Here is a 72,089-nt window from a genome sequence, read left to right on the forward strand (position 1 = left end):
TTACATTTATTGTGTTGTTCATCATTGTTTGTTTGCTCTTTAGTTCTTCTAGGTATTTGTTAAACGTGTCTTGTCTATTCTCCATTCCAGTTCCAAGATTTGGGATCATTTTTATTATCATTACTCTGAATTCTTTTTCAGGTAGACTGCCTATTTCCTCTACATTTGTTTGGTCTGGTGGGTTTTTACCTTGCTCCTTCATCTGCTGTGTGTTTCTGTGTCTTCTCATTTGGCTTTGGGGACTGTGTTTGGGGTCTCCTTTTCGGAGGCTGCAGATTCGTAGTTCCCGTTGTTTTTGGTGTCTGCCTCCAGTGGCTAAGGTTGGTTCAGTGGGTTGTGTAGGCTTTCTGGCGGAGGGGACTAGTGCCTGTGTTCTGGTGGGTGTGTCTGGATCTTGTCTTTCTGGTGGACAGGTCCACATCTGGTGGTGTGTTTTGGGATGTCTGTGACCTTATTATGATTTTAGGCAGCCTATCTGCTAATGGGTGGGCCTGCATTCCTGTCTTGCTAGTTGTTTGGCATGGGGTGTCCAGCACTGGATCTTGCTGGTCTCTGAGTAGAGCTGGGTCTTAGCGTTGAGATGGATATCTCTGGGAGAGCTTTCGCCGTTTGATATTACAAGGTGCCAGAGGTCTCTGGTAGACCAATGTCCTGAACTCGGCTCTCCCACCTCAGAGGCACAGGCTTGACACCCGGCTGGAGCACCAAGACCCTGTCAGCCACACGGCTGGGGGTGAGAGCAAGAGGTAGCTTTGGTACATCTCAAAGACCACCAATGAGATTCACTGACCATTTTCTCTCCAGAAGTGAAGAAAACAAAATTCAGATTTCGGCTAGTCAGCCACTTTGGTAGCCAGCTTCCAGGATGGCCCTAATTATCCCCTAATTGTCTCCCAGTCTTCATGTACCTGTGTGGCTCCTCGCACTTGAAAAGGGTTGACTGTTTAACTAATAAGAAATTGCAGAAATGACAAAGTGCAGCTTCCAAAGTTATAAAAGACATTGCAGCTTCTGCTTTGGTTTCTGCTAGATCATTCATCCTGGGATAAGCCAGCTGCCATGCCATGAGGACACTCAAGCAGCCATAAGGAGAGATCCATGTGGCAAGGAACTGAGGCCTCTTACCTACAGCCACGTGAGTGAGTCATCTCAGAAGTCAAAAGATTTAATTTTATTTATTTTTGGTTGCATTGGGTCTTCGTTGCTGCACAAGGTTTCTCTAGTTGTGTCAAGCAGGGGTTACTCATTGTTGTGGTGCACGGGCTTCCCCTTGCGGTGGTTTCTCTTGTTGTGGAGTATGGGCTCTAGGTGCATGGGCTTCAGTAGTTGTTTCACACAGGCTCAATAGTTGTTGCTTGCAGGCTCTAGAGCACAGGCTCAGTAGTTGTGGCACACGGGCTTAGTTGCTCTGTGGCATGTGGGATCTTCCCAGACCAGGGATTGAACCCCTGTTCCTTGCATTGGCAGGCAAATTCTCACCCACTGTGCCACCAGGGAAGTCCAGTGTGTTCTTTTTTAAACCTAGTCTGTTTTCATTATTTTCTATCTTAACGATTCTGTATTAAAGAAAAAAAATAATACTCATTTCTACCCCTCCTCTTTGAGGATTATATATGAATAAGTATGTCTCATTTATTAACCTCAAATTTTCACCTTACTTTTAAGAAGTAATCACAATGTCAAGTATTTAATACCTTTCACTTCCACCTTGAAAAGCATGGATATTAAAGTGCTAATATAATTACCTTCCCTAGTCTATCTCTTTTACTTTTTGTTATGTATAAAAAACAACTAAAGCATGCATGGTTTGTAAGGAAATGACAAATTTCAGAAAATTCAGCATCTGAATACACTCTATACATAGCTTCTAGATAAAGACACAGAAAATTGCCAGATACTCAGAGGCCCCCTGGTCCCATTCTAGTGACTCCCCTTAAGGTTTAATATTGTTCTGGTATCTAACAAAAAGATAACTTTACCTGTATTTTGTATTTTATATAAATGTTATGGCACAGTAAAATCACTTTTGGATTGGGCTTTTTTATTTTATGTTGTTTGTGAATATGCCTATATGGTTGCCTGTTGTTGTGATCATGCATTTGCACTGTTGCATAGGATTCCATAGTGTAAATATTTAACTATTAATTAATTTATTCCAATGTGTATTACAATATGAGTGATTTTCAGTTTGTGTCTATTGAGAACAGCACTGGTATATAAATTCTAGAACTTGAGCTTTGGTGGTGTGTGTATAAATTATTGTTCAGTATACATGTAGTAGTAAAATTTTCGAGTCGTAGCTTTCTTGTGTTTATCTTTTTAGATATTTCTAAATATTTTCAAAACATTTGTATGATTTTTCATCCTCAGCAGCAGTGAATGAAATTCAAGGATTATACACATTCTTGTCAAACTTGATAATACCTGTCATTTTCATTTGAACTTTCTGGTTGGTGAGTGATAATTCCAGGTATCACGTTTTTGCATTTAATTGATTACTAAGAAGCCAAGCATCTTTTGATATGTTTACTTAACATTCTGTACTCTCCTTTTTGAAATATCTTTTGGTATATTTTCCCCATTTGCTATTCCATTATCTTCTTATTGAAGACTTCTTTTTTTTTTTAACATCTGAAGACTTCTTATTTAGCAGTTTTTAATATATGCTTGATATGAGTTCTTCTCTCTTTCTGTCTCTCCTCTTTCTTTAGATGAGTGTCAGTTTTTAATGTTAATAACATCTAATTTGTTATTTTCCTCTTTATTAATTTATTTATTTAGTCTTATTTCTATTTATTTATGTAGTCTTCTTATCTGTAGCAGAACACATTATTTTTTCTAAACCACAAATATGTTTTCATTTCTTCAATAAATGTAATTATTAAGCTTTAAATTTAAGTTACCTTTCTAAACTAAATATGTTGTATCATAGTGAGTATTAATTTTTCTATGACAGCTGAAAGGTTACATTTATTCAGAAAATGTTGTATTCAGCTTTCTTTTCATTTGCTCCTACTTCTCATTGATTCACAGTGGTAAACATCACTTCATCCTTGGATCTGACTTTTCTCTGATTTCTCATGGTCATTCTCACTAATTCGTCTTGCCTCCTGAAATCTTTAGCAATCCCATTATTCCACAGAAGCAAAAACCTTCCTTGGGCCTTTTTCCTCAGAAGATTGATTATTCTCACATTTTAAATGGGAGATTGCAATAAGTTAGGAGAAAATGCCACAAGGGTCTCTCATTTTTTTTTCACATCTTGTATCAGCCTCTGCTTGCACTCTGTTCAAAGATTTTTGTACAACACATTGATGGAAGATGCCAGTTGTTTCTCTCCTTGGGGAAAAGACAGATTAATTACCTGACAAATAAAATAAAGAGAGTGTCTTGCTCTGTTCAAATGTTGGACAGGATTGCTTGCATCCTAATTTAAATGTTTCAGGTGACTGAAGCTTAAGATTCTTAATCTTTAATCCATACTTGCACCATGCACAGCACCCAACAGGAGTGCTTTACATAACCCCATGAGACACTTGTGTGCAAGTGGAACAGATAAAAATATAAAACTATTGCTGTCTTTTTGTGTCATAAAAATGATTTTTTGTCTCATTTAAAATATTTTTTTCTAAAATCCAAATACATGTCAGGCTAAAACATTGTTATTTCAAATATGGTAATATCGAAGACCCTTCAAATTTCTTTCCAGTTTTGTTGATGATGGAATGCCGTCAGAGCTATGACTTCATTAAACACAATAGGTAAGATTCCTTCATAGGCCTGATTGGGGAATATGAAAATAATCCCCAGAAAAATCTGGACATTTTCTAGTTCTCAAATATTGGTTAAGATGGTAGAAAGGGCCCTTCATTGTCCTATATGTTAATGCAGATCAATTGTGAGAGGTGGGGATAAAACAAGAAGCCTAAATATCCTTTATGTTTGTTGTACTACTAGTAGAAAGAGGAAGGGTCAACATGTCACCATGGTTGATATAGCAAATAAGCTGCTTGAAACTACACAGAAATGTACCTGCTTGTATTTTCTGTGCAGTTACCCTCTCTTTTGGTGTGCCCTGATACCTCCCTCAACTTATGTACCAACTCCAGCAGCATTAAGCAGAAATCCAAAGAAATCTATTCTTTGGAATTATGAGGAAGGGAAGAGTCGAAAATTTTATAGCATGCTCTATACAAGGATACACGTCACCATCCTTATCTATGTCATGCCATGCATGGAGGGTCAGTAGGTTCAGGGGCTTCTGGAAGCACCAAGTTCTGTGGGGATAATCACAGCTGCATTCATGGGCAGTAAAAGAGAAGGGCCTTATCTTGGTCATTTTCTCAATGCTAGTAGCAACAAAAAGAAGAGGACAGCAGACATCTTAGGGAGAAGAGCCAACATTAAATGAAATGTCCTAATTACTCTAGGCAACCTCTCATGATAGCCTCCCATAGCTCCTCAAATCCCTACATACTTGCACAAGGGATAGTGTAATATTACTGGAGTGTCTGACTGCAGCTTAACGTTATTTTTGTTGAAAAAAATAAGAATAGGTTCAAGTGATAGGGTTTGAAAAGGGTTCACAGTGTGAGGGAAACTGTTGTAACAATGTGGACAGAACCCTTTGGATGGATTCATCATGTTTCTTGGTTTTTTTTTGCTGCTTCAGAATCTGTAGTAGAGATTGGTGTGTTCCATGATGGATTCCCGCTTCTTATAAGTTTTAGATGGAATACCCCATTAGGAAGAAGTGCACGTAAGGAAGATTAGTGAGTCAAACTCCTCTGCCCTCTGTCAGCAGTGGGTGCAAAGGCGTTTAGACCAAGTGCTTTCATCCTTCGATGTGCAAAGTTTTCACTATATGAATGATGTTTTTTTTGTTTGCAGGTCAGGAGCCTTGGTCTCAATATCCCTGTTTAAAAAGTGTTATCATGTGTCTGCCAGAAAGAATTGCTGATGATACTGGAAAAAATTGAGAGTTATCCTTAACAATTAAGGGTTTTGTAGCAACATGGATGGACCTAGAGATTGTTATACTGAGTGAAGAAAGTCAGACACAGAAAGACAGATATCATATGATATTGCTTATATGAGGAATCTAAAAAAGAAATAAAAGGTACAAATGAACTTATTTACACAACAGAAATAGAGTCATGGATATAGAAAACAAACTTATGGTTACCAGGGGATAAGTGGGGAAGGGATAAATTGGGAGATTGTGACTGACATGTACACACTACTATATATAAAATAGATAAGTATTGATAAAGACCTGCTTTATAGCACAGGGAACTCTACTCAATGGTCTGTACTGGCGTATATGGAAAAAGAATCTTAAAAAAAAAACAAGGGTTTTAGGATTATATAATAAATGTAAATGTGCAAACCTTTAACATGAAAGAAAAAATCAGTTAACTCTGTTGTCCCTGTTATGGTGTAAATATTTTGTACCTCTAATTTTAAAATTTTGAAACCCAGCTCCCATATTGGTGGTATTAGGAGGTGGGGCTTTTGGGAGGTGATTAGGTCATGAGGCCAGAGACCTCAAACATGGGATTAGTGACCTAATAAATGTAGCACACAGAAGATCTTATGCCCATTCCATGATTTCATTGCCGAGCGAGAAGACCCACATTATGAACCAGAAATTGGTCCCTCTCCAGACACTAAGTCAGCTGGCAACTTGTTCTATTTTTTTAAAAAATTAATTAGATAATTAATTAATTTTTTGGCTGTGTTGGGTCTTTGTTGCGGTGTGCGGGCTTCTCATTGGGTGGCTTCTCTTGTTGCAGAGCACGGGCTCTAGGCATGCGGGTTTCAGTAGTTGTGGCTCACGGGCTCAGTAGTTGTGGCCTGTGGGCTCTAGAGCACAGGTTCAGTATTTGTGGTGCACAGGCTTAGTTGTTCCATGGCATGTGGGATCTTCCCGGACCAGGGCTCGAACCCTTGTCCCCTTTATTGGTAGGCAGATTCTTAACCACTGCACCACCAGGGAAGCCCCTGGTAACTTGTTCTTGAACTTTTCAGCCTCAGCAATTATGAGAAAACAAAAATATTCTGTTGTTTATAAAATACCAAGTCTCTCGTATTTTGTTTTAGCAGTCAAAGAGCTGGCTGAGGAGAAATATCTGTGAGCTTGAAGACATATCAAGAGAAACCTTTAAATCTCAAAAGAAAAGAGAAAATGGGCAGGAAAGAAATCAACAGAACAGAGTAATCAATAATTATGGAACAATGAAAAATGCTGTGACCTATACATAACGGGTATAGCAGGAGGAGAATAAAGATAACAAAGAACAGAAAATATTTTAAAAAAAATGACTGAGAATCTCCCCCAAATGAATGTCTGTCACTAAATCCACAACATCCAAACTTAGAGGAACATATGAATAGTAAAGAAAACTGACCAATATCTCTCAGGAACATCAATGCAAAAATCCTCAACAAAATATTACCAAATTGAATCCAACAATATTTTGAGAGAATTTTATATCATGAATGAGAGGGAATAATCCCAGGTATGCAAGGCTGGTTCAACATTCTAAAATCAAATAATTATATCCATCATATCAACACCCTAAAGACAATCATTAGCATATCAATAGATTCAGAAGACCTTTGAAAAAATCTAACACCCATTCTTCATAAAAACTCTCAGTTAAAGAAATAGACTGGAGCTTTCTCAAGTTGATAACAAAGATGTACAGGAAACTTTTATCTTACATCATGATTAATGGTCAAAAACATGAAGCTTTTCCACTAAGTTCAGGTAAAAGCAAGGATGTCCCCTTTCATGACTCCTTTTCCATATTTTACTCCAAGTCCTTGCTAATGCAATAAGGCACGAAAATAAATAAAACAAATACAGATTGGGTAGAAAAAAATGAAAGCAACCTAAATAAAATGTGGACCAATATACTTTATGGACACCTCACCAAAGAAAATAGACACTATGCATATAAGTATACAGAAGAATAATCCAGATTACATGCTGCCATGAAAAAGCAAATTAAAAATACAATTACATACCACTATGTAACACTTAGAATGGCTAAAATGTGAACAATGACAAGAACAAATACTGTAGGAGATGTGGAACAATAGGAAATGTCATTTGTTATTGGTGGAAATGAAAAATAATACAGCTGCTTTGGTAGTCTGATTGACACTTGCTATAGTATTGAACATTCCCTTACTGTACAATCTGGCAAGTGTTTTCATGGATATTTACTGAAAGTTTAAAACATACTTCCAGACGAAAACCTGCATATGGATATTTATAGCACCTAATTCAATATTGCCAAAATGTGAATGAAACTAAGGTGTCCTCCAATAGGTGAATGAAATGATATAGTATTAATATATTCTGGGAATGGGATAATATTGAGCACTAAAAAAGTAAGCTATCAAGCCATAAAAATAGATGGGAATTCCTTTTTTTCTTTTGAAATATAGGTGATTTTCTTTATTTTGTAATTTAAATTTTATTGGAGTATAGTTGATTTACAATGTTTTGTTCATTTCAGCTGCACAGCAAGTGATTCAGCTACACATATGCATATATTCATTCTTTTTCAGATTCTTTTCTGATAAAGGTATTCCCAGAATATTGAGTAGAGTTTCCTGTGCTATACAGTAGGTCCTTGTTGCTTATCTATGTTATATATAGTAGTATTCCTGTGTTTACCCCAAGTTCCTGATTTATCCCTACCCCCCACCTTTCCCCTTTGGTAACCATAAGTTTGTTTTCCAAGTCTGTGAGTCTGCCTCTGTTTTGTAAGTTAGTTCATTTGTATCAATTTTTAGCTTCCACCTAGAAGTGATATCATACAATATTTGTCTTACTCTGTCTGACTTACTTCACTTAGTACAATCATCTCTAGGTCCATCCATGTTACTGCAATTGGCATTATTTTCTTCTATTTTATGGCTGAGTCATATTCCATTATATATATGTATCACATATTCTTTACCTATATTCATGTTGATGGACATTTTGGTTGCTTCCATGTCTTCGCTATTGTAAAGAGTGTTGCAGTGAACATTGGGGAAGATGTGTCTTTTCGATTTATGCTTTCCTCCAGATATGCACACAGGAGTGAACTTGCTGGATCATCTGGTAGCTCTATTTTATTTTATTTTATTTCATTTCATTTCAATTTCAATTTTTTTGGAGTATAGTTGATTTACAATGTTGTGTTACTTTCTGCTGCACAGCAGAGTGAAGCAGTTATACATATATCCAATCCTTTTTGGATTCCTTTCCCATACAGGTCATTACAGAGTATTGAGTAGAGTTCCCTGTGCTATACAGTAAGCCCTTATTTGTTATCTCTTTTATATATAGTGGTGTGTATATGTCAATCCCAATTTCCAATTTATCCCTCCCGCCTCCCCTTACTCTGGTAACCTCCATTCTGTGCTCCATAGTGGCTGTTACCAATTGGCGTTGCCACCGATAGCATAGTATTGGTGGCGCAATGGTTAAGAATCTGCCTGCCAGTTCAGGGGACACAGGTTCAAGCCCTGGCCCGGGAAGATCTCACATGCCACAGAGCAAGTAAGCCTGTGCACCACAACTACTGAGTCTGTGATCTAGGGCCCACGAGCCACAACTACTGAAGCCTGTGTACCTAGAGCCTGTGCTCCACAGCAAGAGAAGCCACCGCAAAGAGAAGGCTTCGTGCCACAACGATGAGTAGCCCCCGCTTGCTGTAGCTAGAGAAAAGCCACGTGCAGCAATGAACACCCAACGCAGATTAAAAATAATAATAAGAAGAAGTAGGTTTCTCTTTTTCTCACACCATCTGAAGCATTTCGTGTTTGTAGACATTGTAATGATGGCTATTCTGAGTGGTTCCAGGTGATACTTCTTTGTACATCTGATTTGCATTTGTCTAACATAAAGCAATGGTGAGCATCTTCATATGTGCTTTTTTTTTTTGAACAGTGTGAGTAAAATTTACCCCTTGAAAAAGGGTTATTGAAAGGTTGCCTTGTTTTGAAGTCTATTTCGATTACCTACCCCAAGACATTTTTTGAGGGCTGTTGTCATTTACAGCTCCCCAGGCATTGTGAATATGAAGTGCCTATAAGGTCCAGTTTTTAGAGTTGTTGTTATGGGAAACAGAAGGCGGCAGGATTTCTACTGTCCCTGTCTGGTTACTGACACAACCTTAGATGTAGGGCAAGTCCTGTTCCTGTGTTTTAAATTAGAGTGGAATGTGCCTGACCAAACATGTAAGGGCTTCTGTCCCATTCCTTCTTCCCCCTTACCTTTCATCCCCCGAACAAATACAAACCCCTGCAAAATCACCTGTTGAGGGTGCTGTCTTGCAGAGTGGGATGACCCTAATGAAGAAGTCTGGAGGTCGGAACCCAAACACCAGGATATGTTGAGAGCAGGTGATTTTCCAAATGTCATCCGGCCTAGAGAGTGCAGCATCCTTTGGGTGTCAGAGGGTTGGTTTAGTAGTATGAGGGCACACTTAGATCTGGAGATTGTGATCCCATGCAGAGAGGACCAGGTATTACAGGTTCAAGGGGGGCGAATTAGCTGGCATATACTCCCGAGGTCCTCAGGCCCACAACCGTCCAGCCTTGGGACCAAATTGGGTCTGTGTCCAGGGATGTGACACTAGCACGTTCACTGCGACTAAACAAATTTAGTGATCATTTTTCTTTTCTGTAATTTAATTTTAAATTTATAATGGAGTATAGTTGATTTACCATGTTGTGTTCGTTTTTGATATACACCAACATGATTCATTTATACAGAGATGACTATATATTCTTTTTAGAATTATTTTCCCATTGAAGTTACTAAAGGGTGTTGAGAAGAGTTCCAAGTGCTCTACAGCAGGTCCATGCTGATTACAAGTTTTCTCTCTGTAAATATGTATATACTAACTCCAACCTCATGATTTATGCCTCCAACACACCTTTCCAGTTTGGTAACCATAAGTTTGTGTTCTAAGTCTGGGACTCTGTTTCTGTGTTGTAGGATAGTACCTTTGTATCAATTTTTAGATTCCACCAATAAGTAATATCATATGATAGTTATCATTGTCTGATTTATAACACTTAGTATGAATGTATAAAGGTCCTTCCAAGTGGCTGCAAATGGCCTTATTTCATTCATTTCATGGCTTAGTAATATTCCCTGGTACATATGCACCATAATTTCTTTATCCAGTTTTCCTTCCAAGGACTTTTAGGTAGCTTCCAAGTAGAGGCTCTTGTAAACAGGGCTGCATAAAGGTTGGAGTGCCTGGGTTCTGTCAGTGTATGTTTTTTCCAAGATACAGGCCCAGGAGTGGAAGCGCCATATGCTATGAAGCTCTGTTTTTTAGATTTTTAAGGAATCACCATCCACTTCTCCAGAGTGGCTGTTAGCAATTTACATTCCCACCATCAGCTTGTCAGGGTTCCCTTTTCTCCACGCCCTGTCCTGCATTTCAGGTTTTAAACTTTGTGAGGTTGGCCATCCTGACTGGTGCGAAGTGATACCTCTTTGTAGTACTGATTTGCATTGTCTGCCTGTTTTGTTGGCCAAAAAGCGAGTAAGGCTTTTTCCTGAATATATTAAGGAATAACGCATACGGCCTTTTTGGCCAACTGCATCTTTGGCGATGTTCAGCTGCTTTGCATGTGCTTTAATGGCGAGTGCAAACTACCTCTTGAAATCCCTTTCTTGCAATTCTGCCTTGCTTACAAGTCCTTTAGGAATACTTGGCTGAAAAAATGACTCCATTAGAGGTGTCAATTACAACCCTGCATGTCTGTGAATTGCAGTGCCCCTGAGCACCGGTTTTCACCTTGTTGTTTAGGGAAGCAGCCACAAAGGGGCAGGATTTCTACAGACCCATTCCGGTTACTGGGGCACCTGAAGGATAGGGAAATTCTTCTTCCAGATTGGGAAACTAGAGTGGCATATGCCTGTCCAAACATCTAGGGCTTGTGTCTCATTCCATCCCCCCATTCCCCTTCTTCACCCGGAAAATTCCAAGCTGTGCAAAACTGGCTGTTGAGTGTGCTGCCTTCCCAAAGTGGGGAAACTCTAAGGAAAGGAGTTGGAGGGGGGACCCGAATACCAGGAGACGTGGAGATGAGGTGACTTTTCCAAACTCTTCCCGATCAGAAGGTGTACCATCCTCTGGATGTGCCATGCATGTTTTAGCTGTAGGAAGGGTCCCCTGCACCTGGAGATATGGGACCCATGGAATGGGGGCCAGGCAGTATTACTCTAAAAGGGCTGCATTTGCTGTCGCATGCTCACCAAGCCTCTCAGACCGAAGAGTGTAGAGCCTTAGGTCCCATCCAGCTGTGTGTCTAGATGTGGTCAGTCCAGGATGCATCACAGCCACTGAACAAATTTTGTAAGAATTTCTCTCTCTCACTGTCTTTTTTTTGCTCTTGTTATTTAATTTTATAATGGGGTATAGCTGATTTTCAATACTGTGTTTCTTGCTGCTCTACATCTATTCAGTTGACTCACTTAAAGAGAGACATCAATAAATTCTTTTACAGATTCTTACCAGTCTTATATATTCTTTTCCATTGACAAGAGTGTGCTGAGCCCAGCACTTTGAGCTATACAGTAGGTCCTGTCGATCACTTATTTGGTTTATGGAACAGTATCTGTGCGAATTTCAACCTCCTGGATTTTGCATCACCCCACCCCACCTTTCTCCTTTAGAAGACATAACTTTGTTTTTTAAATGTGTGACTGTTTCTGTTTTGTAATTCAGTTCATGTGTAGCGATTTTTACATTCCCTCTATAAGTAATATGTTATAAGTTTCTTTTTCTGTGTGACTTATTTCAATTAGAATCATCGTACCTAAATCCACTCATTACGCTGCTACTAGGCTTACGGCATTGATTTCATAGCTGAGTGATATTCCATCGTACAAAAGTACCACAACTTCTTTATCCATTTTTCCTCTCCTGGGATATTTAAGGTGTACCGAAGTCGAGGTACTTCTAAACAGAGCAGCCTTAAAATTTGGAGTGCCTGTGTCCTGTTGATTTTTGGTTTTCCCACGATATACGAACATGAGTGGAAGTGTATTATGCTCTGTAGCTCTGTTTTTTACATGTTTTAGGAAACACCATACACTTCTCCGGAGTGGTCCATGACAAATTACTCCCTCCTATCAGCATAACAAGGATCCCGTTTCTCAATGGCCTTTCCTGCATTTCCGGTTTTTACGCTTTTATCAGGATGGCCTTTTGACCAAAGGGAAGTGAGAATTCTTTGTAGTGCTGATTTGCATTTCCGGCTTGCTTGGTTGGCCAAAAAGGGCGTATGCGTTTTTTCCTGAATATATTCAGGAAAAAACGCATACGCCCTTTTTGGCCAACGGCATCATTGTCGACGTTTTGACGCATTTCAAGTGCTTTAAAGGTGAGTCGAATCTACCTCCTGAAATCTGTTTCCTGCAATTCTGCCTTGCTTTCAAATCCTCTTCGTTGCCTTCCCTCAGTATATTTGTGGACGAGAGTTATCATTTATAACTCTGCAGGTTTGTGAATTGCAGTGCCCATGAGCTCCATTTTTCAACTCCCCTTTTTGTGAGCTGGCCGCAAAACCGCAGGATTGAATCAGGCCCTATTCTGGTTCCGGGGGGCAGGCTGAGCCTGTGGTTCATTCTTCTTCCTGATGGGAAAATAGAGTGACCTGTGCCTGTCCCAACACCTAGAGCTAGTCTCTCATTGGTTCCCCCTCTTCCCGTTCATCCTCAGGACAAATTGCAACCTGTACGAAACAGGAGGTTAACGGTGCTGATTCTCCAAGTAGGGAGATTGTTGGTAAAAGCGGCTGGAATGGCGAACCCGAGCACAAGGACAGGAGAAATGAGGTGCGTTTTAGAAACATTTCCCGATCACACGGTGTACCATCTTCTGGGTTTCCCATGCATGTTTTCGATGGAGGCAGATGCCCTTGAACCTGGAGATTTGGGACCCATGGGATGGGTACCACGCAGTATGACTTTAAAGGATCTGCGTTTGCTCACCCAACCTCACCAATCCTCTCAGCCCCAAGAGTGTCCAGCCTTATGTCTCATACAGCTGTGGGTCTAGATATGGTCAATCCAGGTTGCATCAGAGCCCCTGAATGGATTTTGTAAGAATTTCCCTCTCTTTCACTGTCTTTGTTTTATGGGTTGTTTTTTAAGTAATTTATTTTTATAATGGGGTTTAGCTGCTTTTCACTGCTGTGTTTATGCTGCTTTACACCCTCTTGATTCACTGATAGAGAGATATCAACACATAGGTTTTAAGACTCTTACTAGTCACATATATTCTTGGGTGGTGAATAGGGGGTGTTGAGTCCAGTTCACTCAGCAGGGAGTAGGTCTTGTCTCTTCCATATTTGGCTTCTGGAACGGTATCTGAGCTAATTTCAAACCCTTGTTTTATGCATCACCCCACCTCGCCTTTCCCGTTAAGCAGCCATAGTGTGTTTTCTAAATGTGTGACTCTGTTCTGTTTTGTAATTCAGTTCAAGTGTAGCGATTTGTACATTCCCTCTATAAGTGATATCGTAGGATAAGTGTCTTTTTCTGTGTGACTTATTTCACTTAGAGTCATCGTACCTAAATCCACTCATCATGCTGCTACTAGCCTTATGACATTGACTTCATGGCTGAGTGATATTCCATTGTGCATCAGTACCACAACTTCTTTATCCATTTTGCTCTTGCCTGGGATATTTAAGGTGTACCGAAGTGGAGGTTCTTGGAAACAGAGTAGCCCTAAACTTTGGGGTGCCTGTGTCTTGTTGATTTGTAGTTTTCCCGATTTATACGCCCATGAATGGAAGTGCCCTATGCTCTCTAAGCTGTGTTTATTATATGTTTCAGGACACACCGTACACTTCTCCAGAGTGGCTGTTGGCAATTTACATGCCGCCCACCAGCGTAGCAAGGCTCCCGTGTCTCCATGGCCTGTCCTGCATTTCTGGTTTTTACACTTTTTTCAGCATGGCCCTTTTGACCGATGGCAAGCGAGACTTCTTTGTAGCGCTGATTTGCACTTCCGGCTTGCTTGGTTGGCCAAAAAGGGCGTATGCGTTTTTTCCTGAATATATTCAGGAAAAAACGCATACGCCCTTTTTGGCCAAGGGCATCATTGTCAACGCTATGCCGCTTTTCATGTGCTTTAAAGGCGAGTCGAATCTACCTCCTGAAGTCTGTTTCCTGCAATTCTGCCTTGCTTTCAAATCCTCTTCGTTGCCTTCCCTCAGTATATTTGTGGACGAGGGTTATCATTTATAACTCTGCAGGTTTGTGAATTGCAGTGCCCCTGAGCTCCACTTTTCAACTCGCTTTTTTGGGAGCTGGCCGCAAAAGCGCAGGATTGCTTCAGGCCCTCTTCTGGTTCCGGGGGGCAGGCCGAGCCTGTGGTTCATTCTTCTTCCTGATGGGAAAATAGAGTGACGTGTGCCTGTCCCAACACCTAGAGCTAGTCTCTGATTGGTTCCCCCTCTTCCCGTTCATCCTCAGGACAAATTGCAACCTGTACGAAACAGGAGGTTAACGGTGCTGATTCTCCAAGTAGGGAGATTGTTAGTAAAAGCGGCTGGAATGGCGAACCCGAACACAAGGACAGGAGAAACGAGGTGCGTTTTAGAAACCTTTCCCGATCACACGGTGTACCATCTTCTGGGTTTCCCGTGCATGTTTTCGATGGAGGAAGATGCCCTTGAACCTGGAGATTTGGGACCCATGGGATGGGTACCACGCATTATGACTTTAAAGGGTCTGCGTTTGCTCACCCAACCTCACCAATGCTCTCAGCCCCAAGAGTGTCCAGCCTTATGTCTCATCCAGCTGTGGGTCTAGATATGGTCCATCCAGGTGGCATCAGAGCCCCTGAACGGATTTGTAAGAATTTCTCTCTCTTTCACTGTCTTTGTTTTATGGGGATTCTTTTAAAGTAATTTAGTTTTATAATGGGGTTGAGCTGCTTTTCACTGCTGTGTTTATGCCGCTATACACCCTCTTGATTCACTGACAGAGAGATATCAACACATAGGTTTTAAGACTCTTACTAGTCACATATATTCTTGGGCGGTGAATAGGGGGTGTTGAGTCCAGTTCACTGAGCAGGGAGTAGGTCTTGTCTCTTCCATATTTGGCTTCTGGAACGGTATCTGAGCTAATTTCCAACCCTTGTTTTATGCATCACCCCACCTCGCCTATCCCGTTAAGCAGCCATAGTGTGTTTTCTAAATGTGTGACTCTGTTCTGTTTTGTAATTCAGTTCAAGTGTAGCGATTTGTACATTCCCTCTATAAGTGATATCGTAGGATAAGTGTCTTTTTCTGTGTGACTTATTTCACTTAGAGTCATCGTACCTAAATCCACTCATCATGCTGCTACTAGCCTTATGGCATTGACTTCATGGCTGAGTGATATTCCATTGTGCATCAGTACCACAACTTCTTTATCCATTTTGCTCTTGCCTGGGATATTTAAGGTGTACCGAAGTGGAGGTTCTTGGAAACAGAGCAGCCCTAAACTTTAGGGGTGCCTGTGTCTTGTTGATTTGTAGTTTTCCCGATTTATACGCCCATGAGTGGAAGTGCCCTATGCTCTCTAAGCTGTGTTTATTACACGTTTCAGGACACACCGTACACTTCTCCAGAGTGGCTGTTGGCAATTTACATCTCGCCCACCAGCGTAGCAAGGCTGCTGTGTCTCCATGGCCTGTCCTGCATTTCTGGTTTTTACACTTTTTTCAGCATGGCCCTTTTGACCGATGGCAAGCGAGACTTCTTAGTAGCGCTGATTTGCACTTCCGGCTTTCTTGGTTGGCCAAAAAGGGCGTATGCGTTTTTTCCTGAATATATTCAGGAAAAAACGCATACGCCCCTTTTGGCCAAGGGCATCATTGTCAACGCTTTGCCGCTTTTCATGTGCTTTAAAGGCGAGTCGAATCTACCTCCTGAAGTCTGTTTCCTGCAATTCTGCCTTGCTTTCAAATCCTCTTCGTTGCCTTCCCTCAGTATATTTGTGGACGAGGGTTATCATTTATAACTCTGCAGGTTTGTGAATTGCAGTGCCCCTGAGCTCCACTTTTCAACTCGCTTTTTTGGGAGCTGGCCGCAAAAGCGCAGGATTGCTTCAGGCCCTCTTCTGGTTCCGGGGGGCAGGCCGAGCCTGTGGTTCATTCTTCTTCCTGATGGGAAAATAGAGTGACCTGTGCCTGTCCCAACACCTAGAGCTAGTCTCTCATTGGTTCCCCCTCTTCCCGTTCATCCTCAGGACAAATTGCAACCTGTACGAAACAGGAGGTTAAAGGTGCTGATTCTCCAAGTAGGGAGATTGTTAGTAAAAGCGGCTGGAATGGCGAACCCGAACACAAGGACAGGAGAAACGAGGTGCGTTTTAGAAACCTTTCCCGATCACACGGTGTACCATCTTCTGGGTTTCCCGTGCATGTTTTCGATGGAGGAAGATGCCCTTGAACCTGGAGATTTGGGACCCATGGGATGGGTACCACGCATTATGACTTTAAAGGGTCTGCGTTTGCTCACCCAACCTCACCAATGCTCTCAGCCCCAAGAGTGTCCAGCCTTATGTCTCATCCAGCTGTGGGTCTAGATATGGTCCATCCAGGTGGCATCAGAGCCCCTGAACGGATTTGTAAGAATTTCTCTCTCTTTCACTGTCTTTGTTTTATGGGGATTCTTTTAAAGTAATTTAGTTTTATAATGGGGTTGAGCTGCTTTTCACTGCTGTGTTTATGCCGCTATACACCCTCTTGATTCACTGACAGAGAGATATCAACACATAGGTTTTAAGACTCTTACTAGTCACATATATTCTTGGGCGGTGAATAGGGGGTGTTGAGTCCAGTTCACTGAGCAGGGAGTAGGTCTTGTCTCTTCCATATTTGGCTTCTGGAACGGTATCTGAGCTAATTTCAAACCCTTGTTTTATGCATCACCCCACCTCGCCTTTCCCGTTAAGCAGCCATAGTGTGTTTTCTAAATGTGTGACTCTGTTCTGTTTTGTAATTCAGTTCAAGTGTAGCGATTTGTACATTCCCTCTATAAGTGATATCGTAGGATAAGTGTCTTTTTCTGTGTGACTTATTTCACTTAGAGTCATCGTACCTAAATCCACTCATCATGCTGCTACTAGCCTTATGGCATTGACTTCATGGCTGAGTGATATTCCATTGTGCATCAGTACCACAACTTCTTTATCCATTTTGCTCTTGCCTGGGATATTTAAGGTGTACCGAAGTGGAGGTTCTTGGAAACAGAGCAGCCCTAAACTTTAGGGGTGCCTGTGTCTTGTTGATTTGTAGTTTTCCCGATTTATACGCCCATGAGTGGAAGTGCCCTATGCTCTCTAAGCTGTGTTTATTACACGTTTCAGGACACACCGTACACTTCTCCAGAGTGGCTGTTGGCAATTTACATCTCGCCCACCAGCGTAGCAAGGCTGCTGTGTCTCCATGGCCTGTCCTGCATTTCTGGTTTTTACACTTTTTTCAGCATGGCCCTTTTGACCGATGGCAAGCGAGACTTCTTTGTAGCGCTGATTTGCACTTCCAGCTTTCTTGGTTGGCCAAAAAGGGCGTATGCGTTTTTTCCTGAATATATTCAGGAAAAAACGCATACGCCCTTTTTGGCCAAGGGCATCATTGTCAACGCTTTGCCGCTTTTCATGTGCTTTAAAGGCGAGTCGAATCTACCTCCTGACGTCTGTTTCCTGCAATTCTGCCTTGCTTTCAAATCCTCTTCGTTGCCTTCCCTCAGTATATTTGTGGACGAGAGTTCTCATTTATAACTCTGCAGGTTTGTGAATTGCAGTGCCCCTGAGCTCCATTTTTCAACTCGCTTTTTTGGGAGCTGGCCGCAAAAGCGCAGGATTGCTTCAGGCCCTCTTCTGGTTCCGGGGGGCAGGCCGAGCCTGTGGTTCATTCTTCTTCCTGATGGGAAAATAGAGTGACCTGTGCCTGTCCCAACACCTAGAGCTAGTCTCTCATTGGTTCCCCCTCTTCCCGTTCATCCTCAGGACAAATTGCAACCTGTACGAAACAGGAGGTTAACGGTGCTGATTCTCCAAGTAGGGAGATTGTTAGTAAAAGCGGCTGGAATGGCGAACCCGAGCACAAGGACAGGAGAAACGAGGTGCGTTTTAGAAACCTTTCCCGATCACACGGTGTACCATCTTCTGGGTTTCCCGTGCATGTTTTCGATGGAGGAAGATGCCCTTGAACATGGAGATTTGGGAACCATGGGATGGGTACCACGCATTATGACTTTAAAGGGTCTGCGTTTGCTCACCCAACCTCACCAATGCTCTCAGCCCCAAGAGTGTCCAGCCTTATGTCTCATCCAGCTGTGGGTCAAGATATGGTCCATCCAGGTGGCATCAGAGCCCCTGAACGGATTTGTAAGAATTTCTCTCTCTTTCACTGTCTTTGTTTTATGGGGTTTTTTTAAAAGTAATTTAGTTTTATAATGGGGTTTAGCTGCTTTTCACTGCTGTGTTTATGCCGCTATACACCCTCTTGATTCACTAACAGAGAGATATCAACACATAGGTTTTAAGACTCTTACTAGTCACATATATTCTTGGGCGGTGAATAGGGGGTGTTGAGTCCAGTTCACTGAGCAGGGAGTAGGTTTTGTCTCTTCCATATTTGGCTTCTGGAACGGTATCTGAGCTAATTTCAAACCCTTGTTTTATGCATCACCCCACCTCGCCTTTCCCGTTAAGCAGCCATAGTGTGTTTTCTAAATGTGTGACTCTGTTCTGTTTTGTAATTCAGTTCAAGTGTAGTGATTTGTACATTCCCTCTATAAGTGATATCGTAGGATAAGTGTCTTTTTCTGTGTGACTTATTTCACTTAGAGTCATCGTACCTAAATCCACTCATCATGCTGCTACTAGCCTTATGACATTGACTTCATGGCTGAGTGATATTCCATTGTGCATCAGTACCACAACTTCTTTATCCATTTTGCTCTTGCCTGGGATATTTAAGGTGTACCGAAGTGGAGGTTCTTGGAAACAGAGCAGCCCTAAACTTTGGGGTGCCTGTGTCTTGTTGATTTGTAGTTTTCCCGATTTATACGCCCATGAGTGGAAGTGCCCTATGCTCTCTAAGTTGTGTTTATTACACGTTTCAGGACACAGCGTACACTTCTCCAGAGTGGCTGTTGGCAATTTACATCCTGCCCACCAGCGTAGCAAGGCTCCCGTGTCTCCATGGCCTGTCCTGCATTTCTGGTTTTTACACTTTTTTCAGCATGGCCCTTTTGACCGATGGCAAGCGAGACTTCTTTGTAGCGCTGATTTGCACTTCCAGCTTTCTTGGTTGGCCAAAAAGGGCGTATGCGTTTTTTCCTGAATATATTCAGGAAAAAACGCATACGCCCTTTTTGGCCAAGGGCATCATTGTCAACGCTTTGCCGCTTTTCATGTGCTTTAAAGGCGAGTCGAATCTACCTCCTGAAGTCTGTTTCCTGCAATTCTGCCTTGCTTTCAAATCCTCTTCGTTGCCTTCCCTCAGTATATTTGTGGACGAGAGTTCTCATTTATAACTCTGCAGGTTTGTGAATTGCAGTGCCCCTGAGCTCCATTTTTCAACTCGCTTTTTTGGGAGCTGGCCGCAAAAGCGCAGGATTGCTTCAGGCCCTCTTCTGGTTCCGGGGGGCAGGCCGAGCCTGTGGTTCATTCTTCTTCCTGATGGGAAAATAGAGTGACCTGTGCCTGTCCCAACACCTAGAGCTAGTCTCTCATTGGTTCCCCCTCTTCCCGTTCATCCTCAGGACAAATTGCAACCTGTACGAAACAGGAGGTTAACGGTGCTGATTCTCCAAGTAGGGAGATTGTTAGTAAAAGCGGCTGGAATGGCGAACCCGAGCACAAGGACAGGAGAAACGAGGTGCGTTTTAGAAACCTTTCCCGATCACACGGTGTACCATCTTCTGGGTTTCCCATGCATGTTTTCGATGGAGGAAGATGCCCTTGAACCTGGAGATTTGGGACCCATGGGATGGGTATCATGCAGTATGATTTAAAGTGTCTGCGTTTGCTCACCCAACCTCACCAATGCTCTCAGCCCCAAGATTGTCCAGCCTTATGTCTCATACAGCTGTGGGTCTAGATATGGTCAATCCAGGTTGCATCAGAGCCCCTGAATGGATTTTGTAAGAATTTCCCTCTCTTTCACTGTCTTTGTTTTATGGGTTGTTTTTTAAGTAATTTATTTTTATAATGGGGTTTAGCTGCTTTTCACTGCTGTGTTTATGCCGCTTTACACCCTCTTGATTCACTGACAGAGGGATATCAACACATAGGTTTTAAGACTCTTACTAGTCAGATATACTCTTGGGCGGTGACTAGGGGGTGTTGAGTCCAGTTCACTGAGCAGCGTGTAGGTCTTGTCTATTACATATTTGGCTTCTGGAACGGTATCTGAGCTAATTTCAAGCCCTTGTTTTATGCATCACCCAGGCTCACCTTTCCCGTTAAGCAGCCATAGTGTGTTTTCTAAATGTGTGACTCTGTTCTGTTTTGTAATTCAGTTCAAGTGTAGCGATTTTTACATTCCCTCCATAAGTGATATCGTAGGATAAGTGTCTTTTTCTGTGTGACTTATTTCACTTCGAGTCATCGTACCTAAATCCACTCATCATGCTGCTACTAGCCTTATGACATTGACTTCATGGCTGAGTGATATTCCATTGTGCATCAGTACCACAACTTCTTTATCCATTTTGCTCTTGCCTGGGATATTTAAGGTGTACCGAAGTGGAGGTTCTTGGAAACAGAGCAGCCCTAAACTTTGGGGTGCCTGTGTCTTGTTGATTTGTAGTTTTCCCGATTTATACGCCCATGAATGGAAGTGCCCTATGCTCTCTAAGCTGTGTTTATTATATGTTTCAGGACACACCGTACACTTCTCCAGAGTGGCTGTTGGCAATTTACATGCCGCCCACCAGCGTAGCAAGGCTCCCGTGTCTCCATGGCCTGTCCTTCATTTCTGGTTTTTACACTTTTTTCAGCATGGCCCTTTTGACCGATGGCAAGCGAGACTTCTTTGTAGCGCTGATTTGCACTTCCGGCTTGCTTGGTTGGCCAAAAAGGGCGTATGCGTTTTTTCCTGAATATATTCAGGAAAAAACGCATACGCCCTTTTTGGCCAAGGGCATCATTGTCAACGCTATGCCGCTTTTCATGTGCTTTAAAGGCGAGTCGAATCTACCTCCTGAAGTCTGTTTCCTGCAATTCTGCCTTGCTTTCAAATCCTCTTCGTTGCCTTCCCTCAGTATATTTGTGGACGAGGGTTATCATTTATAACTCTGCAGGTTTGTGAATTGCAGTGCCCCTGAGCTCCACTTTTCAACTCGCTTTTTTGGGAGCTGGCCGCAAAAGCGCAGGATTGCTTCAGGCCCTCTTCTGGTTCCGGGGGGCAGGCCGAGCCTGTGGTTCATTCTTCTTCCTGATGGGAAAATAGAGTGACCTGTGCCTGTCCCAACACCTAGAGCTAGTCTCTCATTGGTTCCCCCTCTTCCCGTTCATCCTCAGGACAAATTGCAACCTGTACGAAACAGGAGGTTAACGGTGCTGATTCTCCAAGTAGGGAGATTGTTAGTAAAAGCGGCTGGAATGGCGAACCCGAGCACAAGGACAGGAGAAACGAGGTGCGTTTTAGAAACCTTTCCCGATCACACGGTGTACCATCTTCTGGGTTTCCCATGCATGTTTTCGATGGAGGAAGATGCCCTTGAACCTGGAGATTTGGGACCCATGGGATGGGTACCACGCAGTATGACTTTAAAGGGTCTGCGTTTGCTCACCCAACCTCACCAATGCTCTCAGCCCCAAGAGTGTCCAGCCTTATGTCTCATCCAGCTATTGGTCTAGATATGGTCCATCCAGGTAGCATCAGAGCCCCTGAATGGATTTGGTAAGAATTTCTCTCACTTTCACTGTCTTTGTTTTATGGGTTTTTTTAAGTAATTTATTTTTATAATGGGGTTTAGCTGCTTTTCACTGCTGTGTTTATGCTGCTTTACACCCTCTTGATTCACTGATAGAGAGATATCAACACATAGGTTTTAAGACTCTTACTAGTCACATATATTCTTGGGCGGTGAATAGGGGGTGTTGAGTCCAGTTCACTGAGCAGGGAGTAGGTCTTGTCTCTTCCATATTTGGCTTCTGGAACGGTATCTGAGCTAATTTCAAACCCTGTTTTATGCATCACCCCACCTCGCCTTTCCCGTTAAGCAGCCATAGTGTGTTTTCTAAATGTGTGACTCTGTTCTGTTTTGTAATTCAGTTCAAGTGTAGTGATTTGTACATTCCCTCTATAAGTGATATCGTAGGATAAGTGTCTTTTTCTGTGTGACTTATTTCACTTAGAGTCATCGTACCTAAATCCACTCATCATGCTGCTACTAGCCTTATGACATTGACTTCATGGCTGAGTGATATTCCATTGTGCATCAGTACCACAACTTCTTTATCCATTTTGCTCTTGCCTGGGATATTTAAGGTGTACCGAAGTGGAGGTTCTTGGAAACAGAGCAGCCCTAAACTTTGGGGTGCCTGTGTCTTGTTGATTTGTAGTTTTCCCGATTTATACGCCCATGAGTGGAAGTGCCCTATGCTCTCTAAGTTGTGTTTATTACACGTTTCAGGACACAGCGTACACTTCTCCAGAGTGGCTGTTGGCAATTTACATCCTGCCCACCAGCGTAGCAAGGCTCCCGTGTCTCCATGGCCTGTCCTGCATTTCTGGTTTTTACACTTTTTTCAGCATGGCCCTTTTGACCGATGGCAAGCGAGACTTCTTTGTAGCGCTGATTTGCACTTCCAGCTTGCTTGGTTGGCCAAAAAGGGCGTATGCGTTTTTTCCTGAATATATTTTCCTGAATATATTCAGGAAAAAACGCATACGCCCTTTTTGGCCAAGGGCATCATTGTCAACGCTTTGCCGCTTTTCATGTGCTTTAAAGGCGAGTCGAATCTACCTCCTGAAGTCTGTTTCCTGCAATTCTGCCTTGCTTTCAAATCCTCTTCGTTGCCTTCCCTCAGTATATTTGTGGACGAGAGTTCTCATTTATAACTCTGCAGGTTTGTGAATTGCAGTGCCCCTGAGCTCCATTTTTCAACTCGCTTTTTTGGGAGCTGGCCGCAAAAGCGCAGGATTGCTTCAGGCCCTCTTCTGGTTCCGGGGGGCAGGCCGAGCCTGTGGTTCATTCTTCTTCCTGATGGGAAAATAGAGTGACCTGTGCCTGTCCCAACACCTAGAGCTAGTCTCTCATTGGTTCCCCCTCTTCCCGTTCATCCTCAGGACAAATTGCAACCTGTACGAAACAGGAGGTTAACGGTGCTGATTCTCCAAGTAGGGAGATTGTTAGTAAAAGCGGCTGGAATGGCGAACCCGAGCACAAGGACAGGAGAAACGAGGTGCGTTTTAGAAACCTTTCCCGATCACACGGTGTACCATCTTCTGGGTTTCCCGTGCATGTTTTCGATGGAGGAAGATGCCCTTGAACATGGAGATTTGGGACCCATGGGATGGGTACCACGCATTATGACTTTAAAGGGTCTGCGTTTGCTCCCCCAACCTCACCAATGCTCTCAGCCCCAAGAGTGTCCAGCCTTATGTCTCATCCAGCTGTGGGTCTAGATATGGTCCATCCAGGTGGCATCAGAGCCCCTGAACGGATTTGTAAGAATTTCTCTCTCTTTCACTGTCTTTGTTTTATGGGGTTTTTTAAAACTAATTTAGTTTTATAATGGGGTTGAGCTGCTTTTCACTGCTGTGTTTATGCCGCTATACACCATCTTGATTCACTGACAGAAAGATATCAACACATAGGTTTTAAGACTCTTACTAGTCACATATATTCTTGGGCGGTGAATAGGGGGTGTTGAGTCCAGTTCACTGAGCAGGGAGTAGGTCTTGTCTCTTCCATATTTGGCTTCTGGAACGGTATCTGAGCTAATTTCAAACCCTTGTTTTATGCATCACCCCACCTCGCCTTTCCCGTTAAGCAGCCATAGTGTGTTTTCTAAATGTGTGACTCTGTTCTGTTTTGTAATTCAGTTCAAGTGTAGCGATTTGTACATTCCCTCTATAAGTGATATCGTAGGATAAGTGTCTTTTTCTGTGTGACTTATTTCACTTAGAGTCATCGTACCTAAATCCACTCATCATGCTGCTACTTGCCTTATGACATTGACTTCATGGCTGAGTGATATTCCATTGTGCATCTGTACCACAACTTCTTTATCCATTTTGCTCTTGCCTGGGATATTTAAGGTGTACCGAAATGGAGGTTCTTGGAAACAGAGCAGCCCTAAACTTTGGGGTGCCTGTGTCTTGTTGATTTGTAGTTTTCCCGATTTATACGCCCATGAGTTGAAGTGCCCTATGCTCTCTAAGTTGTGTTTATTACACGTTTCAGGACACACCGTACACTTCTTCAGAGTGGCTGTTGGCAATTTACATCCTGCCCTCCAGCGTAGCAAGGCTCCCGTGTCTCCATGGCCTGTCCTGCATTTCTGGTTTTTACACTTTTTTCAGCATGGCCCTTTTGACCGATGGCAAGCGAGACTTCTTTGTAGCGCTGGTTTGCACGTCCGGCTTGCTTGGTTGGCCAAAAAGGGCGTATGCGTTTTTTCCTGAATATATTCAGGAAAAAACGCATACGCCCTTTTTGGCCAAGGGCATCATTGTCAACGCTAGGCCGCTTTTCATGTGCTTTAAAGGCGAGTCGAATCTACCTCCTGACGTCTGTTTCCTGCAATTCTGCCTTGCTTTCAAATCCTCTTCGTTGCCTTCCCTCAGTATATTTGTGGACGAGAGTTCTCATTTATAACTCTGCAGGTTTGTGAATTGCAGTGCCCCTGAGCTCCATTTTTCAACTCGCTTTTTTGGGAGCTGGCCGCAAAAGCGCAGGATTGCTTCAGGCCCTCTTCTGGTTCCGGGGGGCAGGCCGAGCCTGTGGTTCATTCTTCTTCCTGATGGGAAAATAGAGTGACCTGTGCCTGTCCCAACACCTAGAGCTAGTCTCTGATTGGTTCCCCCTCTTCCCATTCATCCTCAGGACAAATTGCAACCTGTACGAAACAGGAGGTTAACGGTGCTGATTCTCCAAGTAGGGAGATTGTTAGTAAAAGCGGCTGGAATGGCGAACCCGAGCACAAGGACAGGAGAAACGAGGTGCGTTTTAGAAACCTTTCCCGATCACACGGTGTACCATCTTCTGGGTTTCCCATGCATGTTTTCGATGGAGGAAGATGCCCTTGAACCTGGAGATTTGGGACCCATGGGATGGGTATCATGCAGTATGATTTAAAGGGTCTGCGTTTGCTCACCCAACCTCACCAATGCTCTCAGCCCCAAGAGTGTCCAGCCTTATGTCTCATCCAGCTGTTGGTCTAGATATGGTCCATCCAGGTGGCATCAGAGCCCCTGAATGGATTTGGTAAGAATTTCTCTCTCTTTCACTGTCTTTGTTTTATGGGTTTTTTTAAGTAATTTATTTTTATAATGGGGTTTAGCTGCTTTTCACTGCTGTGTTTATGCTGCTTTACACCCTCTTGATTCACTGACAGAGAAATATCAACACATAGGTTTTAAGACTCTTACTAGTCACATATATTCTTGGGCGGTGAATAGGGGGTGTTGAGTCCAGTTCACTGAGCAGGGAGTAGGTCTTGTCTCTTCCATATTTGGCTTCTGGAACGGTATCTGAGCTAATTTCAAACCCTTGTTTTATGCATCACCCCACCTCGCCTTTCCCGTTAAGCAGCCATAGTGTGTTTTCTAAATGTGTGACTCTGTTCTGTTTTGTAATTCAGTTCAAGTGTAGCGATTTGTACATTCCCTCTATAAGTGATATCGTAGGATAAGTGTCTTTTTCTGTGTGACTTATTTCACTTAGAGTCATCGTACCTAAATCCACTCATCATGCTGCTACTAGCCTTATGACATTGACTTCATGGCTGAGTGATATTCCATTGTGCATCAGTACCACAACTTCTTTATCCATTTTGCTCTTGCCTGGGATATTTAAGGTGTACCGAAGTGGAGGTTCTTGGAAACAGAGCAGCCCTAAACTTTGGGGTGCCTGTGTCTTGTTGATTTGTAGTTTTCCCGATTTATACGCCCATGAGTGGAAGTGCCCTATGCTCTCTAAGCTGTGTTTATTACATGTTTCAGGACACACCGTACACTTCTCCAGAGTGGCTGTTCGCAACTTACATCCCGCCTACCAGCGTAGCAAGGCTCCCGTGTCTCCATGGCCTGTCCTGCATTTCTGGTTTTTACACTTTTTTCAGCATGGCTCTTTTGACCGATGGCAAGCGAGACTTCTTTGTAGCGCTGATTTGCACTTCCGGCTTTCTTGGTTGGCCAAAAAGGGCGTATGCGTTTTTTCCTGAATATATTCAGGAAAAAACGCATACGCCCTTTTTGGCCAAGGGCATCATTGTCAACGCTTTGCCGCTTTTCATGTGCTTTAAAGGCGAGTCGAATCTACCTCCTGAAGTCTGTTTCCTGCAATTCTGCCTTGCTTTCAAATCCTCTTCGTTGCCTTCCCTCAGTATATTTGTGGACGAGAGTTCTCATTTATAACTCTGCAGGTTTGTGAATTGCAGTGCCCCTGAGCTCCATTTTTCAACTCGCTTTTTTGGGAGCTGGCCGCAAAAGCGCAGGATTGCTTCAGGCCCTCTTCTGGTTCCGGGGGGCAGGCCGAGCCTGTGGTTCATTCTTCTTCCTGATGGGAAACTAGAGTGACCTGTGCCTGTCCCAACATCTAGAGCTAGTCTCTCATTGGTTCCCCCTCTTCCCGTTCATCCTCAGGACAAATTGCAACCTGTACGAAACAGGAGGTTAACGGTGCTGATTCTCCAAGTAGGGAGATTGTTAGTAAAAGCGGCTGGAATGGCGAACCCGAGCACAAGGACAGGAGAAACGAGGTGCGTTTTAGAAACCTTTCCCGATCACACGGTGTACCATCTTCTGGGTTTCCCATGCATGTTTTCGATGGAGGAAGATGCCCTTGAACCTGGAGATTTGGGACCCATGGGATGGGTATCATGCAGTATGATTTAAAGGGTCTGCGTTTGCTCACCCAACCTTACCAATGCTCTCAGCCCCAAGATTGTCCAGCCTTATGTCTCATCCACCTGTTGGTCTAGATATTGTCCATCCAGGTGGCATCAGAGCCCCTGAACGGATTTGTAAGAATTTCTCTCTCTTTCACTGTCTTTGTTTTATGGGGATTTTTTTAAAGTAATTTAGTTTTATAATGGGGTTTAGCTGCTTTTCACTGCTGTGTTTATGCCGCTATACAAGCTCTTGATTCACTAACAGAGAGATATCAACACATAGGTTTTAAGACTCTTACTAGTCACATATATTCTTGGGCGGTGAATAGGGGGTGTTGAGTCCAGTTCACTGAGCAGGGAGTAGGTTTTGTCTCTTCCATATTTGGCTTCTGGAACGGTATCTGAGCTAATTTCAAACCCTTGTTTTATGCATCACCCCACCTCGCCTTTCCCGTTAAGCAGCCATAGTGTGTTTTCTAAATGTGTGACTCTGTTCTGTTTTGTAATTCAGTTCAAGTGTAGTGATTTGTACATTCCCTCTATAAGTGATATCGTAGGATAAGTGTCTTTTTCTGTGTGACTTATTTCACTTAGAGTCATCGTACCTAAATCCACTCATCATGCTGCTACTAGCCTTATGACATTGACTTCATGGCTGAGTGATATTCCATTGTGCATCAGTACCACAACTTCTTTATCCATTTTGCTCTTGCCTGGGATATTTAAGGTGTACCGAAGTGGAGGTTCTTGGAAACAGAGCAGCCCTAAACTTTGGGGTGCCTGTGTCTTGTTGATTTGTAGTTTTCCCGATTTATACGCCCATGAGTGGAAGTGCCCTATGCTCTCTAAGTTGTGTTTATTACACGTTTCAGGACACAGCGTACACTTCTCCAGAGTGGCTGTTGGCAATTTACATCCTGCCCACCAGCGTAGCAAGGCTCCCGTGTCTCCATGGCCTGTCCTGCATTTCTGGTTTTTACACTTTTTTCAGCATGGCCCTTTTGACCGATGGCAAGCGAGACTTCTTTGTAGCGCTGATTTGCACTTCCAGCTTTCTTGGTTGGCCAAAAAGGGCGTATGCGTTTTTTCCTGAATATATTCAGGAAAAAACGCATACGCCCTTTTTGGCCAAGGGCATCATTGTCAACGCTTTGCCGCTTTTCATGTGCTTTAAAGGCGAGTCGAATCTACCTCCTGACGTCTGTTTCCTGCAATTCTGCCTTGCTTTCAAATCCTCTTCGTTGCCTTCCCTCAGTATATTTGTGGACGAGAGTTCTCAGTTATAACTCTGCAGGTTTGTGAATTGCAGTGCCCCTGAGCTCCATTTTTCAACTCGCTTTTTTGGGAGCTGGCCGCAAAAGCGCAGGATTGCTTCAGGCCCTCTTCTGGTTCCGGGGGGCAGGCCGAGCCTGTGGTTCATTCTTCTTCCTGATGGGAAAATAGAGTGACGTGTGCCTGTCCCAACACCTAGAGCTAGTCTCTGATTGGTTCCCCCTCTTCCCGTTCATCCTCAGGACAAATTGCAACCTGTACGAAACAGGAGGTTAACGGTGCTGATTCTCCAAGTAGGGAGATTGTTAGTAAAAGCGGCTGGAATGGCGAACCCGAGCACAAGGACAGGAGAAATGAGGTGCGTTTTAGAAACATTTCCCGATCACACGGTGTACCATCTTCTGGGTTTCCCATGCATGTTTTCGATGGAGGCAGATGCCCTTGAACCTGGAGATTTGGGACCCATGGGATGGGTACCACGCAGTATGACTTTAAAGGATCTGCGTTTGCTCACCCAACCTCACCAATCCTCTCAGCCCCAAGAGTGTCCAGCCTTATGTCTCATACAGCTGTGGGTCTAGATATGGTCAATCCAGGTTGCATCAGAGCCCCTGAATGGATTTTGTAAGAATTTCCCTCTCTTTCACTGTCTTTGTTTTATGGGTTGTTTTTTAAGTAATTTATTTTTATAATGGGATTTAGCTGCTTTTCACTGCTGTGTTTATGCCGCTTTACACCCTCTTGATTCACTGACAGAGAGATATCAACACATAGGTTTTAAGACTCTTACTAGTCAGATATACTCTTGGGCGGTGACTAGGGGGTGTTGAGTCCAGTTCACTGAGCAGCGTGTAGGTCTTGTCTATTACATATTTGGTTTCTGGAACGGTATCTGAGCTAATTTCAAGCCCTTGTTTTATGCATCACCCAGGCTCACCTTTCCCGTTAAGCAGCCATAGTGTGTTTTCTAAATGTGTGACTCTGTTCTGTTTTGTAATTCAGTTCAAGTGTAGCGATTTTTACATTCCCTCCATAAGTGATATCGTAGGATAAGTGTCTTTTTCTGTGTGACTTATTTCACTTCGAGTCATCGTACCTAAATCCACTCATCATGCTGCTACTAGCCTTATGACATTGACTTCATGGCTGAGTGATATTCCATTGTGCATCAGTACCACAACTTCTTTATCCATTTTGCTCTTGCCTGGGATATTTAAGGTGTACCGAAGTGGAGGTTCTTGGAAACAGAGCAGCCCTAAACTTTGGGGTGCCTGTGTCTTGTTGATTTGTAGTTTTCCCGATTTATACGCCCATGAGTGGAAGTGCCCTATGCTCTCTAAGCTGTGTTTATTACACGTTTCAGGACACACCGTACACTTCTCCAGAGTGGCTGTTGGCAATTTACATCTCGCCCACCAGCGTAGCAAGGCTCCCGTGTCTCCATGGCCTGTCCTGCATTTCTGGTTTTTACACTTTTTTCAGCATGGCCCTTTTGACCGATGGCAAGCGAGACTTCTTTGTAGCGCTGATTTGCACTTCCGGCTTGCTTGGTTGGCCAAAAAGGGCGTATGCGTTTTTTCCTGAATATATTCAGGAAAAAACGCATACGCCCTTTTTGGCCAAGGGCATCATTGTCAACGCTTTGCCGCTTTTCATGTGCTTTAAAGGCGAGTCGAATCTACCTCCTGACGTCTGTTTCCTGCAATTCTGCCTTGCTTTCAAATCCTCTTCGTTGCCTTCCCTCAGTATATTTGTGGACGAGAGTTCTCAGTTATAACTCTGCAGGTTTGTGAATTGCAGTGCCCCTGAGCTCCATTTTTCAACTCGCTTTTTTGGGAGCTGGCCGCAAAAGCGCAGGATTGCTTCAGGCCCTCTTCTGGTTCCGGGGGCAGGCCGAGCCTGTGGTTCATTCTTCTTCCTGATGGGAAAATAGAGTGACGTGTGCCTGTCCCAACACCTAGAGCTAGTCTCTGATTGGTTCCCCCTCTTCCCGTTCATCCTCAGGACAAATTGCAACCTGTACGAAACAGGAGGTTAACGGTGCTGATTCTCCAAGTAGGGAGATTGTTAGTAAAAGCGGCTGGAATGGCGAACCCGAGCACAAGGACAGGAGAAATGAGGTGCGTTTTAGAAACATTTCCCGATCACACGGTGTACCATCTTCTGGGTTTCCCATGCATGTTTTCGATGGAGGCAGATGCCCTTGAACCTGGAGATTTGGGACCCATGGGATGGGTACCACGCAGTATGACTTTAAAGGATCTGCGTTTGCTCACCCAACCTCACCAATCCTCTCAGCCCCAAGAGTGTCCAGCCTTATGTCTCATCCAGCTGTGGGTCTAGATATGGTCAATCCAGGTTGCATCAGAGCCCCTGAATGGATTTTGTAAGAATTTCCCTCTCTTTCACTGTCTTTGTTTTATGGGTTGTTTTTTAAGTAATTTATTTTTATAATGGGGTTTAGCTGCTTTTCACTGCTGTGTTTATGCTGCTTTACACCCTCTTGATTCACTGACAGAGAGATATCAACACATAGGTTTTAAGACTCTTACTAGTCACATATATTCTTGGGTGGTGAATAGGGGGTGTTGAGTCCAGTTCACTGAGCAGGGAGTAGGTCTTGTCTCTTCCATATTTGGCTTCTGGAACGGTATCTGAGCTAATTTCAAACCCTTGTTTTATGCATCATCCCACCTCGCCTTTCCCGTTAAGCAGCCATAGTGTGTTTTCTAAATGTGTGACTCTGTTCTGTTTTGTAATTCAGTTCAAGTGTAGCGATTTGTACATTCCCTCTATAAGTGATATCGTAGGATAAGTGTCTTTTTCTGTGTGACTTATTTCACTTAGAGTCATCGTACCTAAATCCACTCATCATGCTGCTACTAGCCTTATGACATTGACTTCATGGCTGAGTGATATTCCATTGTGCATCAATACCACAACTTCTTTATCCATTTTGCTCTTGCCTGGGATATTTAAGGTGTACCGAAGTGGAGGTTCTTGGAAACAGAGCAGCCCTAAACTTTAGGGTGCCTGTGTCTTGTTGATTTGTAGTTTTCCCGATTTATACGCCCATGAGTGGAAGTGCCCTATGCTCTTTAAGCTGTGTTTATTACACGTTTCAGGACACACCGTACACTTCTCCAGAGTGGCTGTTGGCAATTTACATCTCGCCCACCAGCGTAGCAAGGCTCCCGTGTCTCCATGGCCTGTCCTGCATTTCTGGTTTTTACACTTTTTTCAGCATGGCTCTTTTGACCGATGGCAAGCGAGACTTCTTAGTAGCGCTGATTTGCACTTCCGGCTTTCTTGGTTGGCCAAAAAGGGCGTATGCGTTTTTTCCTGAATATATTCAGGAAAAAACGCATACGCCCTTTTTGGCCAAGGCATCATTGTCAACGCTTTGCCGCTTTTTCATGTGCTTTAAAGGCGAGTCGAATCTACCTCCTGAAGTCTGTTTCCTGCAATTCTGCCTTGCTTTCAAATCCTCTTCGTTGCCTTCCCTCAGTATATTTGTGGACGAGAGTTCTCATTTATAACTCTGCAGGTTTGTGAATTGCAGTGCCCCTGAGCTCCATTTTCAACTCGCTTTTTTGGGAGCTGGCCGCAAAAGCGCAGGATTGCTTCAGGCCCTCTTCTGGTTCCGGGGGCAGGCCGAGCCTGTGGTTCATTCTTCTTCCTGATGGGAAAATAGAGTGACGTGTGCCTGTCCCAACACCTAGAGCTAGTCTCTGATTGGTTCCCCCTCTTCCCGTTCATCCTCAGGACAAATTGCAACCTGTACGAAACAGGAGGTTAACGGTGCTGATTCTCCAAGTAGGGAGATTGTTAGTAAAAGCGGCTGGAATGGCGAACCCGAGCACAAGGACAGGAGAAACGAGGTGCGTTTTAGAAACCTTTCCCGATCACACGGTGTACCATCTTCTGGGTTTCCCATGCATGTTTTCGATGGAGGAAGATGCCCTTGAACCTGGAGATTTGGGACCCATGGGATGGGTATCATGCAGTATGATTTAAAGGGTCTGCGTTTGCTCACCCAACCTCACCAATGCTCTCAGCCCCAAGAGTGTCCAGCCTTATGTCTCATCCAGCTGTTGGTCTAGATATGGTCCATCCAGGTGGCATCAGAGCCCCTGAATGGATTTGGTAAGAATTTCTCTCTCTTTCACTGTCTTTGTTTTATGGGTTTTTTAAAGTAATTTATTTTTATAATGGGGTTTAGCTGCTTTTCACTGCTGTGTTTATGCTGCTTTACACCTTCTTGATTCACTGACAGAGAAATATCAACACATAGGTTTTAAGACTCTTACTAGTCACATATATTCTTGGGCGGTGAATAGGGGGTGTTGAGTCCAGTTCACTGAGCAGGGAGTAGGTCTTGTCTCTTCCATATTTGGCTTCTGGAACGGTATCTGAGCTAATTTCCAACCCTTGTTTTATGCATCACCCCACCTCGCCTTTCCCGTTAAGCAGCCATAGTGTGTTTTCTAAATGTGTGACTCTGTTCTGTTTTGTAATTCATTTCAAGTGTAGCGATTTGTACATTCCCTCTATAAGTGATATCGTAGGATAAGTGTCTTTTTCTGTGTGACTTATTTCACTTAGAGTCATCGTACCTAAATCCACTCATCATGCTGCTACTAGCCTTATGACATTGACTTCATGGCTGAGTGATATTCCATTGTGCATCAGTACCACAACTTCTTTATCCATTTTGCTCTTGCCTGGGATATTTAAGGTGTACCGAAGTGGAGGTTCTTGGAAACAGAGCAGCCCTAAACTTTGGGGTGCCTGTGTCTTGTTGATTTGTAGTTTTCCCGATTTATACGCCCATGAGTGGAAGTGCCCTATGCTCTCTAAGCTGTGTTTATTACATGTTTCAGGACACACCGTACACTTCTCCAGAGTGGCTGTTCGCAACTTACATCCCGCCTACCAGCGTAGCAAGGCTCCCGTGTCTCCATGGCCTGTCCTGCATTTCTGGTTTTTACACTTTTTTCAGCATGGCTCTTTTGACCGATGGCAAGCGAGACTTCTTTGTAGCGCTGATTTGCACTTCCGGCTTTCTTGGTTGGCCAAAAAGGGCGTATGCGTTTTTTCCTGAATATATTCAGGAAAAAACGCATACGCCCTTTTTGGCCAACGGCATCATTGTCAACGCTTTGCCGCTTTTCATGTGCTTTAAAGGCGAGTCGAATCTACCTCCTGAAGTCTGTTTCCTGCAATTCTGCCTTGCTTTCAAATCCTCTTCGTTGCCTTCCCTCAGTATATTTGTGGACGAGAGTTCTCATTTATAACTCTGCAGGTTTGTGAATTGCAGTGCCCCTGAGCTCCATTTTTCAACTCGCTTTTTTGGGAGCTGGCCGCAAAAGCGCAGGATTGCTTCAGGCCCTCTTCTGGTTCCGGGGGGCAGGCCGAGCCTGTGGTTCATTCTTCTTCCTGATGGGAAAATAGAGTGACCTGTGCCTGTCCCAACACCTAGAGCTAGTCTCTCATTGGTTCCCCCTCTTCCCGTTCATCCTCAGGACAAATTGCAACCTGTACGAAACAGGAGGTTAACGGTGCTGATTCTCCAAGTAGGGAGATTGTTAGTAAAAGCGGCTGGAATGGCGAACCCGAGCACAAGGACAGGAGAAACGAGGTGCGTTTTAGAAACCTTTCCCGATCACACGGTGTACCATCTTCTGGGTTTCCCATGCATGTTTTCGATGGAGGAAGATGCCCTTGAACCTGGAGATTTGGGACCCATGGGATGGGTATCATGCAGTATGATTTAAAGGGTCTGCGTTTGCTCACCCAACCTCACCAATGCTCTCAGCCCCAAGATTGTCCAGCCTTATGTCTCATCCAGCTGTTGGTCTAGATATTGTCCATCCAGGTGGCATCAGAGCCCCTGAATGGATTTGGTAAGAATTTCTCTCTCTTTCACTGTCTTTGTTTTATGGGATTTTTTAAGTAATTTATTTTTATAATGGGGTTTAGCTGCTTTTCACTGCTGTGTTTATGCTGCTTTACACCCTCTTGATTCACTGACAGAGAGATATCAACACATAGGTTTTAAGACTCTTACTAGTCACATATATTCTTGGGCGGTGAATAGGGGGTGTTGAGTCCAGTTCACTGAGCAGGGAGTAGGTCTTGTCTCTTCCATATTTGGCTTCTGGAACGGTATCTGAGCTAATTTCCAACCCTTGTTTTATGCATCACCCCACCTCGCCTTTCCCGTTAAGCAGCCATAGTGTGTTTTCTAAATGTGTGACTCTGTTCTGTTTTGTAATTCAGTTCAAGTGTAGCGATTTGTACATTCCCTCTATAAGTGATATCGTAGGATAAGTGTCTTTTTCTGTGTGACTTATTTCACTTAGAGTCATCGTACCTAAATCCACTCATCATGCTGCTACTAGCCTTATGACATTGACTTCATGGCTGAGTGATATTCCATTGTGCATCAGTACCACAACTTCTTTATCCATTTTGCTCTTGCCTGGGATATTTAAGGTGTACCGAAGTGGAGGTTCTTGGAAACAGAGCAGCCCTAAACTTTGGGGTGCCTGTGTCTTGTTGATTTGTAGTTTTCCCGATTTATACGCCCATGAGTGGAAGTGCCCTATGCTCTCTAAGCTGTGTTTATTACACGTTTCAGGACACACCGTACACTTCTCCAGAGTGGCTGTTGGCAATTTACATCTCGCCCACCAGCGTAGCAAGGCTCCCGTGTCTCCATGGCCTGTCCTGCATTTCTGGTTTTTACACTTTTTTCAGCGTGGCCCTTTTGACCGATGGCAAGCGAGACTTCTTTGTAGCGCTGATTTGCACTTCCGGCTTGCTTGGTTGGCCAAAAAGGGCGTATGCGTTTTTTCCTGAATATATTCAGGAAAAAACGCATACGCCCTTTTTGGCCAAGGGCATCATTGTCAACGCTTTGCCGCTTTTCATGTGCTTTAAAGGCGAGTCGAATCTCCCTCCTGAAGTCTGTTTCCTGCAATTCTGCCTTGCTTTCAAATCCTCTTCGTTGCCTTCCCTCAGTATATTTGTGGACGAGAGTTCTCATTTATAACTCTGCAGGTTTGTGAATTGCAGTGCCCCTGAGCTCCATTTTTCAACTCGCTTTTTTGGGAGCTGGCCGCAAAAGCGCAGGATTGCTTCAGGCCCTCTTCTGGTTCCGGGGGGCAGGCCGAGCCTGTGGTTCATTCTTCTTCCTGATGGGAAAATAGAGTGACCTGTGCCTGTCCCAACACCTAGAGCTAGTCTCTCATTGGTTCCCCCTCTTCCCGTTCATCCTCAGGACAAATTGCAACCTGTACGAAACAGGAGGTTAACGGTGCTGATTCTCCAAGTAGGGAGATTGTTAGTAAAAGCGGCTGGAATGGCGAACCCGAGCACAAGGACAGGAGAAACGAGGTGCGTTTTAGAAACCTTTCCCGATCACACGGTGTACCATCTTCTGGGTTTCCCGTGCATGTTTTCGATGGAGGAAGATGCCCTTGAACATGGAGATTTGGGAACCATGGGATGGGTACCACGCATTATGACTTTAAAGGGTCTGCGTTTGCTCCCCCAACCTCACCAATGCTCTCAGCCCCAAGAGTGTCCAGCCTTATGTCTCATCCAGCTGTGGGTCTAGATATGGTCCATCCAGGTGGCATCAGAGCCCCTGAACGGATTTGTAAGAATTTCTCTCTCTTTCACTGTCTTTGTTTTATGGGGTTTTTTTTTAAAGTAATTTAGTTTTATAATGGGGTTTAGCTGCTTTTCACTGCTGTGTTTATGCCGCTATACACCCTCTTGATTCACTAACAGAGAGATATCAACACATAGGTTTTAAGACTCTTACTAGTCACATATATTCTTGGGCGGTGAATAGGGGGTGTTGAGTCCAGTTCACTGAGCAGGGAGTAGGTTTTGTCTCTTCCATATTTGGCTTCTGGAACGGTATCTGAGCTAATTTCAAACCCTTGTTTTATGCATCACCCCACCTCGCCTTTCCCGTTAAGCAGCCATAGTGTGTTTTCTAAATGTGTGACTCTGTTCTGTATTGTAATTCAGTTCAAGTGTAGTGATTTGTACATTCCCTCTATAAGTGATATCGTAGGATAAGTGTCTTTTTCTGTGTGACTTATTTCACTTAGAATCATCGTACCTAAATCCACTCATCATGCTGCTACTAGCCTTATGACATTGACTTCATGGCTGAGTGATATTCCATTGTGCATCAGTACCACAACTTCTTTATCCATTTTGCTCTTGCCTGGGATATTTAAGGTGTACCGAAGTGGAGGTTCTTGGAAACAGAGCAGCCCTAAACTTTGGGGTGCCTGTGTCTTGTTGATTTGTAGTTTTCCCGATTTATACGCCCATGAGTGGAAGTGCCCTATGCTCTCTAAGTTGTGTTTATTACACGTTTCAGGACACAGCGTACACTTCTCCAGAGTGGCTGTTGGCAATTTACATCCTGCCCACCAGCGTAGCAAGGCTCCCGTGTCTCCATGGCCTGTCCTGCATTTCTGGTTTTTACACTTTTTTCAGCATGGCCCTTTTGACCGATGGCAAGCGAGACTTCTTTGTAGCGCTGATTTGCACTTCCAGCTTTCTTGGTTGGCCAAAAAGGGCGTATGCGTTTTTTCCTGAATATATTCAGGAAAAAACGCATACGCCCTTTTTGGCCAAGGGCATCATTGTCAACGCTTTGCCGCTTTTCATGTGCTTTAAAGGCGAGTCGAATCTACTTCCTGACGTCTGTTTCCTGCAATTCTGCCTTGCTTTCAAATCCTCTTCGTTGCCTTCCCTCAGTATATTTGTGGACGAGAGTTCTCAGTTATAACTCTGCAGGTTTGTGAATTGCAGTGCCCCTGAGCTCCATTTTTCAACTCGCTTTTTTGGGAGCTGGCCGCAAAAGCGCAGGATTGCTTCAGGCCCTCTTCTGGTTCCGGGGGGCAGGCCGAGCCTGTGGTTCATTCTTCTTCCTGATGGGAAAATAGAGTGACGTGTGCCTGTCCCAACACCTAGAGCTAGTCTCTGATTGGTTCCCCCTCTTCCCGTTCATCCTCAGGACAAATTGCAACCTGTACGAAACAGGAGGTTAACGGTGCTGATTCTCCAAGTAGGGAGATTGTTAGTAAAAGCGGCTGGAATGGCGAACCCGAGCACAAGGACAGGAGAAATGAGGTGCGTTTTAGAAACCTTTCCCGATCACACGGTGTACCATCTTCTGGGTTTCCCATGCATGTTTTCGATGGAGGCAGATGCCCTTGAACCTGGAGATTTGGGACCCATGGGATGGGTACCACGCAGTATGACTTTAAAGGATCTGCGTTTGCTCACCCAACCTCACCAATCCTCTCAGCCCCAAGAGTGTCCAGCCTTATGTCTCATCCAGCTGTGGGTCTAGATATGGTCAATCCAGGTTGCATCAGAGCCCCTGAATGGATTTTGTAAGAATTTCCCTCTCTTTCACTGTCTTTGTTTTATGGGTTGTTTTTTAAGTAATTTATTTTTATAATGGGGTTTAGCTGCTTTTCACTGCTGTGTTTATGCCGCTTTACACCCTCTTGATTCACTGACAGAGAGATATCAACACATAGGTTTTAAGACTCTTACTAGTCAGATATAGTCTTGGGCGGTGACTAGGGGGTGTTGAGTCCAGTTCACTGAGCAGCGTGTAGGTCTTGTCTATTACATATTTGGCTTCTGGAACGGTATCTGAGCTAATTTCAAGCCCTTGTTTTATGCATCACCCAGGCTCACCTTTCCCGTTAAGCAGCCATAGTGTGTTTTCTAAATGTGTGACTCTGTTCTGTTTTGTAATTCAGTTCAAGTGTAGCGATTTTTACATTCCCTCCATAAGTGATATCGTAGGATAAGTGTCTTTTTCTGTGTGACTTATTTCACTTCGAGTCATCGTACCTAAATCCACTCATCATGCTGCTACTAGCCTTATGACATTGACTTCATGGCTGAGTGATATTCCATTGTGCATCAGTACCACAACTTCTTTATCCATTTTGCTCTTGCCTGGGATATTTAAGGTGTACCGAAGTGGAGGTTCTTGGAAACAGAGCAGCCCTAAACTTTGGGGTGCCTGTGTCTTGTTGATTTGTAGTTTTCCCGATTTATACGCCCATGAATGGAAGTGCCCTATGCTCTCTAAGCTGTGTTTATTATATGTTTCAGGACACACCGTACACTTCTCCAGAGTGGCTGTTGGCAATTTACATGCCGCCCACCAGCGTAGCAAGGCTCCCGTGTCTCCATGGCCTGTCCTGCATTTCTGGTTTTTACACTTTTTTCAGCATGGCCCTTTTGACCGATGGCAAGCGAGACTTCTTTGTAGCGCTGATTTGCACTTCCGGCTTGCTTGGTTGGCCAAAAAGGGCGTATGCGTTTTTTCCTGAATATATTCAGGAAAAAACGCATACGCCCTTTTTGGCCAAGGGCATCATTGTCAACGCTATGCCGCTTTTCATGTGCTTTAAAGGCGAGTCGAATCTACCTCCTGAAGTCTGTTTCCTGCATTTCTGCCTTGCTTTCAAATCCTCTTCGTTGCCTTCCCTCAGTATATTTGTGGACGAGGGTTATCATTTATAACTCTGCAGGTTTGTGAATTGCAGTGCCCCTGAGCTCCACTTTTCAACTCGCTTTTTTGGGAGCTGGCCGCAAAAGCGCAGGATTGCTTCAGGCCCTCTTCTGGTTCCGGGGGGCAGGCCGAGCCTGTGGTTCATTCTTCTTCCTGATGGGAAAATAGAGTGACCTGTGCCTGTCCCAACACCTAGAGCTAGTCTCTCATTGGTTCCCCCTCTTCCCGTTCATCCTCAGGACAAATTGCAACCTGTACGAAACAGGAGGTTAACGGTGCTGATTCTCCAAGTAGGGAGATTGTTAGTAAAAGCGGCTGGAATGGCGAACCCGAACACAAGGACAGGAGAAACGAGGTGCGTTTTAGAAACCTTTCCCGATCACACGGTGTACCATCTTCTGGGTTTCCCGTGCATGTTTTCGATGGAGGAAGATGCCCTTGAACATGGAGATTTGGGACCTATGGGATGGGTACCACGCATTATGACTTTAAAGGGTCTGCGTTTGCTCACCCAACCTCACCAATGCTCTCAGCCCCAAGAGTGTCCAGCCTTATGTCTCATCCAGCTGTTGGTCTAGATATGGTCCATCCAGGTGGCATCAGAGCCCCTAAACGGATTTGTAAGAATTTCTCTCTCTTTCACTGTCTTTGTTTTATGGGGATTTTTTTAAAGTAATTTAGTTTTATAATGGGGTTTAGCTGCTTTTCACTGCTGTGTTTATGCTGCTTTACACCCTCTTGATTCACTGATAGAGAGATATCAACACATAGGTTTTAAGACTCTTACTAGTCACATATATTCTTGGGTGGTGAATAGGGGGTGTTGAGTCCAGTTCACTCAGCAGGGAGTAGGTCTTGTCTCTTCCATATTTGGCTTCTGGAACGGTATCTGAGCTAATTTCAAACCCTTGTTTTATGCATCACCCCACCTCGCCTTTCCCGTTAAGCAGCCATAGTGTGTTTTCTAAATGTGTGACTCTGTTCTGTTTTGTAATTCAGTTCAAGTGTAGCGATTTGTACATTCCCTCTATAAGTGATATCGTAGGATAAGTGTCTTTTTCTGTGTGACTTATTTCACTTAGAGTCATCGTACCTAAATCCACTCATCATGCTGCTACTAGCCTTATGACATTGACTTCATGGCTGAGTGATATTCCATTGTGCATCACTACCACAACTTCTTTATCCATTTTGCTCTTGCCTGGGATATTTAAGGTGTACCGAAGTGGAGGTTCTTGGAAACAGAGCAGCCCTAAACTTTGGGGTGCCTGTGTCTTGTTGATTTGTAGTTTTCCCGATTTATACGCCCATGAATGGAAGTGCCCTATGCTCTCTAAGCTGTGTTTATTATATGTTTCAGGACACACCGTACACTTCTCCAGAGTGGCTGTTGGCAATTTACATGCCGCCCACCAGCGTAGCAAGGCTCCTGTGTCTCCTTGGCCTGTCCTGCATTTCTGGTTTTTACACTTTTTTCAGCATGGCCCTTTTGACCGATGGCAAGCGAGACTTCTTTGTAGCGCTGATTTGCAATTCCGGCTTGCTTGGTTGGCCAAAAAGGGCGTATGCGTTTTTTCCTGAATATATTCAGGAAAAAACGCATACGCCCTTTTTGGCCAAGGGCATCATTGTCAACGCTATGCCGCTTTTCATGTGCTTTAAAGGCGAGTCGAATCTACCTCCTGAAGTCTGTTTCCTGCAATTCTGCCTTGCTTTCAAATCCTCTTCGTTGCCTTCCCTCAGTATATTTGTGGACGAGGGTTATCATTTATAACTCTGCAGGTTTGTGAATTGCAGTGCCCCTGAGCTCCACTTTTCAACTCGCTTTTTTGGGAGCTGGCCGCAAAAGCGCAGGATTGCTTCAGGCCCTCTTCTGGTTCCGGGGGGCAGGCCGAGCCTGTGGTTCATTCTTCTTCCTGATGGGAAAATAGAGTGACCTGTGCCTGTCCCAACACCTAGAGCTAGTCTCTCATTGGTTCCCCCTCTTCCCGTTCATCCTCAGGACAAATTGCAACCTGTACGAAACAGGAGGTTAATGGTGCTGATTCTCCAAGTAGGGAGATTGTTAGTAAAAGCGGCTGGAATGGCGAACCCGAACACAAGGACAGGAGAAACGAGGTGCGTTTTAGAAACCTTTCCCGATCACACGGTGTACCATCTTCTGGGTTTCCCGTGCATGTTTTCGATGGAGGAAGATGCCCTTGAACCTGGAGATTTGGGACCCATGGGATGGGTACCACGCATTATGATTTTAAGGGTCTGCGTTTGCTCACCCAACCTCACCAATGCTCTCAGCCCCAAGAGTGTCCAGCCTTATGTCTCATCCAGCTGTTGGTCTAGATATGGTCCATCCAGGTGGCATCAGAGCCCCTGAACGGATTTGTAAGAATTTCTCTCTCTTTCACTGTCTTTGTTTTATGGGGATTTTTTTAAAGTAATTTATTTTTATAATGGGGTTTAGCTGCTTTTCACTGCTGTGTTTATGCTGCTTTACACCGTCTTGATTCACTGACAGAGAGATATCAACACATAGGTTTTAAGACTCTTACTAGTCACATATATTCTTGGGCGGTGAATAGGTGGTGTTGAGTCCAGTTCACTGAGCAGGGAGTAGGTCTTGTCTCTTCCATATTTGGCTTCTGGAACGGTATCTGAGCTAATTTCAAACCCTTGTTTTATGCATCACCCCACCTCGCCTTTCCCGTTAAGCAGCCATAGTGTGTTTTCTAAATGTGTGACTATTTTCTGATTTGTAATTCAGTTCAAGTGTAGTGATTTGTACATTCCCTCTATAAGTGATATCGTAGGATAAGTGTCTTTTTCTGTGTGACTTATTTCACTTAGAGTCATCGTACCTAAATCCACTCATCATGCTGCTACTAGCCTTATGACATTGACTTCATGGCTGAGTGATATTCCATTGTGCATCAGTACCACAACTTCTTTATCCATTTTGCTCTTGCCTGGGATATTTAAGGTGTACCGAAGTGGAGGTTCTTGGAAACAGAGCAGCCCTAAACTTTGGGGTGCCTGTGTCTTGTTGATTTGTAGTTTTCCCGATTTATACGCCCATGAGTGGAAGTGCCCTATGCTCTCTAAGTTGTGTTTATTACACGTTTCAGGACACAGCGTACACTTCTCCAGAGTGGCTGTTGGCAATTTACATCCTGCCCACCAGCGTAGCAAGGCTCCCGTGTCTCCATGGCCTGTCCTGCATTTCTGGTTTTTACACTTTTTTCAGCATGGCCCTTTTGACCGATGGCAAGCGAGACTTCTTTGTAGCGCTGATTTGCACTTCCAGCTTGCTTGGTTGGCCAAAAAGGGCGTATGCGTTTTTTCCTGAATATATTTTCCTGAATATATTCAGGAAAAAACGCATACGCCCTTTTTGGCCAAGGGCATCATTGTCAACGCTTTGCCGCTTTTCATGTGCTTTAAAGGCGAGTCGAATCTACCTCCTGAAGTCTGTTTCCTGCAATTCTGCCTTGCTTTCAAATCCTCTTCGTTGCCTTCCCTCAGTATATTTGTGGACGAGGGTTATCATTTATAACTCTGCAGGTTTGTGAATTGCAGTGCCCCTGAGCTCCACTTTTCAACTCGCTTTTTTGGGAGCTGGCCGCAAAAGCGCAGGATTGCTACAGGCCCTCTTCTGGTTCCGGGGGGCAGGCCGAGCCTGTGGTTCATTCTTCTTCCTGATGGGAAAATAGAGTGACCTGTGCCTGTCCCAACACCTAGAGCTAGTCTCTCATTGGTTCCCCCTCTTCCCGTTCATCCTCAGGACAAATTGCAACCTATACGAAACAGGAGGTTAACGGTGCTGATTCTCCAAGTAGGGAGATTGTTAGTAAAAGCGGCTGGAATGGCGAACCCGAACACAAGGACAGGAGAAACGAGGTGCGTTTTAGAAACCTTTCCCGATCACACGGTGTACCATCTTCTGGGTTTCCCGTGCATGTTTTCGATGGAGGAAGATGCCCTTGAACATGGAGATTTGGGACCCATGGGATGGGTACCACGCATTATGACTTTAAAGGGTCTGCGTTTGCTCACCCAACCTCACCAATGCTCTCAGCCCCAAGAGTGTCCAGCCTTATGTCTCATCCAGCTGTGGGTCTAGATATGGTCCATCCAGGTGGCATCAGAGCCCCTGAACGGATTTGTAAGAATTTCTCTCTCTTTCACTTTTTTTGTTTTATGGGGATTCTTTTAAAGTAATTTAGTTTTATAATGGGGTTGAGCTGCTTTTCACTGCTGTGTTTATGCCGCTATACACCCTCTTGATTCACTGACAGAGAGATATCAACACATAGGTTTTAAGACTCTTACTAGTCACATATATTCTTGGGCGGTGAATAGGGGGTGTTGAGTCCAGTTCACTGAGCAGGGAGTAGGTCTTGTCTCTTCCATATTTGGCTTCTGGAACGGTATCTGAGCTAATTTCCAACCCTTGTTTTATGCATCACCCCACCTCGCCTTTCCCGTTAAGCAGCCATAGTGTGTTTTCTAAATGTGTGACTCTGTTCTGTTTTGTAATTCAGTTCAAGTGTAGCGATTTGTACATTCCCTCTATAAGTGATATCGTAGGATAAGTGTCTTTTTCTGTGTGACTTATTTCACTTAGAGTCATCGTACCTTAATCCACTCATCATGCTGCTACTAGCCTTATGGCATTGACTTCATGGCTGAGTGATATTCCATTGTGCATCAGTACCACAACTTCTTTATCCATTTTGCTCTTGCCTGGGATATTTAAGGTGTACCGAAGTGGAGGTTCTTGGAAACAGAGCAGCCCTAAACTTTAGGGGTGCCTGTGTCTTGTTGATTTGTAGTTTTCCCGATTTATACGCCCATGAGTGGAAGTGCCCTATGCTCTCTAAGCTGTGTTTATTACACGTTTCAGGACACACCGTACACTTCTCCAGAGTGGCTGTTGGCAATTTACATCTCGCCCACCAGCGTAGCAAGGCTCCCGTGTCTCCATGGCCTGTCCTGCATTTCTGGTTTTTACACTTTTTTCAGCATGGCCCTTTTGACCGATGGCAAGCGAGACTTCTTAGTAGCGCTGATTTGCACTTCCGGCTTGCTTGGTTGGCCAAAAAGGGCGTATGCGTTTTTTCCTGAATATATTCAGGAAAAAACGCATACGCCCTTTTTGGCCAAGGGCATCATTGTCAACGCTTTGCCGCTTTTCATGTGCTTTAAAGGCGAGTCGAATCTACCTCCTGACGTCTGTTTCCTGCAATTCTGCCTTGCTTTCAAATCCTCTTCGTTGCCTTCCCTCAGTATATTTGTGGACGAGAGTTCTCATTTATAACTCTGCAGGTTTGTGAATTGCAGTGCCCCTGAGCTCCATTTTTCAACTCGCTTTTTTGGGAGCTGGCCGCAAAAGCGCAGGATTGCTTCAGGCCCTCTTCTGGTTCCGGGGGGCAGGCCGAGCCTGTGGTTCATTCTTCTTCCTGATGGGAAAATAGAGTGACCTGTGCCTGTCCCAACACCTAGAGCTAGTCTCTCATTGGTTCCCCCTCTTCCCGTTCATCCTCAGGACAAATTGCAACCTGTACAAAACAGGAGGTTAACGGTGCTGATTCTCCAAGTAGGGAGATTGTTAGTAAAAGCGGCTGGAATGGCGAACCCGAACACAAGGACAGGAGAAACGAGGTGAGTTACAGAAACCTTTCCCGATCACACGGTGTACCATCTTCTGGGTTTCCCGTGCATGTTTTCGATGGAGGAAGATGCCCTTGAACATGGAGATTTGGGACCCATGGGATGGGTACCACGCATTATGACTTTAAAGGGTCTGCGCGTGCTCCCCCAACCTCACCAATGCTCTCAGCCCCAAGAGTGTCCAGCCTTATGTCTCATCCAGCTGTGGGTCTAGATATGGTCCATCCAGGTGGCATCAGAGCCCCTGAACGGATTTGTAAGAATTTCTCTCTCTTTCACTGTCTTTGTTTTATGGGTTTTTTTTAAAGTAATTTAGTTTTATAATGGGGTTGAGCTGCTTTTCACTGCTGTGTTTATGCCGCTATACACCCTCTTGATTCACTGACAGATAGATATCAACACATAGGTTTTAAGACTCTTACTAGTCACATATATTCTTGGGCGGTGAATAGGGGGTGTTGAGTCCAGTTCACTGAGCAGGGAGTAGGTCTTGTCTCTTCCATATTTGGCTTCTGGAACGGTATCTGAGCTAATTTCAAACCCTTGTTTTATGCATCACCCCACCTCGCCTTTCCCGTTAAGCAGCAATAGTGTGTTTTCTAAATGTGTGACTCTGTTCTGTTTTGTAATTCAGTTCAAGTGTAGCGATTTGTACATTCCCTCTATAAGTGATATCGTAGGATAAGTGTCTTTTTCTGTGTGACTTATTTCACTTAGAGTCATCGTACCTAAATCCACTCATCATGCTGCTACTAGCCTTATGACATTGACTTCATGGCTGAGTGATATTCCATTGTGCATCAGTACCACAACTTCTTTATCCATTTTGCTCTTGCCTGGGATATTTAAGGTGTACCGAAGTGGAGGTTCTTGGAAACAGAGCAGCCCTAAACTTTGGGGTGCCTGTGTCTTGTTGATTTGTAGTTTTCCCGATTTATACGCCCATGAGTGGAAGTGCCCTATGCTCTCTAAGCTGTGTTTATTACACGTTCAGGACACACCGTACACTTCTCCAGAGTGGCTGTTGGCAATTTACATCTCGCCCACCAGCGTAGCAAGGCTCCCGTGTCTCCATGGCCTGTCCTGCATTTCTGGTTTTTACACTTTTTTCAGCATGGCCCTTTTGACCGATGGCAAGCGAGACTTCTTAGTAGCGCTGATTTGCACTTCCGGCTTTCTTGGTTGGCCAAAAAGGGCGTATGCGTTTTTTCCTGAATATATTCAGGAAAAAACGCATACGCCCTTTTTGGCCAAGGGCATCATTGTCAACGCTATGCCGCTTTTCATGTGCTTTAAAGGCGAGTCGAATCTACCTCCTGAAGTCTGTTTCCTGCAATTCTGCCTTGCTTTCAAATCCTCTTCGTTGCCTTCCCTCAGTATATTTGTGGACGAGGGTTATCATTTATAACTCTGCAGGTTTGTGAATTGCAGTGCCCCTGAGCTCCACTTTTCAACTCGCTTTTTTGGGAGCTGGCCGCAAAAGCGCAGGATTGCTTCAGGCCCTCTTCTGGTTCCGGGGGGCAGGCCGAGCCTGTGGTTCATTCTTCTTCCTGATGGGAAAATAGAGTGACCTGTGCCTGTCCCAACACCTAGAGCTAGTCTCTCATTGGTTCCCCCTCTTCCCGTTCATCCTCAGGACAAATTGCAACCTGTACGAAACAGGAGGTTAACGGTGCTGATTCTCCAAGTAGGGAGATTGTTAGTAAAAGCGGCTGGAATGGCGAACCCGAACACAAGGACAGGAGAAACGAGGTGCGTTTTAGAAACCTTTCCCGATCACACGGTGTACCATCTTCTGGGTTTCCCGTGCATGTTTTCGATGGAGGAAGATGCCCTTGAACATGGAGATTTGGGACCCATGGGATGGGTACCACGCATTATGATTTTAAGGGTCTGCGTTTGCTCACCCAACCTCACCAATGCTCTCAGCCCCAAGAGTGTCCAGCCTTATGTCTCATCCAGCTGTTGGTCTAGATATGGTCCATCCAGGTGGCATCAGAGCCCCTGAACGGATTTGTAAGAATTTCTCTCTCTTTCACTGTCTTTGTTTTATGGGGATTTTTTTAAAGTAATTTATTTTTATAATGGGGTTTAGCTGCTTTTCACTGCTGTGTTTATGCTGCTTTACACCGTCTTGATTCACTGACAGAGAGATATCAACACATAGGTTTTAAGACTCTTACTAGTCACATATATTCTTGGGCGGTGAATAGGGGGTGTTGAGTCCAGTTCACTGAGCAGGGAGTAGGTCTTGTCTCTTCCATATTTGGCTTCTGGAACGGTATCTGAGCTAATTTCAAACCCTTGTTTTATGCATCACCCAGGCTCACCTTTCCCGTTAAGCAGCCATAGTGTGTTTTCTAAATGTGTGACTATTTTCTGATTTGTAATTCAGTTCAAGTGTAGTGATTTGTACATTCCCTCTATAAGTGATATCGTAGGATAAGTGTCTTTTTCTGTGTGACTTATTTCACTTAGAGTCATCGTACCTAAATCCACTCATCATGCTGCTACTAGCCTTATGACATTGACTTCATGGCTGAGTGATATTCCATTGTGCATCAGTACCACAACTTCTTTATCCATTTTGCTCTTGCCTGGGATATTTAAGGTGTACCGAAGTGGAGGTTCTTGGAAACAGAGCAGCCCTAAACTTTGGGGTGCCTGTGTCTTGTTGATTTGTAGTTTTCCCGATTTATACGCCCATGAGTGGAAGTGCCCTATGCTCTCTAAGTTGTGTTTATTACACGTTTCAGGACACAGCGTACACTTCTCCAGAGTGGCTGTTGGCAATTTACATCCTGCCCACCAGCGTAGCAAGGCTCCCGTGTCTCCATGGCCTGTCCTGCATTTCTGGTTTTTACACTTTTTTCAGCATGGCCCTTTTGACCGATGGCAAGCGAGACTTCTTTGTAGCGCTGATTTGCACTTCCAGCTTGCTTGGTTGGCCAAAAAGGGCGTATGCGTTTTTTCCTGAATATATTTTCCTGAATATATTCAGGAAAAAACGCATACGCCCTTTTTGGCCAAGGGCATCATTGTCAACGCTTTGCCGCTTTTCATGTGCTTTAAAGGCGAGTCGAATCTACCTCCTGAAGTCTGTTTCCTGCAATTCTGCCTTGCTTTCAAATCCTCTTCGTTGCCTTCCCTCAGTATATTTGTGGACGAGGGTTATCATTTATAACTCTGCAGGTTTGTGAATTGCAGTGCCCCTGAGCTCCACTTTTCAACTCGCTTTTTTGGGAGCTGGCCGCAAAAGCGCAGGATTGCTACAGGCCCTCTTCTGGTTCCGGGGGGCAGGCCGAGCCTGTGGTTCATTCTTCTTCCTGATGGGAAAATAGAGTGACCTGTGCCTGTCCCAACACCTAGAGCTAGTCTCTCATTGGTTCCCCCTCTTCCCGTTCATCCTCAGGACAAATTGCAACCTATACGAAACAGGAGGTTAACGGTGCTGATTCTCCAAGTAGGGAGATTGTTAGTAAAAGCGGCTGGAATGGCGAACCCGAACACAAGGACAGGAGAAACGAGGTGCGTTTTAGAAACCTTTCCCGATCACACGGTGTACCATCTTCTGGGTTTCCCGTGCATGTTTTCGATGGAGGAAGATGCCCTTGAACATGGAGATTTGGGACCCATGGGATGGGTACCACGCATTATGACTTTAAAGGGTCTGCGTTTGCTCACCCAACCTCACCAATGCTCTCAGCCCCAAGAGTGTCCAGCCTTATGTCTCATCCAGCTGTGGGTCTAGATATGGTCCATCCAGGTGGCATCAGAGCCCCTGAACGGATTTGTAAGAATTTCTCTCTCTTTCACTTTTTTTGTTTTATGGGGATTCTTTTAAAGTAATTTAGTTTTATAATGGGGTTGAGCTGCTTTTCACTGCTGTGTTTATGCCGCTATACACCCTCTTGATTCACTGACAGAGAGATATCAACACATAGGTTTTAAGACTCTTACTAGTCACATATATTCTTGGGCGGTGAATAGGGGGTGTTGAGTCCAGTTCACTGAGCAGGGAGTAGGTCTTGTCTCTTCCATATTTGGCTTCTGGAACGGTATCTGAGCTAATTTCCAACCCTTGTTTTATGCATCACCCCACCTCGCCTTTCCCGTTAAGCAGCCATAGTGTGTTTTCTAAATGTGTGACTCTGTTCTGTTTTGTAATTCAGTTCAAGTGTAGCGATTTGTACATTCCCTCTATAAGTGATATCGTAGGATAAGTGTCTTTTTCTGTGTGACTTATTTCACTTAGAGTCATCGTACCTTAATCCACTCATCATGCTGCTACTAGCCTTATGGCATTGACTTCATGGCTGAGTGATATTCCATTGTGCATCAGTACCACAACTTCTTTATCCATTTTGCTCTTGCCTGGGATATTTAAGGTGTACCGAAGTGGAGGTTCTTGGAAACAGAGCAGCCCTAAACTTTAGGGGTGCCTGTGTCTTGTTGATTTGTAGTTTTCCCGATTTATACGCCCATGAGTGGAAGTGCCCTATGCTCTCTAAGCTGTGTTTATTACACGTTTCAGGACACACCGTACACTTCTCCAGAGTGGCTGTTGGCAATTTACATCTCGCCCACCAGCGTAGCAAGGCTCCCGTGTCTCCATGGCCTGTCCTGCATTTCTGGTTTTTACACTTTTTTCAGCATGGCCCTTTTGACCGATGGCAAGCGAGACTTCTTAGTAGCGCTGATTTGCACTTCCGGCTTTCTTGGTTGGCCAAAAAGGGCGTATGCGTTTTTTCCTGAATATATTCAGGAAAAAACGCATACGCCCTTTTTGGCCAAGGGCATCATTGTCAACGCTTTGCCGCTTTTCATGTGCTTTAAAGGCGAGTCGAATCTACCTCCTGACGTCTGTTTCCTGCAATTCTGCCTTGCTTTCAAATCCTCTTCGTTGCCTTCCCTCAGTATATTTGTGGACGAGAGTTCTCATTTATAACTCTGCAGGTTTGTGAATTGCAGTGCCCCTGAGCTCCATTTTTCAACTCGCTTTTTTGGGAGCTGGCCGCAAAAGCGCAGGATTGCTTCAGGCCCTCTTCTGGTTCCGGGGGGCAGGCCGAGCCTGTGGTTCATTCTTCTTCCTGATGGGAAAATAGAGTGACCTGTGCCTGTCCCAACACCTAGAGCTAGTCTCTCATTGGTTCCCCCTCTTCCCGTTCATCCTCAGGACAAATTGCAACCTGTACAAAACAGGAGGTTAACGGTGCTGATTCTCCAAGTAGGGAGATTGTTAGTAAAAGCGGCTGGAATGGCGAACCCGAACACAAGGACAGGAGAAACGAGGTGAGTTACAGAAACCTTTCCCGATCACACGGTGTACCATCTTCTGGGTTTCCCGTGCATGTTTTCGATGGAGGAAGATGCCCTTGAACATGGAGATTTGGGACCCATGGGATGGGTACCACGCATTATGACTTTAAAGGGTCTGCGCGTGCTCCCCCAACCTCACCAATGCTCTCAGCCCCAAGAGTGTCCAGCCTTATGTCTCATCCAGCTGTGGGTCTAGATATGGTCCATCCAGGTGGCATCAGAGCCCCTGAACGGATTTGTAAGAATTTCTCTCTCTTTCACTGTCTTTGTTTTATGGGTTTTTTTTAAAGTAATTTAGTTTTATAATGGGGTTGAGCTGCTTTTCACTGCTGTGTTTATGCCGCTATACACCCTCTTGATTCACTGACAGAGAGATATCAACACATAGGTTTTAAGACTCTTACTAGTCACATATATTCTTGGGCGGTGAATAGGGGGTGTTGAGTCCAGTTCACTGAGCAGGGAGTAGGTCTTGTCTCTTCCATATTTGGCTTCTGGAACGGTATCTGAGCTAATTTCAAACCCTTGTTTTATGCATCACCCCACCTCGCCTTTCCCGTTAAGCAGCAATAGTGTGTTTTCTAAATGTGTGACTCTGTTCTGTTTTGTAATTCAGTTCAAGTGTAGCGATTTGTACATTCCCTCTATAAGTGATATCGTAGGATAAGTGTCTTTTTCTGTGTGACTTATTTCACTTAGAGTCATCGTACATAAATCCACTCATCATGCTGCTACTAGCCTTATGACATTGACTTCATGGCTGAGTGATATTCCATTGTGCATCAGTACCACAACTTCTTTATCCATTTTGCTCTTGCCTGGGATATTTAAGGTGTACCGAAGTGGAGGTTCTTGGAAACAGAGCAGCCCTAAACTTTGGGGTGCCTGTGTCTTGTTGATTTGTAGTTTTCCCGATTTATACGCCCATGAATGGAAGTGCCCTATGCTCTCTAAGCTGTGTTTATTATATGTTTCAGGACACACCGTACACTTCTCCAGAGTGGCTGTTGGCAATTTACATGCCACCCACCAGCGTAGCAAGGCTCCCGTGTCTCCATGGCCTGTCCTGCATTTCTGGTTTTTACACTTTTTTCAGCATGGCCCTTTTGACCGATGGCAAGCGAGACTTCTTTGTAGCGCTGATTTGCACTTCCGGCTTGCTTGGTTGGCCAAAAAGGGCGTATGCGTTTTTTCCTGAATATATTCAGGAAAAAACGCATACGCCCTTTTTGGCCAAGGGCATCATTGTCAACGCTATGCCGCTTTTCATGTGCTTTAAAGGCGAGTCGAATCTACCTCCTGAAGTCTGTTTCCTGCAATTCTGCCTTGCTTTCAAATCCTCTTCGTTGCCTTCCCTCAGTATATTTGTGGACGAGGGTTATCATTTATAACTCTGCAGGTTTGTGAATTGCAGTGCCCCTGAGCTCCACTTTTCAACTCGCTTTTTTGGGAGCTGGCCGCAAAAGCGCAGGATTGCTTCAGTCCCTCTTCTGGTTCCGGGGGGCAGGCCGAGCCTGTGGTTCATTCTTCTTCCTGATGGGAAAATAGAGTGACCTGTGCCTGTCCCAACACCTAGAGCTAGTCTCTCATTGGTTCCCCCTCTTCCCGTTCATCCTCAGGACAAATTGCAACCTGTACGAAACAGGAGGTTAACGGTGCTGATTCTCCAAGTAGGGAGATTGTTAGTAAAAGCGGCTGGAATGGCGAACCCGAACACAAGGACAGGAGAAACGAGGTGCATTTTAGAAACCTTTCCCGATCACACGGTGTACCATCTTCTGGGTTTCCCGTGCATGTTTTCGATGGAGGAAGATGCCCTTGAACATGGAGATTTGGGACCCATGGGATGGGTACCACGCATTATGACTTTAAAGGGTCTGCGTTTGCTCACCCAACCTCACCAATGCTCTCAGCCCCAAGAGTGTCCAGCCTTATGTCTCATCCAGCTGTTGGTCTAGATATGGTCCATCCAGGTGGCATCAGAGCCCCTGAACGGATTTGTAAGAATTTCTCTCTCTTTCACTGTCTTTGTTTTATGGGGATTTTTTTAAAGTAATTTAGTTTTATAATGGGGTTTAGCTGCTTTTCACTGCTGTGTTTATGCTGCTTTACACCCTCTTGATTCACTGACAGAGAGATATCAACACATAGGTTTTAAGACTCTTACTAGTCACATATATTCTTGGGCAGTGAATAGGGGGTGTTGAGTCCAGTTCACTGAGCAGGGAGTAGGTCTTGTCTCTTCCATATTTGGCTTCTGGAACGGTATCTGAGCTAATTTCAAACCCTTGTTTTATGCATCACCCAGGCTCACCTTTCCCGTTAAGCAGCCATAGTGTGTTTTCTAAATGTGTGACTCTGTTCTGTTTTGTAATTCAGTTCAAGTGTAGCGATTTTTACATTCCCTCCATAAGTGATATCGTAGGATAAGTGTCTTTTTCTGTGTGACTTATTTCACTTCGAGTCATCGTACCTAAATCCACTCATCATGCTGCTACTAGCCTTATGACATTGACTTCATGGCTGAGTGATATTCCATTGTGCATCAGTACCACAACTTCTTTATCCATTTTGCTCTTGCCTGGGATATTTAAGGTGTACCGAAGTGGAGGTTCTTGGAAACAGAGCAGCCCTAAACTTTGGGGTGCCTGTTTCTTTTTGATTTGTAGTTTTCCCGATTTATACGCCCATGAGTGGAAGTGCCCTATGCTCTCTAAGTTGTGTTTATTACACGTTTCAGGACACAGCGTACACTTCTCCAGAGTGGCTGTTGGCAATTTACATCCTGCCCACCAGCGTAGCAAGGCTCCCGTGTCTCCATGGCCTGTCCTGCATTTCTGGTTTTTACACTTTTTTCAGCATGGCCCTTTTGACCGATGGCAAGCGAGACTTCTTTGTAGCGCTGATTTGCACTTCCAGCTTGCTTGGTTGTCCAAAAAGGGCGTATGCGTTTTATCCTGAATATATTCAGGAAAAGACGCATACGCCCTTTTTGGCCAAGGGCATCATTGTCAACGCGTTCCCGCTTTTCATGTGCTTTAAAGGCGAGTCGAATCTACCTCCTGACGTCTGTTTCCTGCAATTCTGCCTTGCTTTCAAATCCTCTTCGTTGCCTTCCCTCAGTATATTTGTGGACGAGAGTTCTCATTTATAACTCTGCAGGTTTGTGAATTGCAGTGCCCCTGAGCTCCATTTTTCAACTCGCTTTTTTGGGAGCTGGCCGCAAAAGCGCAGGATTGCTTCAGGCCCTCTTCTGGTTCCGGGGGGCAGGCCGAGCCTGTGGTTCATTCGTCTTCCTGATGGGAAAATAGAGTGACCTGTGCCTGTCCCAACACCTAGAGCTAGTCTCTCATTGGTTCCCCCTCTTCCCGTTCATCCTCAGGACAAATTGCAACCTGTACGAAACAGGAGGTTAACGGTGCTGATTCTCCAAGTAGGGAGATTGTTAGTAAAAGCGGCTGGAATGGCGAACCCGAACACAAGGACAGGAGAAACGAGGTGCGTTTTAGAAACCTTTCCCGATCACACGGTGTACCATCTTCTGGGTTTCCCGTGCATGTTTTCGATGGAGGAAGATGCCCTTGAACATGGAGATTTGGGACCCATGGGATGGGTACCACGCATTATGACTTTAAAGGGTCTGCGTTTGCTCCCCCAACCTCACCAATGCTCTCAGCCCCAAGAGTGTCCAGCCTTATGTCTCATCCAGCTGTGGGTCTAGATATGGTCCATCCAGGTGGCATCAGAGCCCCTGAACGGATTTGTAAGAATTTCTCTCTCTTTCACTGTCTTTGTTTTATGGGGTTTTTTAAAAGTAATTTAGTTTTATAATGGGGTTGAGCTGCTTTTCACTGCTGTGTTTATGCCGCTATACACCCTCTTGATTCACTGACAGAGAGATATCAACACATAGGTTTTAAGACTCTTACTAGTCACATATATTCTTGGGCGGTGAATAGGGGGTGTTGAGTCCAGTTCACTGAGCAGGGAGTAGGTCTTGTCTCTTCCATATTTGGCTTCTGGAACGGTATCTGAGCTAATTTCAAACCCTTGTTTTATGCATCACCCCACCTCGCCTTTCCCGTTAAGCAGCCATAGTGTGTTTTCTAAATGTGTGACTCTGTTCTGTTTTGTAATTCAGTTCAAGTGTAGCGATTTGTACATTCCCTCTATAAGTGATATCGTAGGATAAGTGTCTTTTTCTGTGTGACTTATTTCACTTAGAGTCATCGTACCTAAATCCACTCATCATGCTGCTACTTGCCTTATGACATTGACTTCATGGCTGAGTGATATTCCATTGTGCATCAGTACCACAACTTCTTTATCCATTTTGCTCTTGCCTGGGATATTTAAGGTGTACCGAAATGGAGGTTCTTGGAAACAGAGCAGCCCTAAACTTTGGGGTGCCTGTGTCTTTTTGATTTTTAGTTTTCCCGATTTATACGCCCATGAGTGGAAGTGCCCTATGCTCTCTAAGTTGTGTTTATTACACGTTTCAGGACACACCGTACACTTCTCCAGAGTGGCTGTTGGCAATTTACATCCTGCCCACCAGCGTAGCAAGGCTCCCGTGTCTCCATGGCCTGTCCTGCATTTCTGGTTTTTACACTTTTTTCAGCATGGCCCTTTTGACCGATGGCAAGCGAGACTTCTTTGTAGCGCTGATTTGCACTTCCAGCTTGCTTGGTTGGCCAAAAAGGGCGTATGCGTTTTATCCTGAATATATTCAGGAAAAGACGCATACGCCCTTTTTGGCCAAGGGCATCATTGTCAACGCTTTCCCGCTTTTCATGTGCTTTAAAGGCGAGTCGAATCTACCTCCTGAAGTCTGTTTCCTGCAATTCTGCCTTGCTTTCAAATCCTCTTCGTTGCCTTCCCTCAGTATATTTGTGGACGAGAGTTCTCATTTATAACTCTACAGGTTTGTGAATTGCAGTGCCCCTGAGCTCCATTTTTCAACTCGCTTTTTTGGGAGCTGGCCGCAAAAGCGCAGGATTGCTTCAGGCCCTCTTCTGGTTCCGGGGGGCAGGCCGAGCCTGTGGTTCATTCTTCTTCCTGATGGGAAAATAGAGTGACCTGTGCCTGTCCCAACACCTAGAGCTAGTCTCTCATTGGTTCCCCCTCTTCCCGTTCATCCTCAGGACAAATTGCAACCTGTACGAAACAGGAGGTTAACGGTGCTGATTCTCCAAGTAGGGAGATTGTTAGTAAAAGCGGCTGGAATGGCGAACCCGAACACAAGGACAGGAGAAACGAGGTGCGTTTTAGAAACCTTTCCCGATCACACGGTGTACCATCTTCTGGGTTTCCCGTGCATGTTTTCGATGGAGGAAGATGCCCTTGAACATGGAGATTTGGGACCCATGGGATGGGTACCACGCATTATGACTTTAAAGGGTCTGCGTTTGCTCCCCCAACCTCACCAATGCTCTCAGCCCCAAGAGTGTCCAGCCTTATGTCTCATCCAGCTGTGGGTCTAGATATGGTCCATCCAGGTGGCATCAGAGCCCCTGAACGGATTTGTAAGAATTTCTCTCTCTTTCACTGTCTTTGTTTTATGGGGTTTTTTAAAAGTAATTTAGTTTTATAATGGGGTTGAGCTGCTTTTCACTGCTGTGTTTATGCCGCTATACACCCTCTTGATTCACTGACAGAGAGATATCAACACATAGGTTTTAAGACTCTTACTAGTCACATATATTCTTGGGCGGTGAATAGGGGGTGTTGAGTCCAGTTCACTGAGCAGGGAGTAGGTCTTGTCTCTTCCATATTTGGCTTCTGGAACGGTATCTGAGCTAATTTCAAACCCTTGTTTTATGCATCACCCCACCTCGCCTTTCCCGTTAAGCAGCCATAGTGTGTTTTCTAAATGTGTGACTCTGTTCTGTTTTGTAATTCAGTTCAAGTGTAGCGATTTGTACATTCCCTCTATAAGTGATATCGTAGGATAAGTGTCTTTTTCTGTGTGACTTATTTCACTTAGAGTCATCGTACCTAAATCCACTCATCATGCTGCTACTTGCCTTATGACATTGACTTCATGGCTGAGTGATATTCCATTGTGCATCTGTACCACAACTTCTTTATCCATTTTGCTCTTGCCTGGGATATTTAAGGTGTACCGAAATGGAGGTTCTTGGAAACAGAGCAGCCCTAAACTTTGGGGTGCCTGTGTCTTTTTGATTTGTAGTTTTCCCGATTTATACGCCCATGAGTTGAAGTGCCCTATGCTCTCTAAGCTGTGTTTATTACACGTTTCAGGACACACCGTACACTTCTCCAGAGTGGCTGTTGGCAATTTACATCCTGCCCACCAGCGTAGCAAGGCTCCCGTGTCTCCATGGCCTGTCCTGCATTTCTGGTTTTTACACTTTTTTCAGCATGGCCCTTTGACCGATGGCAAGCGAGACTTCTTTGTAGCGCTGGTTTGCACTTCCGGCTTGCTTGGTTGGCCAAAAAGGGCGTATGCGTTTTTTCCTGAATATATTCAGGAAAAAACACATACGCCCTTTTTGGCCAAGGGCATCATTGTCAACGCTATGCCGCTTTTCATGTGCTTTAAAGGCGAGTCGAATCTACCTCCTGAAGTCTGTTTCCTGCAATTCTGCCTTGCTTTCAAATCCTCTTCGTTGCCTTCCCTCAGTATATTTGTGGACGAGGGTTATCATTTATAACTCTGCAGGTTTGTGAATTGCAGTGCCCCTGAGCTCCACTTTTCAACTCGCTTTTTTGGGAGCTGGCCGCAAAAGCGCAGGATTGCTTCAGGCCCTCTTCTGGTTCCGGGGGGCAGGCCGAGCCTGTGGTTCAATCTTCTTCCAGATGGGAAAATAGAGTGACCTGTGCCTGTCCCAACACCTAGAGCTAGTCTCTCATTGGTTCCCCCTCTTCCCGTTCATCCTCAGGACAAATTGCAACCTGTACGAAACAGGAGGTTAACGGTGCTGATTCTCCAAGTAGGGAGATTGTTAGTAAAAGCGGCTGGAATGGCGAACCCGAACACAAGGACAGGAGAAACGAGGTGCGTTTTAGAAACCTTTCCCGATCACACGGTGTACCATCTTCTGGGTTTCCCGTGCATGTTTTCGATGGAGGAAGATGCCCTTGAACATGGAGATTTGGGACCCATGGGATGGGTACCACGCATTATGACTTTAAAGGGTCTGCGTTTGCTCCCCCAACCTCACCAATGCTCTCAGCCCCAAGAGTGTCCAGCCTTATGTCTCATCCAGCTGTGGGTCTAGATATGGTCCATCCAGGTGGCATCAGAGCCCCTGAACGGATTTGTAAGAATTTCTCTCTCTTTCACTGTCTTTGTTTTATGGGGTTTTTTAAAAGTAATTTAGTTTTATAATGGGGTTGAGCTGCTTTTCACTGCTGTGTTTATGCCGCTATACACCATCTTGATTCACTGACAGAGAGATATCAACACATAGGTTTTAAGACTCTTACTAGTCACAAATATTCTTGGGCGGTGAATAGGGGGTGTTGAGTCCAGTTCACTGAGCAGGGAGTAGGTCTTGTCTCTTCCATATTTGGCTTCTGGAACGGTATCTGAGCTAATTTGCAACCCTTGTTTTATGCATCACCCCACCTCGCCTTTCCCGTTAAGCAGCCATAGTGTGTTTTCTAAATGTGTGACTCTGTTCTGTTTTGTAATTCAGTTCAAGTGTAGCGATTTGTACATTCCCTCTATAAGTGATATCGTAGGATAAGTGTCTTTTTCTGTGTGACTTATTTCACTTAGAGTCATCGTACCTAAATCCACTCATCATGCTGCTACTTGCCTTATGACATTGACTTCATGGCTGAGTGATATTCCATTGTGCATCTGTACCACAACTTCTTTATCCATTTTGCTCTTGCCTGGGATATTTAAGGTGTACCGAAATGGAGGTTCTTGGAAACAGAGCAGCCCTAAACTTTGGGGTGCCTGTGTCTTTTTGATTTTTAGTTTTCCCGATTTATACGCCCATGAGTGGAAGTGCCCTATGCTCTCTAAGTTGTGTTTATTACACGTTTCAGGACACACCGTACACTTCTCCAGAGTGGCTGTTGGCAATTTACATCCTGCCCACCAGCGTAGCAAGGCTCCCGTGTCTCCATGGCCTGTCCTGCATTTCTGGTTTTTACACTTTTTTCAGCATGGCCCTTTTGACCGATGGCAAGCGAGACTTCTTTGTAGCGCTGATTTGCACTTCCAGCTTGCTTGGTTGGCCAAAAAGGGCGTATGCGTTTTATCCTGAATATATTCAGGAAAAGACGCATACGCCCTTTTTGGCCAAGGGCATCATTGTCAACGCTTTCCCGCTTTTCATGTGCTTTAAAGGCGAGTCGAATCTACCTCCTGAAGTCTGTTTCCTGCAATTCTGCCTTGCTTTCAAATCCTCTTCGTTGCCTTCCCTCAGTATATTTGTGGACGAGAGTTCTCATTTATAACTCTACAGGTTTGTGAATTGCAGTGCCCCTGAGCTCCATTTTTCAACTCGCTTTTTTGGGAGCTGGCCGCAAAAGCGCAGGATTGCTTCAGGCCCTCTTCTGGTTCCGGGGGGCAGGCCGAGCCTGTGGTTCATTCTTCTTCCTGATGGGAAAATAGAGTGACCTGTGCCTGTCCCAACACCTAGAGCTAGTCTCTCATTGGTTCCCCCTCTTCCCGTTCATCCTCAGGACAAATTGCAACCTGTACGAAACAGGAGGTTAACGGTGCTGATTCTCCAAGTAGGGAGATTGTTAGTAAAAGCGGCTGGAATGGCGAACCCGAACACAAGGACAGGAGAAACGAGGTGCGTTTTAGAAACCTTTCCCGATCACACGGTGTACCATCTTCTGGGTTTCCCGTGCATGTTTTCGATGGAGGAAGATGCCCTTGAACATGGAGATTTGGGACCCATGGGATGGGTACCACGCATTATGACTTTAAAGGGTCTGCGTTTGCTCCCCCAACCTCACCAATGCTCTCAGCCCCAAGAGTGTCCAGCCTTATGTCTCATCCAGCTGTGGGTCTAGATATGGTCCATCCAGGTGGCATCAGAGCCCCTGAACGGATTTGTAAGAATTTCTCTCTCTTTCACTGTCTTTGTTTTATGGGGTTTTTTAAAAGTAATTTAGTTTTATAATGGGGTTGAGCTGCTTTTCACTGCTGTGTTTATGCCGCTATACACCCTCTTGATTCACTGACAGAGAGATATCAACACATAGGTTTTAAGACTCTTACTAGTCACATATATTCTTGGGCGGTGAATAGGGGGTGTTGAGTCCAGTTCACTGAGCAGGGAGTAGGTCTTGTCTCTTCCATATTTGGCTTCTGGAACGGTATCTGAGCTAATTTCAAACCCTTGTTTTATGCATCACCCCACCTCGCCTTTCCCGTTAAGCAGCCATAGTGTGTTTTCTAAATGTGTGACTCTGTTCTGTTTTGTAATTCAGTTCAAGTGTAGCGATTTGTACATTCCCTCTATAAGTGATATCGTAGGATAAGTGTCTTTTTCTGTGTGACTTATTTCACTTAGAGTCATCGTACCTAAATCCACTCATCATGCTGCTACTTGCCTTATGACATTGACTTCATGGCTGAGTGATATTCCATTGTGCATCTGTACCACAACTTCTTTATCCATTTTGCTCTTGCCTGGGATATTTAAGGTGTACCGAAATGGAGGTTCTTGGAAACAGAGCAGCCCTAAACTTTGGGGTGCCTGTGTCTTTTTGATTTGTAGTTTTCCCGATTTATACGCCCATGAGTTGAAGTGCCCTATGCTCTCTAAGCTGTGTTTATTACACGTTTCAGGACACACCGTACACTTCTCCAGAGTGGCTGTTGGCAATTTACATCCTGCCCACCAGCGTAGCAAGGCTCCCGTGTCTCCATGGCCTGTCCTGCATTTCTGGTTTTTACACTTTTTTCAGCATGGCCCTTTGACCGATGGCAAGCGAGACTTCTTTGTAGCGCTGGTTTGCACTTCCGGCTTGCTTGGTTGGCCAAAAAGGGCGTATGCGTTTTTTCCTGAATATATTCAGGAAAAAACACATACGCCCTTTTTGGCCAAGGGCATCATTGTCAACGCTATGCCGCTTTTCATGTGCTTTAAAGGCGAGTCGAATCTACCTCCTGAAGTCTGTTTCCTGCAATTCTGCCTTGCTTTCAAATCCTCTTCGTTGCCTTCCCTCAGTATATTTGTGGACGAGGGTTATCATTTATAACTCTGCAGGTTTGTGAATTGCAGTGCCCCTGAGCTCCACTTTTCAACTCGCTTTTTTGGGAGCTGGCCGCAAAAGCGCAGGATTGCTTCAGGCCCTCTTCTGGTTCCGGGGGGCAGGCCGAGCCTGTGGTTCAATCTTCTTCCAGATGGGAAAATAGAGTGACCTGTGCCTGTCCCAACACCTAGAGCTAGTCTCTCATTGGTTCCCCCTCTTCCCGTTCATCCTCAGGACAAATTGCAACCTGTACGAAACAGGAGGTTAACGGTGCTGATTCTCCAAGTAGGGAGATTGTTAGTAAAAGCGGCTGGAATGGCGAACCCGAACACAAGGACAGGAGAAACGAGGTGCGTTTTAGAAACCTTTCCCGATCACACGGTGTACCATCTTCTGGGTTTCCCGTGCATGTTTTCGATGGAGGAAGATGCCCTTGAACATGGAGATTTGGGACCCATGGGATGGGTACCACGCATTATGACTTTAAAGGGTCTGCGTTTGCTCACCCAACCTCACCAATGCTCTCAGCCCCAAGAGTGTCCAGCCTTATGTCTCATCCAGCTGTGGGTCTAGATATGGTCCATCCAGGTGGCATCAGAGCCCCTGAACGGATTTGTAAGAATTTCTCTCTCTTTCACTGTCTTTGTTTTATGGGGTTTTTTAAAAGTAATTTAGTTTTATAATGGGGTTGAGCTGCTTTTCACTGCTGTGTTTATGCCGCTATACACCATCTTGATTCACTGACAGAGAGATATCAACACATAGGTTTTAAGACTCTTACTAGTCACAAATATTCTTGGGCGGTGAATAGGGGGTGTTGAGTCCAGTTCACTGAGCAGGGGGTAGGTCTTGTCTCTTCCATATTTGGCTTCTGGAACGGTATCTGAGCTAATTTCAAACCCTTGTTTTATGCATCACCCCACCTCGCCTTTCCCGTTAAGCAGCCATAGTGTGTTTTCTAAATGTGTGACTCTGTTCTGTTTTGTAATTCAGTTCAAGTGTAGCGATTTGTACATTCCCTCTATAAGTGATATCGTAGGATAAGTGTCTTTTTCTGTGTGACTTATTTCACTTAGAGTCATCGTACCTAAATCCACTCATCATGCTGCTACTTGCCTTATGACATTGACTTCATGGCTGAGTGATATTCCATTGTGCATCTGTACCACAACTTCTTTATCCATTTTGCTCTTGCCTGGGATATTTAAGGTGTACCGAAATGGAGGTTCTTGGAAACAGAGCAGCCCTAAACTTTGGGGTGCCTGTGTCTTTTTGATTTGTAGTTTTCCCGATTTATACGCCCATGAGTTGAAGTGCCCTATGCTCTCTAAGCTGTGTTTATTACACGTTTCAGGACACACCGTACACTTCTCCAGAGTGGCTGTTGGCAATTTACATCCTGCCCACCAGCGAAGCAAGGCTCCCGTGTCTCCATGGCCTGTCCTGCATTTCTGGTTTTTACACTTTTTTCAGCATGGCCCTTTTGACCGATGGCAAGCGAGACTTCTTTGTAGCGCTGGTTTGCCCTTCCGGCTTGCTTGGTTGGCCAAAAAGGACGTATGCGTTTTTTCCTGAATATATTCAGGAAAAAACGCATACGCCCTTTTTGGCCAAGGGCATCATTGTCAACGCTATGCCGCTTTTCATGTGCTTTAAAGGCGAGTCGAATCTACCTCCTGAAGTCTGTTTCCTGCAATTCTGCCTTGCTTTCAAATCCTCTTCGTTGCCTTCCCTCAGTATATTTGTGGACGAGGGTTATCATTTATAACTCTGCAGGTTTGTGAATTGCAGTGCCCCTGAGCTCCACTTTTCAACTCGCTTTTTTGGGAGCTGGCCGCAAAAGCGCAGGATTGCTTCAGGCCCTCTTCTGGTTCCGGGGGGCAGGCCGAGCCTGTGGTTCAATCTTCTTCCAGATGGGAAAATAGAGTGACCTGTGCCTGTCCCAACACCTAGAGCTAGTCTCTCATTGGTTCCCCCTCTTCCCGTTCATCCTCAGGACAAATTGCAACCTGTACGAAACAGGAGGTTAACGGTGCTGATTCTCCAAGTAGGGAGATTGTTAGTAAAAGCGGCTGGAATGGCGAACCCGAACACAAGGACAGGAGAAACGAGGTGCGTTTTAGAAACCTTTCCCGATCACACGGTGTACCATCTTCTGGGTTTCCCGTGCATGTTTTCGATGGAGGAAGATGCCCTTGAACATGGAGATTTGGGACCCATGGGATGGGTACCACGCATTATGACTTTAAAGGGTCTGCGTTTGCTCACCCAACCTCACCAATGCTCTCAGCCCCAAGAGTGTCCAGCCTTATGTCTCATCCAGCTGTGGGTCTAGATATGTTCCATCCAGGGGGCATCAGAGCCCCTGAATGGATTTGGTAAGAATTTCTCTCACTTTCACTGTCTTTGTTTTATGGGTTTTTTTAAGTAATTTATTTTTATAATGGGGTTTAGCTGCTTTTCACTGCTGTGTTTATGCTGCTTTACACCCTCTTGATTCACTGACAGAGAAATATCAACACATAGGTTTTAAGACTCTTACTAGTCACATATATTCTTGGGCGGTGAATAGGGGGTGTTGAGTCCAGTTCACTGAGCAGGGAGTAGGTCTTGTCTCTTCCATATTTGGCTTCTGGAACGGTATCTGAGCTAATTTCCAACCCTTGTTTTATGCATCACCCCACCTCGCCTTTCCCGTTAAGCAGCCATAGTGTGTTTTCTAAATGTGTGACTCTGTTCTGTTTTGTAATTCAGTTCAAGTGTAGCGATTTGTACATTCCCTCTATAAGTGATATCGTAGGATAAGTGTCTTTTTCTGTGTGACTTATTTCACTTAGAGTCATCGTACCTAAATCCACTCATCATGCTGCTACTAGCCTTATGACATTGACTTCATGGCTGAGTGATATTCCATTGTGCATCAGTACCACAACTTCTTTATCCATTTTGCTCTTGCCTGGGATATTTAAGGTGTACCGAAGTGGAGGTTCTTGGAAACAGAGCAGCCCTAAACTTTGGGGTGCCTGTGTCTTGTTGATTTGTAGTTTTCCCGATTTATACGCCCATGAGTGGAAGTGCCCTATGCTCTCTAAGCTGTGTTTATTACATGTTTCAGGACACACCGTACACTTCTCCAGAGTGGCTGTTCGCAACTTACATCCCGCCTACCAGCGTAGCAAGGCTCCCGTGTCTCCATGGCCTGTCCTGCATTTCTGGTTGTTACACTTTTTTCAGCATGGCTCTTTTGACCGATGGCAAGCGAGACTTCTTTGTAGCGCTGATTTGCACTTCCGGCTTTCTTGGTTGGCCAAAAAGGGCGTATGCGTTTTTTCCTGAATATATTCAGGAAAAAACGCATACGCCCTTTTTGGCCAAGGGCATCATTGTCAACGCTTTGCCGCTTTTCATGTGCTTTAAAGGCGAGTCGAATCTACCTCCTGAAGTCTGTTTCCTGCAATTCTGCCTTGCTTTCAAATCCTCTTCGTTGCCTTCCCTCAGTATATTTGTGGACGAGAGTTCTCATTTATAACTCTGCAGGTTTGTGAATTGCAGTGCCCCTGAGCTCCATTTTTCAACTCGCTTTTTTGGGAGCTGGCCGCAAAAGCGCAGGATTGCTTCAGGCCCTCTTCTGGTTCCGGGGGGCAGGCCGAGCCTGTGGTTCATTCTTCTTCCTGATGGGAAAATAGAGTGACCTGTGCCTGTCCCAACACCTAGAGCTAGTCTCTCATTGGTTCCCCCTCTTCCCGTTCATCCTCAGGACAAATTGCAACCTGTACGAAACAGGAGGTTAACGGTGCTGATTCTCCAAGTAGGGAGATTGTTAGTAAAAGCGGCTGGAATGGCGAACCCGAGCACAAGGACAGGCGAAACGAGGTGCGTTTTAGAAACCTTTCCCGATCACACGGTGTACCATCTTCTGGGTTTCCCATGCATGTTTTCGATGGAGGAAGATGCCCTTGAACCTGGAGATTTGGGACCCATGGGATGGGTATCATGCAGTATGATTTAAAGGGTCTGTGTTTGCTCACCCAACCTCACCAATGCTCTCAGCCCCAAGATTGTCCAGCCTTATGTCTCATCCAGCTGTTGGTCTAGATATGGTCCATCCAGGTGGCATCAGAGCCCCTGAATGGATTTGGTAAGAAATTCTCTCTCTTTCACTGTCTTTGTTTTATGGGTTTTTTTAAGTAATTTATTTTTATAATGGGGTTTAGCTGCTTTTCACTGCTGTGTTTATGCTGCTTTACACCCTCTTGATTCACTGACAGAGAGATATCAACACATAGGTTTTAAGACTCTTACTAGTCACATATATTCTTGGGCGGTGAATAGGGGGTGTTGAGTCCAGTTCACTGAGCAGGGAGTAGGTCTTGTCTCTTCCATATTTGGCTTCTGGAACGGTATCTCAGCTAATTTCCAACCCTTGTTTTATGCATCACCCCACCTCGCCTTTCCCGTTAAGCAGCCATAGTGTGTTTTCTAAATGTGTGACTCTGTTCTGTTTTGTAATTCAGTTCAAGTGTAGCGATTTGTACATTCCCTCTATAAGTGATATCGTAGGATAAGTGTCTTTTTCTGTGTGACTTATTTCACTTCGAGTCATCGTACCTAAATCCACTCATCATGCTGCTACTAGCCTTATGACATTGACTTCATGGCTGAGTGATATTCCATTGTGCATCAGTACCACAACTTCTTTATCCATTTTGCTCTTGCCTGGGATATTTAAGGTGTACCGAAGTGGAGGTTCTTGGAAACAGAGCAGCCCTAAACTTTGGGGTGCCTGTTTCTTGTTGATTTGTAGTTTTCCCGATTTATACGCCCATGAGTGGAAGTGCCCTATGCTCTCTAAGCTGTGTTTATTACACGTTTCAGGACACACCGTACACTTCTCCAGAGTGGCTGTTGGCAATTTACATCTCACCCACCAGCGTAGCAAGGCTCCCGTGTCTCCATGGCCTGTCCTGCATTTCTGGTTTTTCACTTTTTTCAGCGTGGCCCTTTTGACCGATGGCAAGCGAGACTTCTTTGTAGTGCTGATTTGCACTTCCGGCTTGCTTGGTTGGCCAAAAAGGGCGTATGCGTTTTTTCCTGAATATATTCAGGAAAAAAACGCATACGCCCTTTTTGGCCAAGGGCATCATTGTCAACGCTTTGCCGCTTTTCATGTGCTTTAAAGGCGAGTCGAATCTCCCTCCTGAAGTTTGTTTCCTGCAATTCTGCCTTGCTTTCAAATCCTCTTCGTTGCCTTCCCTCAGTATATTTGTGGACGAGAGTTCTCATTTATAACTCTGCAGGTTTGTGAATTGCAGTGCCCCTGAGCTCCATTTTTCAACTCGCTTTTTTGGGAGCTGGCCGCAAAAGCGCAGGATTGCTTCAGGCCCTCTTCTGGTTCCGGGGGGCAGGCCGAGCCTGTGGTTCATTCTTCTTCCTGATGGGAAACTAGAGTGACCTGTGCCTGTCCCAACACCTAGAGCTAGTCTCTCATTGGTTCCCCCTCTTCCCGTTCATCCTCAGGACAAATTGCAACCTGTACGAAACAGGAGGTTAACGGTGCTGATTCTCCAAGTAGGGAGATTGTTAGTAAAAGCGGCTGGAATGGCGAACCCGAGCACAAGGACAGGAGAAACGAGGTGCGTTTTAGAAACATTTCCCGATCACACGGTGTACCATCTTCTGGGTTTCCCGTGCATGTTTTCGATGGAGGAAGATGCCCTTGAACCTGGAGATTTGGGAACCATGGGATGGGTACCACGCATTATGACTTTAAAGGGTCTGCGTTTGCTCCCCCAACCTCACCAATGCTCTCAGCCCCAAGAGTGTCCAGCCTTATGTCTCATCCAGCTGTGGGTCTAGATATGGTCCATCCAGGTGGCATCAGAGCTCCTGAACAGATTTGTAAGATTTTCTCTCTCTTGCACTGTCTTTGTTTTATGGGGTTTTTTTTAAAGTAATTTAGTTTTATAATGGGGTTTAGCTGCTTTTCACTGCTTTTCACTGCTGTGTTTATGCCGCTATACACCCTCTTGATTCACTAACAGAGAGATATCAACACATAGGTTTTAAGACTCTTACTAGTCACATATATTTTTGGGCGGTGAATAGGGGGTGTTGAGTCCAGTTCACTGAGCAGGGAGTAGGTCTTGTCTCTTCCATATCTGGCTTCTGGAACGGTATCTGAGCTAATTTCAAACCCTTGTTTTATGCATCACCCCACCTCGCCTTTCCCGTTAAGCAGCCATAGTGTGTTTTCTAAATGTGTGACTCTGTTCTGTTTTGTAATTCAGTTCAAGTGTAGTGATTTGTACATTCCCTCTATAAGTGATATCGTAGGATAAGTGTCTTTTTCTGTGTGACTTATTTCACTTCGAGTCATCGTACCTAAATCCACTCATCATGCTGCTACTAGCCTTATGACATTGACTTCATGGCTGAGTGATATTCCATTGTGCATCAGTACCACAACTTCTTTATCCATTTTGCTCTTGCCTGGGATATTTAAGGTGTACCGAAGTGGAGGTTCTTGGAAACAGAGCAGCCCTAAACTTTGGGGTGCCTGTGTCTTGTTGATTTGTAGTTTTCCCGATTTATACGCCCATGAGTGGAAGTGCCCTATGCTCTCTAAGTTGTGTTTATTACACGTTTCAGGACACAGCGTACACTTCTCCAGAGTGGCTGTTGGCAATTTACATCCTGCCCACCAGCGTAGCAAGGCTCCCGTGTCTCCATGGCCTGTCCTGCATTTCTGGTTTTTACACTTTTTTCAGCATGGCCCTTTTGACAGATGGCAAGCGAGACTTCTTTGTAGCGCTGATTTGCACTTCCAGCTTTCTTGGTTGGCCAAAAAGGGCGTATGCGTTTTTTCCTGAATATATTCAGGAAAAAACGCATACGCCCTTTTTGGCCAAGGGCATCATTGTCAACGCTTTGCCGCTTTTCATGTGCTTTAAAGGCGAGTCGAATCTACCTCCTGACGTCTGTTTCCTGCAATTCTGCCTTGCTTTCAAATCCTCTTCGTTGCCTTCCCTCAGTATATTTGTGGACGAGAGTTCTCATTTATAACTCTGCAGGTTTGTGAATTGCAGTGCCCCTGAGCTCCATTTTTCAACTCGCTTTTTTGGGAGCTGGCCGCAAAAGCGCAGGATTGCTTCAGGCCCTCTTCTGGTTCCGGGGGGCAGGCCGAGCCTGTGGTTCATTCTTCTTCCTGATGGGAAAATAGAGTGACCTGTGCCTGTCCCAACACCTAGAGCTAGTCTCTCATTGGTTCCCCCTCTTCCCGTTCATCCTCAGGACAAATTGCAACCTGTACAAAACAGGAGGTTAACGGTGCTGATTCTCCAAGTAGGGAGATTGTTAGTAAAAGCGGCTGGAATGGCGAACCCGAGCACAAGGAAAGGAGAAATGAGGTGCGTTTTAGAAACATTTCCCGATCACACGGTGTACCATCTTCTGGGTTTCCCATGCATGTTTTCGATGGAGGCAGATGCCCTTGAACCTGGAGATTTGGGACCCATGGGATGGGTACCACGCAGTATGACTTTAAAGGATCTGCGGTTGCTCACCCAACCTCACCAATCCTCTCAGCCCCAAGAGTGTCCAGCCTTATGTCTCATACAGCTGTGGGTCTAGATATGGTCAATCCAGGTTGCATCAGAGCCCCTGAATGGATTTTGTAAGAATTTCCCTCTCTTTCACTGTCTTTGTTTTATGGGGATTCTTTTAAAGTAATTTAGTTTTATAATGGGGTTGAGCTGCTTTTCACTGCTGTGTTTATGCCGCTATACACCCTCTTGATTCACTGACAGAGAGATATCAACACATAGGTTTTAAGACTCTTACTAGTCACATATATTCTTGGGCGGTGAATAGGGGGTGTTGAGTCCAGTTCACTGAGCAGGGAGTAGGTCTTGTCTCTTCCATATTTGGCTTCTGGAACGGTATCTGAGCTAATTTCAAACCCTTGTTTTATGCATCACCCCACCTCGCCTTTCCCGTTAAGCAGCCATAGTGTGTTTTCTAAATGTGTGACTCTGTTCTGTTTTGTAATTCAGTTCAAGTGTAGCGATTTGTACATTCCCTCTATAAGTGATATCGTAGGATAAGTGTCTTTTTCTGTGTGACTTATTTCACTTAGAGTCATCGTACCTAAATCCACTCATCATGCTGCTACTAGCCTTATGGCATTGACTTCATGGCTGAGTGATATTCCATTGTGCATCAGTACCACAACTTCTTTATCCATTTTGCTCTTGCCTGGGATATTTAAGGTGTACCGAAGTGGAGGTTCTTGGAAACAGAGCAGCCCTAAACTTTAGGGGTGCCTGTGTCTTGTTGATTTGTAGTTTTCCCGATTTATACGCCCATGAGTGGAAGTGCCCTATGCTCTCTAATCTGTGTTTATTACACGTTTCAGGACACACCGTACACTTCTCCAGAGTGGCTGTTGGCAATTTACATCTCGCCCACCAGCGTAGCAAGGCTCCTGTGTCTCCATGGCCTGTCCTGCATTTCTGGTTTTTACACTTTTTTCAGCATGGCCCTTTTGACCGATGGCAAGCGAGACTTCTTAGTAGCGCTGATTTGCACTTCCGGCTTTCTTGGTTGGCCAAAAAGGGCGTATGCGTTTTTTCCTGAATATATTCAGGAAAAAACGCATACGCCCTTTTTGGCCAAGGGCATCATTGTCAACGCTTTGCCGCTTTTCATGTGCTTTAAAGGCGAGTCGAATCTACCTCCTGACGTCTGTTTCCTGCAATTCTGCCTTGCTTTCAAATCCTCTTCGTTGCCTTCCCTCAGTATATTTGTGGACGAGAGTTCTCATTTATAACTCTGCAGGTTTGTGAATTGCAGTGCCCCTGAGCTCCATTTTTCAACTCGCTTTTTTGGGAGCTGGCCGCAAAAGCGCAGGATTGCTTCAGGCCCTCTTCTGGTTCCGGGGGGCAGGCCGAGCCTGTGGTTCATTCTTCTTCCTGATGGGAAAATAGAGTGACCTGTGCCTGTCCCAACACCTAGAGCTAGTCTCTCATTGGTTCCCCCTCTTCCCGTTCATCCTCAGGACAAATTGCAACCTGTACAAAACAGGAGGTTAACGGTGCTGATTCTCCAAGTAGGGAGATTGTTAGTAAAAGCGGCTGGAATGGCGAACCCGAACACAAGGACAGGAGAAACGAGGTGAGTTTCAGACACCTTTCCAGATCACACGGTGTACCATCTTCTGGGTTTCCCGTGCATGTTTTCGATGGAGGAAGATGCCCTTGAACATGGAGATTTGGGACCCATGGGATGGGTACCACGCATTATGACTTTAAAGGGTCTGCGTTTGCTCACCCAACCTCACCAATGCTCTCAGCCCCAAGAGTGTCCAGCCTTATGTCTCATCCAGCTGTTGGTCTAGATATGGTCCATCCAGGTGGCATCAGAGCCCCTGAATGGATTTGGTAAGAATTTCTCTCTCTTTCACTGTCTTTGTTTTATGGGTTTTTTAAAGTAATTTATTTTTATAATGGGGTTTAGCTGCTTTTCACTGCTGTGTTTATGCTGCTTTACACCCTCTTGATTCACTGACAGAGAAATATCAACACATAGGTTTTAAGACTCTTACTAGTCACATATATTCTTGGGCGGTGAATAGGGGGTGTTGAGTCCAGTTCACTGAGCAGGGAGTAGGTCTTGTCTCTTCCATATTTGGCTTCTGGAACGGTATCTGAGCTAATTTCAAACCCTTGTTTTATGCATCACCCCACCTCACCTTTCCCGTTAAGCAGCCATAGTGTGTTTTCTAAATGTGTGACTCTGTTCTGTTTTGTAATTCAGTTCAAGTGTAGCGATTTGTACATTCCCTCTATAAGTGATATCGTAGGATAAGTGTCTTTTTCTGTGTGACTTATTTCACTTAGAGTCATCGTACCTAAATCCACTCATCATGCTGCTACTAGCCTTATGACATTGACTTCATGGCTGAGTGATATTCCATTGTGCATCAGTACCACAACTTCTTTATCCATTTTGCTCTTGCCTGGGATATTTAAGGTGTACCGAAGTGGAGGTTCTTGGAAACAGAGCAGCCCTAAACTTTGGGGTGCCTGTGTCTTGTTGATTTGTAGTTTTCCCGATTTATACGCCCATGAGTGGAAGTGCCCTATGCTCTCTAAGCTGTGTTTATTACATGTTTCAGGACACACCGTACACTTCTCCAGAGTGGCTGTTCGCAACTTACATCCCGCCTACCAGCGTAGAAAGGCTCCCGTGTCTCCATGGCCTGTCCTGCATTTCTGGTTGTTACACTTTTTTCAGCATGGCTCTTTTGACCGATGGCAAGCGAGACTTCTTTGTAGCGCTGATTTGCACTTCCGGCTTTCTTGGTTGGCCAAAAAGGGCGTATGCGTTTTTTCCTGAATATATTCAGGAAAAAACGCATACGCCCTTTTTGGCCAAGGGCATCATTGTCAACGCTTTGCCGCTTTTCATGTGCTTTAAAGGCGAGTCGAATCTACCTCCTGAAGTCTGTTTCCTGCAATTCTGCCTTGCTTTCAAATCCTCTTCGTTGCCTTCCCTCAGTATATTTGTGGACGAGAGTTCTCATTTATAACTCTGCAGGTTTGTGAATTGCAGTGCCCCTGAGCTCCATTTTTCAACTCGCTTTTTTGGGAGCTGGCCGCAAAAGCGCAGGATTGCTTCAGGCCCTCTTCTGGTTCCGGGGGGCAGGCCGAGCCTGTGGTTCATTCTTCTTCCTGATGGGAAAATAGAGTGACCTGTGCCTGTCCCAACACCTAGAGCTAGTCTCTCATTGGTTCCCCCTCTTCCCGTTCATCCTCAGGACAAATTGCAACCTGTACGAAACAGGAGGTTAACGGTGCTGATTCTCCAAGTAGGGAGATTGTTAGTAAAAGCGGCTGGAATGGCGAACCCGAGCACAAGGACAGGCGAAACGAGGTGCGTTTTAGAAACCTTTCCCGATCACACGGTGTACCATCTTCTGGGTTTCCCATGCATGTTTTCGATGGAGGAAGATGCCCTTGAACCTGGAGATTTGGGACCCATGGGATGGGTATCATGCAGTATGATTTAAAGGGTCTGTGTTTGCTCACCCAACCTCACCAATGCTCTCAGCCCCAAGATTGTCCAGCCTTATGTCTCATCCAGCTGTTGGTCTAGATATGGTCCATCCAGGTGGCATCAGAGCCCCTGAATGGATTTGGTAAGAAATTCTCTCTCTTTCACTGTCTTTGTTTTATGGGTTTTTTTAAGTAATTTATTTTTATAATGGGGTTTAGCTGCTTTTCACTGCTGTGTTTATGCTGCTTTACACCCTCTTGATTCACTGACAGAGAGATATCAACACATAGGTTTTAAGACTCTTACTAGTCACATATATTCTTGGGCGGTGAATAGGGGGTGTTGAGTCCAGTTCACTGAGCAGGGAGTAGGTCTTGTCTCTTCCATATTTGGCTTCTGGAACGGTATCTGAGCTAATTTCCAACCCTTGTTTTATGCATCACCCCACCTCGCCTTTCCCGTTAAGCAGCCATAGTGTGTTTTCTAAATGTGTGACTCTGTTCTGTTTTGTAATTCAGTTCAAGTGTAGCGATTTGTACATTCCCTCTATAAGTGATATCGTAGGATAAGTGTCTTTTTCTGTGTGACTTATTTCACTTCGAGTCATCGTACCTAAATCCACTCATCATGGTGCTACTAGCCTTATGACATTGACTTCATGGCTGAGTGATATTCCATTGTGCATCAGTACCACAACTTCTTTATCCATTTTGCTCTTGCCTGGGATATTTAAGGTGTACCGAAGTGGAGGTTCTTGGAAACAGAGCAGCCCTAAACTTTGGGGTGCCTGTGTCTTGTTGATTTGTAGTTTTCCCGATTTATACGCCCATGAGTGGAAGTGCCCTATGCTCTCTAAGCTGTGTTTATTACACGTTTCAGGACACACCGTACACTTCTCCA

This window comes from Eubalaena glacialis, chromosome 6 (genome assembly GCF_028564815.1).
Source record: "Eubalaena glacialis isolate mEubGla1 chromosome 6, mEubGla1.1.hap2.+ XY, whole genome shotgun sequence".
In the NCBI taxonomy this organism is placed as follows: domain Eukaryota; kingdom Metazoa; phylum Chordata; class Mammalia; order Artiodactyla; family Balaenidae; genus Eubalaena; species Eubalaena glacialis.